The sequence below is a fragment of the Bubalus kerabau genome, chromosome 16 (genome assembly GCF_029407905.1).
Source record: "Bubalus kerabau isolate K-KA32 ecotype Philippines breed swamp buffalo chromosome 16, PCC_UOA_SB_1v2, whole genome shotgun sequence".
NCBI lineage: Eukaryota > Metazoa > Chordata > Mammalia > Artiodactyla > Bovidae > Bubalus > Bubalus kerabau.
Genome location: NC_073639.1, coordinates 31,681,945 through 31,754,033, shown reverse-complemented (window position 1 = coordinate 31,754,033; position 72,089 = coordinate 31,681,945).

Sequence of the window (72,089 nt, the reverse complement as noted above, 5' to 3'; positions counted from 1 at the left end):
TTAAAATGAAAAGGCATCCCCCCTGACCAGCAGAGGCTCATCTTTGCCGGCAAGCAGCTGGAAGATGGCCACACTCTTTCTGATTACAACATCCAGAAAGAGTCGACCCTGCACCTGGTCCTTCATCTGAGGGGTGGCTGTTAATTCTTCAGTCTTCTATTCATAATGCCCAATGATGGCATCGTTCTGCACTCTAGCCATTTACCCCAATTTAAGTTTAGAAATTACCAGTTTCAGTAATAGCTGAACCTGTTCAAAAGGTTAATAAAAGTTTTGTTGCATGTAAACAAAAAGAAAATATGAAGTATCTACTTAAAGATTTTAAAAGTATACTGAAATTAATAAGGTGTTCATTAATTTGTTTCATCTGTTTACTCTTCATTTCTTTCTTTTTACATACATTTGAAATTTTAGTTATGTTCAATGAAGAAAGTTTGTATTATCACAATGGATCATTATGTATCCATTGTATAAATGACATCTTAAAAGTAACTATTTTGTTTGCACATGTGGAGCTATAAACTCCAGGTCAGGTTCATAATAGTCACTCAGTATTTATACTACATATAATTTGATATTTTTTCAAATTGAAAATAAATTTACTTTTATAGGTAAAATACCTATTAATCTGAAGTCAGAACTGATTTTTATTGTACTTACCAAGGAGCAAAGTTCTAGTAACCTTATGCTATATTTTGCCAAACATCTTTTTAAACCCATTCTTTTGTATATCAAAATGATATGATTTATCCACTGTGAGTAGAAAAACTTCAAGTTATTTTTACATTTTTAGTAATAAATTTACAATAAGCATCCAGCTTTCTACACTGAGACCCCTGGTGATCAATTGAATGCAGTTACTGGATCACCAGCTGAGATTACAAGGTGTAATCTGTGACTAGGGATGAGAGATTACTCTGTGTAAATTTAATTTACCCTTATGGGGATCAAAAGCTCATTAATACTCTTTTCTTTCCAGCTGAGCTAAAAGCCTGAAGCAATTAGTATTTGAAAAAAACATTTTCTTTCATTATTTTTTCTCTTTGTTATCTGTGTTGGTTCCGTATGAAGTATTGATAGGCTGTATTTTAAAATGGGCATGTCATGGACTATATTGTAGGTTTTATTGTTGCTGTTGTTTTGGATTACTATTCTGTAACAATTTTTATGCCCGAAGAGTTTTTACAGCAATTTAAACAACAGTAGAAAAGTAGTATCCAGGTGTTCATTTCGTCTGCTTTCCAGATGAAGTGACCAACCACTTTCAAGAGATTTAGATTATTCCTCTATTATTCCTGAAAGGAAGAAGAAGTGAGAATACATTTTTAGTCATTAACATAGGAGAGTTTGCTACTTTTCAGTGGTGAATACACTCTGTACTAGCTGATTTAGCCTGAAGGCAGTTCATTAATTACACAGATTTGTTGGAAATAGGGCCACTGGCAGTGTTTAGTATGGCTAGTGAATGAATAAGCTCAGTTTTTTATTTATACACTGTCTTCATCTAAGACATTACCTTATTCTTATCAATTCTTATCAATTATTATATGCAAATTTGTGTGATTATACAACTTCATTTATATCCAAAAGAAAATATTTTTCTTGTATATTTTTTTATATTATCGGAAAGAAAATATTCAGGAACAGAAAGAGGTGATGAATATTAGTGGAAAACAACCAAAGATTTTTAGATTTGTATTTTGTTTTAAAACTCTGATAAAATTTGAAATTATGATATATTACTAAGTCTCTTCATAATAATAGCCTGTTGACAAATGATGCTGTGAATGATATAATCTGTAATACTACAAACCATAGATTAGGGAGAAGATTGTATAAGTTAGAAACATTCCTTCGTTAACATCCCTCTTTGGTAGTACATCTAGTGCTTAGCAGGGTATACTAACTCTTCTGGTCCACTAATGCCTCTGTGAGGACTTTCAAGTAATAGTGAAAAATACAATGAATAAAATAACAGGTTTTACGTGTAAATGTCTCTGTAATTCCTTAGTATACACTAGTAAAACTGAAACTGAAAAAGAGGTTAGCTCATAGTTAAGACTATTAGAAATCAAAACTTTTCAGCTGCTTTTGATATCCATTTTCTTCAATGGTGGAGAATTATAGAACATGTAGGAAAATAACATATGGGCTTTTGTCATCAATTTCTGTTTCAGTGAGAATTTACTTCTTTTCCTGCTTTACTGAATTACAACTGACAAAAAATATTATTTAAAATGTGTAACATGATTTTATATACTTATTACATATTGTGGAAGGATTCCTCCACATCAACAGAGTTAATATTAACACTACCACACCTCACATACTTACTTTTTCTAAAAATAAGGTAGAACTAAAATGACAACTGTTTAAATTCTACTCTCCAAATTTTAGTTAAACAATACAGTGTTATCAACTGTAGTCACTATGTTATATATTAGATCCTCAGACTTCATTTGTCTTACAGATGAAAGTTTGTACCCTTTTAACAATCTCTTATTTTCTCCACCTGCTAGCTGCTGGCAACCAGCTTTCTTTTCTGTTTTGATGTTTGACTTTTTTTTAAAGATTCCACAAATAAGTGATAGCATTCAGAATTTATCTTTCTGTGGTTGGCTTATACTGCTTAGCATAATGCCCTCTGGTTTCATCTATGTTGTTATAAATTACAGGACTTCCTTGTTTTTTAAGGTCGAAAAATATTGTGTGGTATATATAGGTACCTCTCTTCACTTTATTGTGGTTTGCAGATACTGCAGTTTTTTGCAAACTAAAGGTTTGTTGAGCAAGACTCTTGGTGTCATTTTTCCAACAGCATTTGCTCACTTCTTATCTCTGTGTCATGTTTTGGTAATTCTTACAGTGTTTCAAACTTTTTTATTACTGTTGTATTTTATGGTGATCTGTGATCAGGAATCTTAAATGTTACTAATTATAATTGTTTAGGGGCACCAGGAACCCTGCCCATGTAAGATGGCAACTTGGATACATTTGTGCATGTTCTGACTGCTCATTCAGTAATCCAATAGTCATTTCCATGTCTCTCTCTGACTCCTTAGATCTTCCTCCTCTCTGATACACCACAGTTGATAGGTACTTAGGTTATTTCCATGCCTCAGTTATTGTGAATAATGCCTCTATGAACACAAGAGTACAGAGATCTATTTGAGATAATTCCTTTTATGTGTATGTATATATACACAACTTAAATATGACCATATATAATTATCTCAAAGAGATTGCTGTGTGTGTATGTATAGCATTACTGAATCGTAATGGTAATTCTATTGGTAATTTCTTAAACCTCCATATGGTTTTCCATGATGGCTGTATCATTTACAATCTCAACAGCATCTGTTATCTCTTATCTTTTTGATAATAGACATCTTGACAAATAATGAGATAACTCATTGTGGTTTGATTTACATATCTCTGATGATTAGTGATATTGACCACCTTTTCATGTACTTGTTGATCTTTGGAAAAATATTTAGATATATTGCTCAGTTTTTAAAAACATTGTTTTTCTGGTGTTAAGTTGTTTGGGTTCCTTGTATTTTGGATTATAATCTCTTACTGGACATGTAATTTAGAAATACTTTCTCCCTACTTTGTTGTTGATGGTTTCCTTTGCTTTATAGAAGCTTTTTAGTTTGATATAGTCTCACTTGCTTATTTTTGCTGTTATTATCTTTGCTTTCGGTGTCAAGTTTAAAAAGTTATTGCCAAGACCATCGTCAAGGAGCTTATGCATCTATGTTTCTTCTAGGAGTTTCACAGCTTCAAGTTTTCTGTTAAAGTCATTTAATCCATTTTTAGTTGATTTTGCTGTATGGTGTTAGATAAGGGTTCATTTTTATTTTGCATTTAGCTATTTAATTTCACCAACACCATTTATTGTAGAGGCTATCCTTTATTTTCTTGGGCTCCAAAATCACTGCAGATGGTGGCTGCAGCCATCAGATTAAAAGACACTTGCTCCTTGAAAGAAAAGCCATGACCAATCTAGACAGCATATAAAAAAGCAGAGACATTACTTTGCTGACAAAAGTCTGTCTAGTCAAAGCTATGGTTTTCCCGTAGTTGTTATGGATGCTGAGCACTGAAAAGTTGATGGTTTGGAACTGTGGTGCTGGAGAAGATGCTTGAGAGTCCCTTGGACTACAAGGAGATACAACCAGTCCATCCTAAAGGAAATCAGTCCTGAATATTCATTGGAAGGACTGATGCTGAAGCTGAAACTCCAATACTATGGTCACCTGATGCAAAGAACTGACTCATTGGAAAAGACCTTGATGCTGGGAAAGATTGAAGGCAGGAGGAGACGGGGATGACAGAAAATGAGATGGTTGGATGACATCACTGACTCGATGGACATGAGTTTGGGCAAGTTAATTTAGTTTGTGATGGACAGGGAGGCCTGGCATGCTGCAGTCCATGGGGTCATGAAGAGTTGGACACGACTAAGTAATTGAACTGAACTGAAGCTTTGCCCACTGCATATTCTTGGCTCCTCTGTTGAAAATTAATTACCCATATTTATGTGGATTTATATCTGGGCTCTCTGTTCTGTCCCCTGATTTGTTTGACAGTTTTATGCCAATACCATACGGTTTTGATTACTGTAGCTTTGTAATATAGTTTGAAATAAGGAAGTGTGATACCTCCAGCTTTTATCTTCTTTTTCAAGATTGGCTATTTGGGGTCTTTTGTGATTCCATACAAATTTTAGGATTTTTTTCTATTTCTGTAAGAAGTACCAGTGAAATTTTGATAGGACTCACATTGAATCTGTAGATTTCTTTGGATAGTATGGACATTTGAACAATATTAATTTTTCAACCTATGAATCTAAGTCATAAAGAAATTAAGTAGCATGTACACAGCCACACAGCAGTTAGTTAGCAGAGTGGGAATCTGTTCCTGGCCACTAGGGTGCAAGATCCCTTTGTCTCAAACCACTCTTCAGTCATTTCTTATAAATGGAAAATAAGAGAAAGATGAATGAACAAAGACTTAAGAAAGTCAGAAGAGCTGAAAGTGAGATTATAGAGCAGAAGATAAACTTTCTTACAATGGGAGTCTCTGACTAAGGGAAAAATTTCTGACCATATAGTTGAAACAGGTGTAAATGGCCTTACGTTGTGAGAACTTGAGACAATTAGTTAAACTGGGGACAGACCCATCAACAGATAAATGAATAAAGAAGCTGTGATACATATATTCAGTGGAATACTACTCAGCCATAAAAAGTTCTAATGAGGTGGATGAACCTAGAGCCTATTATACAGAGGAAAGTAAGTCAGAAAGAGAAATATAAATATCATATACTGATGCCATATATATGTAGTCTAAAAAGATGGTACTGGTGAATTTATTTTCAGGGAAACAAAGGAGAAAGAGGCACAGAGGACAGACCTATGGACATGAGAGGAGGGGAGAAGGGAGAGGTTAAAGTGTATGGAAATTTACAATACCATATGTAAAATAGCCAGTGAGAATTTGCCGTATGACTCATGGAACTCAAACGGGCTCTGTGACAATCTAGAAGGGTGGGATGGGGAGGGCTAAGGGAGGGAGGTTTTGGAGGAAGGGGACTTGGGTGTACCTATGGCTGATTCTTATTGATATGTACAGAAAACCATAAAATTCTGTAAAGCAACTATCCTTCAATTAAAAAAAAATACAGCAAAATAAATTGGAGACAAACTAGTGATACCATGAAGATGCTCTGCTCCTAAAGAAAAGTTGCTAAGACCTAAACTAGTTTGAATTCTGTGAGGAATCAACTTTTAGAGAAAACTGACTACCCCCTGTGTTTCTCTAAGTTAACTGTAATACATTTCTCTCTATTTAAGACAACCCTTACTCCTCCTCTGATTTCCTTTTTTCAAATGTCCAGGGAGGCATACAATTATCCCATCTCTTCCCATTGTGACCCATGTTTTCAATATATGGTTTGAGAATAGTCTGAGAACATCACTGATGTCAGCTCTATCCTAATTATAGTCTAAGATGAAATTAAATTCTTGGCAATTGGAAAAGCTATGATTTAGACACAGTCCTGTGGCACAACTTAGAGAAATTTTATAGATAAGTTTATTGAAACTGGACATTGATCTCAATGCTTTATAGATAACATCTCATTTCCTTCTCACAATAAGCTAATTTATAAGGTAAATAGCAATAAATACCCAGTTTTGAGATGAGAAAATGGATATTATAGAAGATTTTTATTTTCCCAAAGTTACACAACTAGTTCTTGGTGGCATATATTATAAGCCATGCTTATATATTTACTTTTTTAAAAATAAAGCGTATTCACCAAAATGTAATCTTCTTACTTTTCTTCAGAAACTTGTCTGTAGAGTTATTTTAACACAAGCATTAAGTACTGAGACTTTGAATGTTTTAAATAAAATTATCTAGCATATGTTTGTTTTTACAGGAAGGAAGCAGAAGTTAGCTGTGATCCACATAAAGATAAATAAAATAAAATTTTAATTTGATTGTTTGGAATAATTTTCTCATTATTCCCTTTGAATAAAGTAAAATGTGTTTATAATATAGAGAACAAAATATTTTTTTGAAGCTGGAAATATTTTATATTGATTTATCTAAAATAGTTAATTTTACTTCACCACTTATTAGGCTAGTCTTCAGATAGAATAAAAGATATGAAGTGAAAAATTTCTCGATACCTACACAGAGTAAGTACATAATAAAACTTGCAAATTGATCAAATTGTAATACATGGTAAATTAGAGTAAACCTTGTGTGTCAAATTACCCAAGAGATTCTAGAAATCAGTTATTATTTTTATTTAGTGCAGAAGGCAAAGCCTTATATATTACAAAATCATCATCAGATCAGATCAGTCACTCAGTCGTGTCCGACTCTTTGTGACCCCATGAATCGCAGCACGCCAGGCCTCCCTGTCCATCACCAACTCCCGGAGTTCACTCAGACTCATGTCCATCGATTCAGTGATGCCATCCAGCCATCTCATCCTCTGTTGTTCCCTTCTCCTCTTGCCCCCAATCCCTCCCGGCATCAGAGTCTTTTCCAGTGAGTCAACTATTCGCATGAGGTGGCCTAAGTACTGGAGTTTCAGCTTTAGCATCATTCCTTCCAAAAAAAATCCCAGGGCTGATCTCCTTCAGAATGGACTGGCTGGATCTCCTTGCAGTCAAAGGGACTCTCAAGCATCTTCTCCAACACCACAGTTCAAAAGCATCAATTCTTTGGCACTCAGCCTTTTTCATAGTCCAACTCTCACATCCATACATGACCACAGGAAAAACCATAGCCTTGACTAGATGAACCTTCATTGGCAAAGTGATGTCTCTGCTTTTGAATATGCTATCTAGGTTGGTCATAACTTTCCTTCCAAGGAGTAAGCGTCTTTTAATTTCATGGCTGCAGTCACCATCTGTAGTGATTTTGGAGCCCCAAAAAATAAAGTCTGACACTGTTTCCACTGTTTCCCCATCTATTTCCCATGAAGTGATGGGACCAGGTGCCATGATCTTCGTTTTCTGAATGATGAGCTTTAAGCCAACTTTTTCACTCTCCACTTTCACTTTCATCAAGAGGCTTTTGAGTTCCTCTTCACTTTCTGCCATAAGGGTGGTGTCATCTGCATATCTGAGGTTATTGATATTTCTCCCGGCAATCTTGATTCCAGCTTGTGTTTCTTCCAGTCCAGCGTTTCTCATGATGTACTCTGCATATAAGTTAAATAAACAGGGTGACAATATACAGCCTTGATGAACTCCTTTTCCTATTTGGAACCAGTCTGTTGTTCCATGTCCAGTTCTAACTGTTGCTTCCTGACCTGCATACAAATTTCTGTGCTAATCATTGTATGTGTGTGAGCTCAGTTGCTCAGTTGTGTCCAACTCTTTGTGACCTCATGGACTGTAGCCTACCAGGGTCTTCTTTTCATGGGATTTCCCAGGCAAGAATGCTGGAGCAGGTTGCCGTTTCTTCTTCCAGAGGATCTTCCCGTGACTCAGAGATCGAACCTGCATCTCCTGCATTGGCAGGTAGATTCTTTACCACTGCACAACCATTAGAGCTACAGAGATGAAAATGATAAAGGAATCTCAGAATACAGCAGGATATACAAGCCAGCAGATCATATCTAAAATATGTATGGAATTAACAGGGATGATCTTGAAGGCAATGTCTATATCTCTAATGTGGTGAAGGACATGAAAAGCCTCCTAGAAGAGTTTCTGCCTTAGCAAATTACTACTCGACCTGAAAACTGAGCTGGTTTTGAGATAAAATGGGGATTTGGCAAGGTCATATGCAATTGAATGTTTCATATATTATATATATATATATAATATTTGATTATGTGTGTATGTAGAAAAGTTATGTTGGGGGCTGAAACATTGTGATAGGTGGAGTAATGACCTCTTAGATATCTAGATCCTAGATTTTGAAATCAGTGAATGATACCTTATAGAACAAAAGAGATTCTGCAAATGATATTAAATTAAAGATCTTGATATAGGGCATATTATTCTGTAAGTCTACCTGTGATCACTAGAGTCCTGATAAAAGGGAGGCAGATTTGACTAGAAAAAGGGAGGTGATGTAATGATGGAAGCCGGGTTAGAAGGTATATTTTGAAGATGGAGAAGGAGCACAAGCCCTAGGAATCCAGGCCACTTGATGCTGAAAAGGCAATTGGATTTTCCTCTCAAAACTCCAGAAGGAACCAGCCCTGCTGATAATTTGATGTTAGCTTGTGTGTCTATCTGATGATTTCAGACTTCTGGCCTCCAGAACTGTAAGATAATCAATTTGTGTGTTTGTTTTTTTTTTAATACCAATAAGTTCATGGTCATTTGTTAGAGTAGCAGTGTTTCAGCTCTTACCCTGAAAAGCCTCACTTGAATCAGAAACCTGACATTAACCCCAGAGGTTATCCTAGTCTCAGTCATCAGCATTATAAATTTGATTGACATTATCATTCAGATACTCACCTTATATATTTTATGATCTATATACATTAAGGTCACATCTCTTGTTTTTAGTCCAATCTAAAGTCTAATTTGGTGTTAATCTCCATGTTCCAGGAAAGACCACATGGCCTAAGGTGCTTGCTTTTGAAAATTATTAATAATGAATTCATACATAATAATGCAACTGCTTATTTTTAAGATTTTAATGAGTCACATGCTTAGATATGAATTTCAAAAATATAACTTTAGCATCAAATCAAAAAACTATAAGTTGTGAATGAGAAGTGGTAAGAGGACCAGTGAGGAAGAGACTAGATTACATATATGAAAGTTTGTCCTGTGTGGGAGCAGTAGGTTAAGACATACTCCAAAGATATTTTGGATCCAGAATCAACAGTCTCTGATTGGATTATTGTGGTGTTGGAGCCAAAGGCAGCTCTGAGATTGATAACTTGGTTAACTGAGTCATGAGATAACTGAACTAGGAAATATGTGTACAGGAGAAGGTATACAGATTTAAATATATTTAGCTTTAGGTTGGAGAAGGAAATGGCAGCCCACTCCAGTGCTCTTGCCTGGAGAATCCCAGGGACGGGGGAGCCTGGTGGGCTGCCGTCTATGGGGTTGCACAGAGTCGAACACGACTGAAGCAACTTAGCAGCAGCAGCAGCAGCTTTAGATTCCTGTTGGACATCTGTGTGGAGATTGATATTTAAAAATGAAAATGCAGTCAAGATGCCACTGTGCCAGTACAGAGTTTGGAGACAAGCCACCTTACATCTTTGGAAATAGCATGCTTCTAAAGAACTTGGAAGGATAGGAAAGAGTTCCAGAATCCAAGGAAACATAAACACTGGAAACTGCCTGTGGAAGAAGAATCAATCAGAGAGACTAAAGAAAGCAAAAAGAAATCTTGGGGAAAAACCATCAAGAAATGGTTATGTTGAATCCCAAAGAAGAATTTTATAAAGATCTGTCCTCTCTTGCATGCCAGAAAGAGAGATACAGAGCAAACTCATTGGAAAAGACCCTCATGCTGGAAAAGATTGAGGGCAGGAAGAGAAGGGGGCAACAGAGGATGAGATAATTGGATGGCATCACCGACTCAATGAGACATGACTTTGAGCAAATTCTGGGAGATAGTGAAAGACAGGGAATCCTGGTCTGCTGCAGTCCACAGGGTAGCAAAGAGGCAGATAGGACTGAGTGACTGAACAACAACAAAAGTTGCAAAGATGAGATTTCTAATCTCATCTTTCTGGATGAGATTAGAAATCTGTAGCTGTTTTTACCCCAATATTTCAATTAATGGGATTAAAACCTAGGATATAATGGAAATATGTGGAAATATATTTCCCCAAAGGATCTGAACATGAAGATATCTATAAAATGTTTTATATGTCTGTCCTTTTGTACTTTAGGGTGTTATTCTAAATTTTATGTTCTTATAATGACATAATGGTAAGTACATTTAAACCTGCCCCTCAATTATTGTGAAGCTTAAAAATAGCTGTATTAACTCTTTAGGATTTAAAAAACAGATTTTCAGTCATTTGTGTTCATAGTCTTCATGCATATTAGTGAGATGGTTTCTGTGTGCTTCTTATCAATAAAATGCTACTATGGTTTCTGGTTAGAGGCTAGGAATCTCTGGAAAATGAAATTAGACGAGATGAGGCACATTTATATATAGTAGAAACAAGGATACCAGTTGATCTATGAAATGTGAAGTTTCTGATGTAATCATGAAGAAAAGACATTTAGAAAGGAAAATGTTATCTACCTCTGAGTGCCCTTTTAGCTTGGTCACAGTGTCAACATCATCATTACTCCTGAATAGTGAGATTAATCTCTATTTGAATAAAAGTTTATATAAAACTAGAAGGCATTCTAAAATTCATATTTTCCTACTTCATGTTTCATAGATAAAGAAATTATTTGATCAAAAAGCTACAGAAATGACTGTTTTCCCTAAGTTTTATTCACATATAAAGTTTAATTTCACTGGACCCTGCTTTTGAACTAAAGATAGTCATTCTTACCAACCACAAATCACCATGACTTGAACTGCTATAAAATATTAAATCAATTTAAATTAATCTCCCCTAGGGTATAAAAATAGGATATTTCTTTTCACATTTTTAGTATATTTATCACACCAAGCCTTATATATCCATGTATAATGGGCTCGGACCTTGTTTCCAATATTAAATTACAGAGCTGTGAAGAGTCAAAATGTTTCTAACACTGTTTCCTTTCCTCACCAGTGATTTCGGCAGTAGCAGCCTTGGGTTCATATATGTTGATTCTTTTAGAGATTTCACAGATTTTGCCATCAAGGCCAAGTCTCTGGTTATATGACTTCAGTAAGTGTCTCCTTCCTTAATCAAATATATACTCTTTACTGATTTAAGAGTATCAATGGATCCAATAGGGTGGTGGTGAATGAAGAGCACCTCTCTTTGGCTTCCAGGAAAGTTTTGTAAACAATTTTTGGTTTCCTTTTCTGGCTCACTTTCTGATGAGATGACACCCTGAATGGTGATGGTTCTGTCTCTGCTTGTGATGGGGATAATTGGTGCTGGTTGTTATGATACCTGCTCTAATTTGGCATTATAGATTCTCTGCAAGTCCTTGATTTGCCAGTAACTATTCATGTAAATTTGGGGCAAAAATCATATTTTGTGAACATCAGTTTCTTCATCTGTAAAGAGGGATGGTGATACTTAGGCCATGAGTAGTTTAGAAGTTCATGAAGCATAGTGAAAATAAAAATTTTAACACAATACTTGTCATAGCAGACGTTTAATAAATAAGATGTACTCTAATTATTATATAATGACATATATGTTATGTGTATTAGTCACTCAGTCATGTCCAACTCTTTGTGACCCCATGGACTGTAGCCTACCAGGAGTGGGTTGCCATTCCCTTCTCCGTAATGTATGTTATATGTGTTATTATATAAAATCATGTATTGCTACTGATTTGTGGCAGTGTAGACTTGACAGATTGATCTTGGAGGAAGCCTTCTATATTTCTTACTATGATATGTCTTAATCTTCTGAGCCCAATGCCTCGCATATCTGCAGACAAAAGCATACCAAAGGCTATTACAATTAGATCAGTTGACTGTTTTTATCCTACTTTCATAGCATATAACATTCAGATATGCCACTTTATTTAATACAGACCTTGGGGATGATTATAGCAGTTAAAAAAGAAAAAGACAATTAAGAGATGTACTGACATCTTTAGGTTTATATATCATTGGCTGAAATCTGTAAATAATGAGCAGAGTCCTTGTACCAGAAAAGGTTGAAGGCACTAATATCATTCTGATTGTTTCATGAATGATGTCAACATCCCTTTAAATGTCTTTAATGTGCTAGTATGAACTGGCCCACCATTGTAAACAATTACTAAGGAAATTGACAATCTGACCTCCAGGGAGAGAGAAGAAGATATTATTGAGCACTTATAATGAACTATGTATTTTCATTTATAATAGCTCAACTTAATTATTAGAAACTTATATTTTATACATTACTAGATGAAATTACAGAAAATTGTTAGACACATAAGTGAATAGTGTAGCTGAAATTCTTTCCAATATATTTCAAGTTGCAGACATTAAAAAAATTAACACAAGCAAACTAAAAATGAGTTGGTTATTATTCATTCTGTACATAAAACATTTGTAGCCAGTTTATGACTGTTAGAAAATAGAATCAAATAGTTATATATTGGAAGTAGAAAATATTCTGGGGGGCAAGGTGTAATCTCTCAAATCTCTTTTTCTCTTTTTTTGTGACTTATTTTTAAGGAATTAAGAAATAGGATTTTAAGATACCAGATTTGAAATGAAATCTTATGTATCAAGCAATGACAAAGTCTTAGTAATTGTAAAATGTGTTATTAAATGCAAATCCATTGTAATTAGTAGTCTAATAAAATTATGCTCCTGATTTTGGATATTCTAAATGAGTGACTAAATTTTTCTTGGCATTAAATAGTCAATTTGGAGGTTTGTATTCCAAGATAAAAACTTTTAGTTTCAGTGCTTCCACTGACTCCAACTTGATGACTTAGGATGTTTTATCACCACTAGCCTTGCTTTTCTGTTGACAAAATGTTAATAGTAATGTCCTTCACCAAAAGAATAAATTAGTAAAATACAATAAAAATTCTTATGATCATTAAGATGATAAAAAGTAAAGTTTGAGGGGTTAATATAATCTAAACCTGCTGAATTTCAAATTTTATGAAACTTTTTTATTGAAAAACTATTGTGGATAATGTAAAGTATTTCACTGAAGCAGTAATGTCATTTTAATATTCAGTGGTGGTATTAAAAGACTTAGGATCTCCTAACCACAGTTCCTTGTTCCATAAAAGGAATAGCATCTTTCTTTTATTTTTTTAATACTCTTAAAAAGCACTGCTCACAAGTTGAATTTTTTTAGGGTAGAGAAAAAATTCTAATGGAAAAGTAAAATCTCAACTTCTTGGCCTAAAACCACGTAACTCTGGTTTTCAGATGGGAAAAAAAGAAAGAGCAAAAAATGTGGTGAACCCTTAATACTATAAGCTCCTCTAACTGAGATGTGGTAGTAATTGCTTTTTATTTTTTTGTAACATCTCCTGGAAATGGTAATGCTTTCAAGTGAGGATCAAAGAGAATGACCTACATAAGAAATAGATTGCAACATGTAGTTACATTTTTCATCCTTTGTAATATGCTTCTTGCATCTACACTTCTAATAAGAAACACAGCATAATGCTCATCATTTTTTAAAATGAGTTGTCACTAAGGTCAGATAGGATACTTGGAAACTAGCAGAAAAATATGATTTAGACCAAGGTGTTAATGCCAACAGATCTCTAGGTGGATCAGTCTTCATAAAGTAGCCTTGTACATTTAAAGGAAATAAGACAAAAAATATAATATATTTTTTCTGGTTTTTGTATATGTATGTTGTGTATATTTTATATATGTGTTACGTATTTGCCTGAATTGTATATATGTGTATATTTATACACATTGCGCTCTCTGTATATATATTATCTATTTCTGATGCAATGTGTGTGTCATCAGACGTACTTAAAAGATTCATTAAGAACACGGTGATATTGTTTTTAAGTATAAAAACAAGTTTAATTCACAGATTTTTGTTGTCTTTCCAATTAGGCAGTGTACCTCAAAATGTATAGTTACTGGTAATATTTTGCAAGAAAGTATCTCTTGCCAACTCAGCACAGCACCAAAGTTATGTGATTAGTGCTATCTATGTTCCCTGATGTACAAATTTTCCTAGAGAAGTAACACCTTAAGATATTATTAGCTAAATTAATGCATCAGATAATTTCAGTGATAAAAATTGCCAGAGACGAGAGTTTTATGGGAAGTTTTAGTGTCTAGGAATTGGTGAAGAAGTAATTCAGTGGTACCAGGAAAAAGACAAACCACTTTAAATCATGAATTTTTCCAAGGGCTCCTTTCTTCCAGGATAAATTAAAAAATAACCAACAGTATAATGTTCCTGAAAAAAATGATGTGGTCATCTTCTGATATCATTTGTAAATGTCCTTGATAGCAGAGGGTGAAACTATTTAGAAATTGCCCAGGTGGGAAGAGTACATTGAAAATAGTCACATTTGTTTTGATTGAAAATGATTCTTATCCTATCAAGATATCCAAAGTAGTGCTCTATAGTTATAGCATCACCTTTCCTTCAAAAGGTAAAATTAATTTCTAAGTAGAGTCTATATGTACGCTTCTAAAGCTATTTCAGAGAGGCCAAAATGAGCTTTGGAAGTCTGCCAACATGCACTTAACAATTTGGGACAAGCATAAAGTGCTGCAGGGACTCAATAGAAATGGATTAGTCAATATGCCTATTAAAAAAAGGAAATTCTTGAATAGAGAAATAGCTGCATTTTATTTCACACAACAGATTTATCTCTTGTATTGAAAGTTTGATATGTATTTCCTGAATATATGTTTATTGAATCTTATTTGTCTTATAATCATGAGAAGACAATGGCAACCCATTCCAGTACTCTTGCCTGGAAAATCCCATGGACGGAGGAGCCTGGTAGGCTGCAGTCCATGGGGTCACGAAGAGTTGGACACGACTGAGCAACTTCACTTTCACTTTTCACTTGTCTTGGAGAAGGAAATGGCAACCCACTCCAATGTTCTTGCCTGGAGAATCCCAGGGACAGCGGAGCCTGGTGGGCTGCCGTCTATGGGGTCGCACAGAGTCGGACATGACTGGAGCAACTTAGCAGCAGCAGCATGAAAAAACTTGATATGTATTTCTAGTAAAAAAAATATTGTTTCTAAGAAGTCAACCTAGAACAATAAACTACTTAAGTAACTTAATGAAATGCCCATCTGATAGAACAGTGTTCAAATAAAACATTATATGTAACTTACTGAAAAAAAATTCCTCTCAATTGGAGCTAGTCTTAGATTTTAAAGGGAAACTGACCACCCTGCAGAGCAGAGCATCCTGAACTGAAGCCCTTCAGCTTCTATTAAAACATGCTTCTAATATTTTACTACTTTAAACTGTCAGGCTTATACCTTAGTTAAAGTGATACTTTTAAAAGTGAGGGAACCAATTCTGACTAAACACAGGAGATAATAAAAATATACCTTTTTTTCCCATATTGAAAATGCCTAAGCCAATGTGAAAATGTTCTTCATATTTACAAAATTGTCTATTAAAGAACCTGAAAATTCTTCATTCATATAACACATAGTGCAAAAGCTCCTTATTTTTTTTTTTTACCTGCAAAAAGAAAAACTAAAAGAAATATATTACCAAAAATAAAGGGATGCTCAGTACTTCTTTACTGAAGAAGTACTTAAAGAACTTCTGTCTGTAATATATAGTATATATTAATCAGTTCAGTTCAGTCGCTCAGTCGTGTCCGTCTCTTTGCGACCCCATGAATCGCAGCATGCCAGGCCTCCCTGTCCATCACCAACTCCTGGAATTCACTCAAACTCATGTCTATCGAGTTGGTGATGCCATCCAGCCATCTCATCCTCTATTGGCCTCTTCTCATCCTGATGCCAGTCCCTCCCAGCGTCAGTCTTTTCCAATGAGTCAACTCTTTGCATGAAGTGGCCAAAGTATTGGAGTTTCAGCTTTAGCATCATTTCTTCCAAAGAACACCCAGGACTGATCTCCTTTAGGACGGACTGGTTGGATCTCCTTGCAGTCCAAGGGACTCTCAAGAGTCTTCTCCAACACCATAGTTCAAAAGCATCAATTCTTCAGTGCTCAGCTTTCTTCACAGTTCAACTCTCACATCCATACATGACCACTGGAAAAACCATAGCCTTGACTAGACAGACCTTTGTTGGCAAAGTAATGTCTCTGCTTTTCAATATGCTATCTAGGTTGTTCATAACTTTCCTTCCAAGGAGTAAGCGTCTTTTAATTTTATGGCTGCAATCACCATCTGCAGTGATTTTGGAGCCCAAACAAATAAAGTCTGACACTGTTTCCACTGTTTCCTCATCTATTTCCCATGAAGTGGTGGGACCAGATGCCATGATCTTCGTTTTCTGAATGTTGAGCTTTACGCCCACTTTTTCACTCTCCTCTTTCACTTTCATCAAGACGCTCTTTAGTTCCTCTTCACTTTCTGCCATAAGAGTGGTGTCATCTGCATATCTGAGGTTATTGATATTTCTCCCAGCAATCTTGATTCCAGCTTGTGCTTCTTCCAGCCCAGCGTTTCTCATGATGTACTCTGCATATAAGTTAAATAACAGGGTGACAATATACAGCCTTGATGTACTCCTTTTCCTGTTTGGAGCCAGTCTGTTGTTCCATGTCCAGTTCCAACTGTTGCTTCCTGACCTGTATATAGGTTTCTCAAAGCTTAAGTTAATTAAAATGCTCTGAGAAACTTTTAGTGATAAAGCCTGTCTAATATAAATATAAGAAATGCTAGACTTTCTAAGTATATCTTTTGTATTTATTCATAGCACTTGTATTTTTACCTGGAGATTGTTCATTTTAAACAGTCTTTAGTTTGTATCTTGAAATTTTAAGATTGAGAGGAGTATATATATTTGTTCTTTTTGGTTTTTAATGTTTTGTGTTTTCATTTTAGCTGACAGTGGGTAAGTTTTTCATGTACTTTGTTTGTCAAGAAAAAGCACACTGTTCTTCATGCACATACCAAAGTTTTGGCTAACAAGATAGAGATCTATAACTTCCATGAAAAAAAAAAGGAAAAGGCAGTGTCCATCCAGTTAAATAACTCTCCTCAGAAAGGACTGTGCAGGTGAAGAAATTACTTTGGGGAATTAGGTTCAGGATTTTGGGAAAGATTATGTGTTTGATGATTCATACTTATCCCCCTCCTTTAAGAGATAGCTCTGGAAAGAGGACTCTAAGAATCTTTTTTTGCTTTTGTTTTTTTACATATCAGGTATTTTCACATGCATATACATGAAGGCCAGATTTTATTATCAGCATAGAAAGCCTGTTTGCTTTTTGGATTGTGTATCTGAATTCTAGACAAGATGTCAGGACTAGAATAGATCTTGTGTATCATAAAGTTAACCTCCTCATTTTATAGGGAGAAAAACAGGTCTCACAGAGACATGACTCTATCTAAGATGACTCCTATTTGTACAGGACACAGCCCACAAACAAGGAATGAATTATAGGTAATTCATATGTGCCATTTTAAAATGTTTGTGCTTCTCTCTTGCTCCTCCAGAAACACTTATGATCCTAAGAATTTAATAGGGTTTTGATTCTAAATTCCATCTCTCCTCTCCCATCTGTCCATCTAGATAATGATCACAATTGAAATAGTCTTGAATGATGAATGATACTGAATACTTAACAAATTATTTTAAATTATAGAACTGTAATTCCACAAAAGGTTGTTATAATAGAACAAACAGCTTATACAGCCAACAGAACCCTTGCATATAATATTATATTCTCATAAATTAAAACACACTTAGTTGTTATTTGGTGTAGCATAAATGTTCAAGAATAAAAATCTTGTCTTATTTTTTCTGCAGTTTTAGACTAATAAGATTGCCTAAAAGAGGAAATTTTCTTCCTACCAACCTGGCATAACTATGTGTTAGTCACTTGGAATATTCAAGTTCACCTTTCACACAGATATCAAGCAGTCTCCCTAACAGTGAGAATTTATAGTTTTGTATTCAAAAATGTGCTGTTTGCTACCTTGAAAACAGTATTAAATAGGTGAGTGTAAATAATACAAATTCTTCAATGCATATAGAGTAGTATTTAAGAGTACTTGCAATACAGATGTTTCCAAGAATACTAATTTAGGCACTTAGAGGCATACTTTATTTGATAATCAGAGCCTGGAATCTGAGATAGTCTGTTCTTTCTCTGACCTTTAAAGACTGAGTTTAAGGTTCTCATTCATAAATAGGAAATATTTTTTTATCAAACATATGTTAAGCTTAATTCTTTATTTAAAGTTTGTTTGGCTATTTATTTGCTTTACTTAAGAAAGCCCTGCATCTGGAGGAAAGAAAATACTTATAATATTTCTAATATTGTCATCATTCAACTATTATGTCCAAAATCTGGAAATCTAGGATTGCCACAAATTAGGCCAAACTACAGTTACTCCAACTCATTCACTGAGTTAGCCGTGGACATGCAGCTCTGCAGACCCTGAGGCAGTCAAGGATCTGGTAACTCAAGTCTAGTGGTGGACATTTCAGCATCCATGATGATTGGTAGAAATAATGCATAGAAACTTCTGTGGTTGCTCATGCTCTACATGGTTATATAGAACATTCTATAAAATTGTACTTATATTCACTAGCATATTTACATGTACATGTACAACTTTTTCATTATTTTTGGAGAAATTATATTTGAGAATAAGTATAAGATTTTAAAAGAAAAACATGTAGTTTGTTTTCCTCTTTTTCTTTCCTACATGTCTGTTCTACTATACATTTATAAGTTAGTAATTATTTAGTGTTAATATTAGTCTGAGTTAGTAATTTATGTACATGCATTTAACTTTGCAAAATCATGATCAAAGCAAATAGCACTTTAATCTGTATTATGCAGGTAGTAGACAAAGTCACTAAGATAAAACATTTCTGATCCATGACCAAGCATAATGGGAAAACCTAGTTGAAAATAAAATAAGCATTTAATGTTCACTCCTTCATTTGATTTTTAGTATAAATTTAATCTAAAATAAGAATGGGTCACCAAATTCAATATTCATTCTTTTTTCCCTGAAAATCATATGTTCTAGACAGTCATTCATAACCTTGTTTCTTCTTAAACAAGGAACAATGACAATCTACAAGACACACTTTTTAAATGTTTTAGTTTCTCTTATCCCATTTTATCAAAGAAGGTATCAGTGTAACAGATAGCAAGCTTTCTTTTTTCCCTTGTTAACTTGGCTCAACTTTTCAGGTCATTTTTTCAATTTTCAACTAGGATTTGATTATAGTTGCTGTTGTTCAGTTGCTCAGTAATATCCTACTCTTTGTGTCCCCATGGACTACAGCACACCAGGCTTCCCTGTCCTTTTCATCTCCCAGAGTTTGCCCAAACTCATGTCCATTGACTCGGTGATGCCATCCATCCATCTCATCCTCTGTTGTCTCCTTCTACCCTGGCCTTCCATCTTTCCCAGCATCAGGGTCTTTTCCTTTGATTGGGCTCTTTGCATCAGGTGGCCAAAGTATTGGAGCTTTAGCTTCAGCATCAGTCCTTCCATTGAATATTCAGCATTGATTTCTTTTAGGATTGACTGGTTTGATCTCCTTGCTGTCCAAGGGACTTTCAGGAGTCCTCTCCAGTACCACAGTTCAAAGGCATCAATTCTTCAGCTCTCAGCCTTTTTTATTGTCCAGCTCTCACATCCATACATTACTATTGGAAAAACCATAATCCTAGCTAATTCTAGTTTAATTCTTGCCATTTCTTCAAATATATTTGATACCTTTAATAAAATGAAATTTACTTAGTTTTCTCTTTTTGAAATATTTTATAGGCTAACCATAGGGTAGTATATTTGTGTACACACACATGTGCACACTCATGGTTAATAGCAATGGGAAGCACAGTAAAGATCATCTTGACTATCCTTCTAATCTGATATATAAAGAAAGTGAGCCTCATAGAGATTAACTAAATAGTAAATATTTTGGAAGCACTCTTAGATATGAAATTAGAATCCCACTTTCCAAATGTCCCCTTTCCTAGTAAAAATTTCTAAAGATTCCAAAGGTGCATGATTCAAGTAGTTGTCAGTCAGCCACAATGAGGGACTTCCCAGGTAGTGCTAGTGGTAAAGATCCTGCCTGCCAATGCAGGAGATATAAGAGATGCAGGTTGCATCCCTGGGTCTGGAAGACCCTCTGGAGGAGGAAATGGCAACCCACTTCCAGTATTCTTGCCTGGAGAATCCCATGGACAGGGGAGCCTGGTGGGCTATAGTCTATGGGGTTGCAAAGAGTTAGAGATGACTAAAGTGACTTAGCATGGACACGCACACACAATCACAATGAATGGAATTATGCCAAAGGTTTTAAAGAACACTCCTGAGTGTTAGAGAATGGTTAGCCTCTCTGGATCTCCACTGAATTATTCTGATACTTTTTTTATGTTGTGTAGCATTAAAAACACGTCACAGTTTTTTAAGGCTCATCATTACTCTTCTAATACTGCAACACCTTGTACAATGCATCCAAGTGCTCATAAACCCACCATCCATTCACCTACAGTTCTGTAGGCACTTAACTCATAGTTGTAGTGAAGTGAAGTGAAGTCGCTCAGTCCTGTTTGACTCTTTGCGACTCCATGGATTGTAGCCTACCAGGCTCCTCAGTCCATGGAATTTTCCAGGCAAGAGTACTGGAGTAGGGTGCCATTTCCTTCTCCAGGGGATCTTCCCAGCCCAGGGATCAAACCCGGGTCTCCCGCATTGCAGGCAGACGCTTTACCATCTGAGCCAGCAGTGTAGAGAGCATGCCTAATAGCCTACTTGTATGCTCAGTGAGTTTGAGTGAACTCCGGGAGTTGGTGATGGACAGGGAGACCTGGCGTGCTGCAATTCATGGGGTTGCAAAGAGTCAGACACGACTGAGCAACTGAACTGAACTGAACTCATTCTCAGTTGATGCACTATAGATACAGGAGTTCTGTGGGTAGTTCTCTAGGAATGTTGTGTCTGGCTGCCTTTTATCTGAATTTATTATGTCTAGCAGTACTGTACAAAAGTCCATGAAGTAGTAGATAACTACTACATTTCTGAGATATGTACATCTCATGGGGTATCCCTTAGCTTGGATTCTCCAGATTTTATTTTGACACAAAATGGACTCAATTTCTTGAGTCTGGACTCTGAATTGTGGATCCCTTAGCAGTCTAGAAAGCACTGCAATTTTGTGAACGAATCATATACAAGATAAATTTAAGATGGCATTGAATTAAGACAAGATTAATATTAGTATAAAAAAGGTGGTTGAGGGGAGTGGGGCTATAAAGGTTCTTCAGATTTTTCACTTTAATGGCCTATTTTCAAGGATGGCAAACAAGCTGATAAACTTGTCTTTGAACTAAAACCTAGAGAATTATTACAGGTGTCAGCCTGGAAGTGGCCTTTATTGGCTGCCTCTGAAAATATTGGCCAGGTCTCTTCAATAGTGAAAGGGTCGAATGCACAGAGTTGGCAGGTCTTAGAGGTTTGTTTTGTTTTTTATTTAAATAGAATGTATGGATATACTTTACTAATGAAATACTGAGATTTAAGCAAACTAAAAAAAAAAATGGCAGGGTTTCCTAGTTCAATATAGAGTAACAAATGCATACACATATAAGAGTATTGGACAGGAAGGGCAGATGTATTTTTATTATTCTTTGACATGTATTGATATACAGAGGGCTTATACATATGTTTATTATGTGTAATGTTAATGATGTAAACTAAAATAGTATTAAATGATTCAAAGAATCAGGAACATACTTTTCCACTAATCTTTGGTATAAACCTCCCATTAATCTAAAATTGGTGAGAATTACATATCCTGAGACCGAAAGAAGATAATATAGTCAGTGGATTTCAGAAGAATGTCTCATTAAACTTTAACTAAATTTTCTGAAGTTGCTTCTTTTAGAAACAGTTTGTTGCAGTGTTGTGCAGCAGTGATTCCTGGAAGATTCTTTATGTTCAGTGGAAATTGTATCTCCAGTTATACCTTCCCCTAGGAGTGGTACAGAATGTCTTTGATTGTCACCTTGGACAGCAAGGAGATCCAACCAATCAATTGTACAGGAAATCAGTCCTGAATATTCATTGGAAGGACTGATGCTGAAGCTGAAACTCCAATGCTTTGGTCACCTGATGTGAAGAACTGACTCATTGGAAAAGACCGTGATGCTGGGAAAGATTGAAGGCAGGGGGATAAGGGGACTACAGAGGATGAGATGGTTGGATGGCATTACTGACTCAATGGACATGAGTTTGAGCAAGCTCTGGGAGTTGGTGATGGATAGGGGAAGCCTGGCATGCTGCAGTCGATGGGCTTACAAAGAGTTGGACATGACTGAGCAACTGAACTGAAACATTTTGTGGGGGCTTCCCAGGTGGCACTAGTGGTAAAGAACCTGCCTGCCTATACAGAAGACATAAGATATATGGGTTTGATCCCTGGGTCAGGAAGATGTCCTGGAGGAGGACATGGCAACCCACCCCAGTATACTTGCCTGGAGCATCTCATAGACAGAGGAGTTTGTCAGGCTATAGTCCATTGGGTTGCAAAGAGTAAGACACGACTGAAGAGACTCAGCACACTTGCACCATTCTGTAATTATTCTTTTTTAAGTTTGGTATCTAATGATCCTTCCAATAAAGGTTAATAGGAAGAAAAAACTTAACATTTGCAGTTAATTAAGAGGTAATGCCTGACACAGTGGACACCTGGTTTTGGATTCTGAATTTACAACTCTGTAGGAAGTCCTAAGGTCTTCCGAGGTGGCTCAGTGGTAAAGAATCTGCCTGCAATGCAGGGGACTCAGATTTTGGGTTAGGAAGATCCCCCAAAGAAGGAAATGGCAGTTCACTCCAATATTCTTGCCTGGGAAATCCCATGGACGGAGGAGCCTGGCAGGATACACAGTGCATGGGGTCACAAGAGTCAGATATGACTTATTGACTAAACCACCGCCACCACCAGGGAAGCCTAAACTTTAGAATTACCTTGTTAGTTTACAAAAAAGATCTTATTTAGAACTGCCAGTTTGTTATATATTAACATTGTCTCTTGCTGAGGCTATTTTAACTGTAGCCTCTGTTCCCTTATCATTGAAATGGGTTCCTCATTATTCATGATAGATATTTTGTGAGGTCATGTGAAATACTAGATGTAAAATTTTAGCAGGGAGTCTTACAAAATATAAGCCTGGTAACAGTTAATCGTGTAAAATTCCTGTGGATACAGTTACAGATAAAATCCCATGGAAAATACTAACTCTGCTACCAGTTAATGCTACTTAAAAAAGTTAGCTGCCAAGTGAAATTATACATAAATTACATTTCAGTGTTACTGTCACCGTTTAAAAGTTAGCACTTAATTTTTTTTTGTGTGTGTGTGTCTGTTCTGGGTCTTCACTGCTGTGTTCAGGCTTTCTCTAGTTGCGGCAAGCTAGAGCTACTCTTCCCTGTTGTACTTGGGCTTTTCATTGCAGTGGCTTCTCTCTTTGTGAACAGCTCTAGGCACTCAGGCTTCAGTAGTTGCAGCTTTCAGGCTCTAGAGCAGAGGCTCAGGAGTTGCAGAGCATGCTCTGAGGCATGTGGAATCTTCCTGGACCAGGGAGCAAACCCATGTCCCCTGCACTGGCAAGCGGATTCTTATCCACTGCCCCACCAGGGAAATTCCTGAAACTTAGCATTTAATTGAAGGGAATTGTATATAGGTTATCATGTGAAAAACCAAGGATATATGAATAAGAACATATTTGTTAATTCAGAGGACCTTCAGGTAGACTGAGGAACTTCATTATTCAATATAGATTCAAATACTGGTCAAAGACTTGCTGTGTACTGTATCTCAAACCCTCTGAGGGATATACTAATTCTAGAGCACAGAGGACTTCAGTTACATGTTGAAAGTTATTAGATAGCTATCATGAGTGAAATGAGATTTCAGCTAACTTTAAAACCTGTGTATTCTGGCTCCTGTCGTTTCATTACAAAGCACCCTCAAATTTTAGTAGCTTAAAACAATGGTCACATTTATTTTTTCTGGCAAGTCTGCAGCTCAAGCATGGCTCTGCAGTTATAGCTTGCCTTTGCTTGGTATGATGTCAGATGGGTGTCTAGAAGACCAGGTCAATTCAGAAGTCAGCTGGAATCAGCTGAGGGTTTACTTACTCTTAAGCCTGGTACTTGTACTGTGAAGATCCAAATAGCATTGACGTCTTAGTTGCTCAGTTTTGTCCAACTCTTTGCGACCCCATAGACTGTAGCCCGTCAGGTTCCTCTGCCCATGGGAATCTCCAGGCAAGATGGAATGGGTTGCCATGCCCTCCTCCAGATCTTCCCAACACAGGGAAGCTCTTCTCAACCCAGGATTAGAATCCAGGTGTCCTGAATTGTAGGTGGATTCTTAATCATCTGAGACACTAGGGAAGCGATCTTAGTATAATTGTCTCAATTTGGATTCCTTGGTGTCAGAGTTGCTGCTTTCCTCCAAATAATTGCCCTCGGATGACTCTTTACCAATGGCTCTGAGTCAGGGTGGACGTTGTTCCCCTTGCCTGAAAGTAGGTAACTCTGCAATATGGCTTATGCTCCAGAGCCCTCTCCCTGAGAACCAGTATGGAACATAAACTACACTGCAGGACTATAGTGGAGAACACATCTTTCTTGTTCCCTTCTCCTTTCCCATCTGGCTTCATTATCTTACAGGTTTCTCCAGATGAGCACTCTCTCAGTTAATCGCATGCTGCTGAACCCCTGTTTTAGGCTCCCTCCTAGGAAACCCAGTCTATGACAGAGGATAAAAGATCAAGAAAAAAAGTCTTTATTAGAAGAAATAAATCAACAGACAATATTTCTCATTGTAACTTTCTGGAGACATTATACTGGCTCTTCCCTAGTATTAAATAATTTGGTTTTGGATATATATTTCTTTGCATTTTCCAATGTTCCATTACAGCCTGCTCTTCACAATTCTTTTAAACATATTTTTTCATTTTAAATTTATTTATTTTTTAATTGAAGGATAATTGATTTACAGAATTGTGTTGGTTTCTGCCAGACATCAACATGAATTCCTGATACTGCTTTTGCTGGAAACTGTGGCTTCCCTGTTGGCTCAGTGGTAAAGAATCTGCCTGCATTGCAGGAGATGCAGAAGATGTGGGTTCGGATCCCTGGGTTGGGAAGATCTCCTGGAGAAGGAAATGGCAACCCACTTCAGTATTCTTGCCTGGGAAATCCTATGGACAGAAGAGCCTGGCAGACCACAGTCCATGCAGCCACAGCGAGTTGGACACAACTGAGCACGCATGCACATGTGCATAAAATCCAGGTGCCTGATAATCTCTTGCACAACCTGTCCAGGTAAATTGACTTTTCTTCTAGCCTCCCGTTTCACATGTGAAGCAACTGGACACACTTTTTCAAGAAGAAATCCCCTGATGTGTCTTAGCATGATTAACTGTTGTTAATCAGAGATTCACATAAGCATAGAGAGCTTTCTGTGGTTGCTCTGCCTTTACCTTTAAAATAGGGTTTAAGTTTACATTATCACAATGTCAAATAGTGTGATATTTCAGACTAAAATGGAAGAATTAGAAGTTATCTAAATGTGCAGTCAACATATTCTCTATATTTATAGAATCTAGAATATATTTCTTAGAACAGGCAAGCAGAAGAGCAAATGAGTCAATAGAGATATATAAAATAGCATGCAATTCCATCTGTGTTTTGCCTTAGGGAAATTTTTAAGTAGATGAATCTTCTCTTCAGAGGACTCATCTAACATTTTTCTTGGTCTCTCTCATTGTAATGTATACTTTTGCCAGGAGCAGGAAACCAGGCACTCCTCCAACCCCCCAGTACTAGACACATTCATAGCAACACAGCCCAAGAAGGCATCAGCCAACCTAAATCTGGAATCATTATTTCAAAGTAACTATTTTCTTCTGATTGTTAAGGAAAAGAGTATTTTCTGAAAAATGTATTTTAAATCTCAGTTATCTTAAAGTTAAAGCAGAGGAAGAAAGCTGATGATTAATGACATCCATAAAAATTGAATGACAGTATTTGAATCCTTCAAGTTATATTCTAAAGCAGTCATTTCATTACTTACAAATGAATTTCATCAATGACAGTATTTTAAATCTCCCAGTTATGTTTGCACTTTGAAAGAATATTTTTTAACCTGTAATGTGGACTAAATCAGATATTTTACTGGCCTTCCTACATTTTTTCCTTTGAAAATAGATTTCTGGGAAAATATGGTATGGAAATCACAGAAGTGCAAATGTTTCCTACTGCTTTAAAATAAACACAATAAAAATATGTGAAAATAGTGAAAAATTAAGCCTATAAGCCTCAATCATATAAAGGAGAATAGACTCATATTTTAATATTAAATTTATAGTGTTAGAGCAGAAATTTTGGTAGTTAAAAGGATCATTATTTACTGCTCCCATAGACGGGGAAACAGTGGAAACAGTGTCAGACTTTATTTTTGGGGGCTCCAATATCACTGCAGATGGTGATTGCAGCCATGAAATTAAAATACGCTAACTCCTTGGAAGGAAAGTTACGAACAACCTAGATAGCATATTCAAAAGCAGAGATACTACTTTGCCAACAAAGGTCCGTCTAGTCAAGGCTATGGTTTTTCCAGTGGTCATGTATGGATGTGAGAGTTGAACTGTGAAGAAAGCTGAGCACCAAAGAATTGATGCTTTTGAACTGTGGTGTTGGAGAAGACTCTTGAGAGTCCCTTGGACTGCAAGGAGATCCAACCAGTCCATCCTAAAGGAGATCAGGCCTGGGTGTTCTTTGGAAGGACTGATGCTAAAGCTGAAACTCCAATACTTTGGCCACCTCATGCGAAGAGTTGACTCATTGGAAAAGACCTTTGATGCTGGAAGGGATTGGGGGCAGGAGGAGAAGGGGCCAACAGAGGATGAGATGGCTGGATGGCATCACCAACTCGATGGACATGAGTTTGAGTTCACTCCGGGAGTTGGTGATGGACAGGGAGGCCTGGCGTGCTGCGATTCATGGGGTTGCAAAGAGTCGGAGACGACTGACAGACTGAAGTGAACTGAACTGAAAATAATCTGACATGTGGACAAGATATCAGTGAATAGGAATAAAAGAGCTAAGAGTGGGGATAGGAAAACCAGAGTAAAAAGCTACATCATTTGTCTCTAGGCCAGTGGAGGGGTGGGACTTGCTTCATAGCAAATCTGGAGAAACATGGCAGTTCTGGAGATGTTTTTGATTGCCATAACCAGGAGAGGGCCACTAGTTGCATTTACTGCATGGAGACCAGTGAAGCTGTCAACATCCTGCAAGGCACAGGGAAGCTCCTAGGTAGTAGAAAAGAATTATTTGGCCCAAAATATCAACAGTGCCATGATTGAAAAACCTATTCTTGACTAAAGCCTCTCTCTTCTACCAGTGAAACATTATTACCAAGGAAAGTCGTTATACTCAGAAAAATAAAAGTCATTAGTATTTGCTTTCTGTGTTTATTTTGTTAATTCAGATGCACGCCATGTTAGATTCTAATCTATGGGGCATTCACATATGGGATTGTCAAAGTAGATCATGTTATTAAAAATAGATATTAATTGTATTATATATTTGGCCCATATCTGTACCTGTTTATCATGATATTTCTCTGTTCCAGTGGAGGTCGACTTGCCCTGTCTTTTCATACTAGGGGGAACCTTTCTGGGCAGACAGCTGTACAGCTGTGGCAGCCTGAGGGTGGCCTCTGGGGGATGGGCACTGTGACTACACCAGTACATTACCACTTATGTTAGCTCTGCTTCTCGATTGTTCATTGTTTCTCTCTCCGGTAAGGTCAGTTTGTGTATTTATTTTTAAGGATCCCCCAGAAGATGAGGGTGGCAGTTTTGTCCATTCATTTCCTGAGCTCTTAATGGTGGTTTTGGTAAACCTAGCAAATTTTGCAATAGCTGTAAGCAAGTAGCTGTCAGTTTGAGTGAAGAAATTCCCAAGAAGCGAACAGTCAGATTTCCCAGTGTGGTCAAAATATATTTTTCATGAGAATTGTCTTTGCTGTAACACCCAAGAGCTATAATGATTTACTATAGGCAGACAATGTTACACTTGTTGTAGAGCCTGCTTGCTTTGAGTATTGTATGAAGCTTGCAGTTAGTATTGTGAGGTTAGGCTAAGGAAGAATTCCCTAGATGGTGGTAGTCCCTGAATTTTTTAGACATGCCCTGGCCCAGGTAATATTATGTTTTAGACATTGCTTTCCTTGTATATATTGATTAGTGGCCAGGGAAGATGTCCATGGTAGAATGCCCATGGCCACTTTATTAGTGCAGTGTCTTCCTGCTTCAGTAATTGAGGCTTTCAGTATAATTAATAGGAAAAGAGGCTAGTATTTGTAATGGTGTCGTCAGGATTTATATTTATCATCATCCCAGGGATTTGGAAGAACTGTAATTTATCTCAATAATCCTTAATGTTTGTTGGTATTAACTTTGGATTGGAGTTTTTATTTGATTGCACCAATCATGAGCATCTGATTATTATATTGGTTGTATACTATCTCTGGGAATTCCTTAAATGAACATTGATATGTACTGACCTTTTTTTCTATTTATTTGATGGTTCAGGTCAGTTCAGTCACTCAGTTGTGTCCGACTCTTTGCAACCCCATGAACAGCAGCACGCCAAGCCTCCCTGTCCATCACCAACTCCTAGAGCCCACCCAAACCCATGTCCATTGAGTCAGTGATGCCATCCAACCATTTCATCCTCTGTCGTCCCCTTCTCCTCCTGTCCTCAACCTTTCCCAGCATCAGGGTCTTTTCAAATGAGTCAGCTTTTTGCATCAGGTGGCCAAAGTATTAGAGTTTCAACTTCAACATCAGTCCTTCCAATGAACACTCAGGACTGATCTCCTTTAGGATAGACTGGTTGGATCTCCTTGCAATCCACAGGCCTCCAAGTGTCTTCTCCAACACCACAGTTCAAAAGCATCAATTCTTTGGGGCTCAGCTTTCTTTATAGTCCAACTCTCATATTTGATGGTACTGATTAGTAATAATAGTGAGTTATGTCTGATATCAGAGAAGGCAATGGCACCCCACTCCAGTACTTTTGCCTGGAAAATCCCATGGATGGAGGGGCCTGGTAGGCTGCAGTCCATAGGGTCGCCAAGAGTCGGACATGACTGAGCAACTTCACTTTCACTTTTCACTTTCATGCTTTGGAGAAGGAAATGGCAACCCACTCCAGTGTTCTTGCTTGGAGGATCCCAGGGATGGGGGAGCCTGGTGGGCTGCTGTCTATGGGGTCACACAGAGTTGGACACGACTGAAGTGACTTAGCAGTAGCAGCAGTATGTCTGATATGAAATAAATGTTGGCTAATTGAATTTAGAAGACATTTAGGAGACACAGACTATGTCTTAGAGACTGGCTTTGTAGGAAGAAGGGTTGATTGTATTGGTAAACACAGGAGGAAGTATGCTAGCCTCAATATTGATGTAGGTGATTGATCAGATTAGCCAATAGCATGGTTCCCATTGTTTCTGGTCTGATCTATGTAGTATGCATGTAGTATGTTGTTTCCAGACATACCTTGTCAGCAGCAGGATTAAATTACCAGGACTAAAGTGATACACCAACAGATGTATAGTCAGCACTGGTGAGGGTGAGGGCTTTTCAGGTAAGGAAGGGGCACAGTTGCAGAGTAGGAGTTAGCATCAGGGATCATCTGTGGCCACGAGTAGAGGGTCCAGTTGTCCCTTGGGTATTGTGAAAATGCTGTTCACAGTTCAGGGCTGATTAATTTTATTTCCTGGGTATTAGGAGTGGGTCCAGGTTTGTTACAGTGTTCTTAGTTGAGCCAAGTACCTGGGCAACAGGTAAGGATTCCTCTTTCTCTGAATTGTGTCGGGTGCTTTGTTTAGCTTATACCTGATGATGAGAGGATGATGAGAGGATGCTAAGAATGATCTCACAGTTGATGGTCCACAGCAGGTTCTCTTCAGGAACAAGGGGGAAGTGGCTTGGATTTTCTGTGAGATGAAAAGGAAAGGTGAAAGTAACAGATGGTCTTTTCTTTGCTATGAGTAGCAATGTCAGGGTTCCCATGTCTGTGAAAATGGTTATTGGACATATTGGTGTGTGTATAAACACCACCAAGTTATAGTCTCCTTATTCATTGTCCATGTAAATGTCATGTAGTTATGACATGGGTATATATGTGTGATTAATGTAATCAGATATATAAGTAATATTTTTTACTATTTGGGGTAGCTGGTGACCTCCAATGTCTCTTAATAGCTCTTGTTTTAAAAGTTTATTTTATTTTTCTTTGACACATATTACTGTAGTATAACAGGATAGATTTATTTAATTTTTGGTTGTGCTCAGCCTTTGTTGCTGCATGCGGGCTTTCTCTATTTGCGGAGAGTGGGTCTGCCCTCTAGAGGCAGTGCATGGGCTTCTCATTGCAGTGGCTTCTCTTGTTGCAGAGTACAGGCTCCAGGAGGGCAGGCTCAGGGTGGCGAATGGGCTTATTGCTCTGCTGCATGTGGGATCTTCCTGGAACAGGGATTAAAGCTGTGTCCCTTGTATAGGCAGGTGGATTCTTATGCACTGTACCACCAAGGAAGTCCAAGATAGAATTTTTTTTTCTTAATCTGTGTTATTTTATACTGTCCTCTACTGCATTTACTTTGTGGTGAGGTGAAAATATTGATCTGACTATATGACTGTATAACTTATGGCACCCTCAAAGTCTGTAAAGCTGCTTTGGTAACCCTTGAATAAAATTAACAGGGGTTGACACAAGTGTAAGCCAATAGAAAAGCTTTATAGGTATCTACCATTGCTGAAGTATATTTAATGGCTCCTACCAGGAAGAGCCCTAATGAAATTCATTTCCCAGTTCTGATGTGGTCCTTCTCTGCTCTTTCTCCTCCCATGAAGTAACCCCAGTCTGTATTTCTGTCGTGTGGTACAGTTCTAATGATTTTGAGTAAATGTCTCTCTGCTGGATTGAATCTTCTATTTATAACCCATTTTCATAACCTCATCGTCCCTTAAAGCCTTGACTTCTCATGTCCCCACCAATAGAAAGGTGTGATGGCCCAACTCAAAATTTAGAAAATTTCCCTCCTTCAGGAGGCTCACCTGCTTTGTGGTTTGGTTAGTTTGTTAGCTTTGGCTTTGTATTGACCCTCCTGTGTGTCTTGTGTGAGCCAAAGTGTAGGTGGAATGAGAGCCATATAGCACTTTTTTCTCACATTAGTTTATCGAAGTATTTCTGGCTTGTATTTTCCAATTCTGATGCTGCCAAAGTCTCAACCTAGCACTTAGCTCATTAGCCACCAAGCAGACATCAGTAAAAATATGAGTTTTAGGAAAATGTTTGTCAAGGTCATACTCTATTTCCAGGACTACTGCGCACACAGTTCGGTTCATTGGGCACTTTGGCCCATTCCCTACAATGGAAATTGGAGTGTTTGATTGAGGGCGATAGGTTGTCCACTGTCTGGCTCCCTTGTACTGCACACTTACCCTCTTGCTAAAGAAAGACTATTGCTTTTCTTGGTTTGAGAGTGCTGCGCATCCTCCCTCTAGTCCCTACTGAGCAAGAGTCAGAGGCATTTCAGGCGATTTGGTCAGGTTAACCTCAGTGACAGGATACATAGCTATTGCCTCAAGAAGTGAAAATTTAGCAGAGCCTGGATTAGCTAGAACCTGTAGATACCATTTCCATTTTAATAAGGAGGACTCTATTGCAGATCACTGTTACAAGACCTATTTCTATTACCGTGTGCATAAAAGGAATCACAGTCCACCAGATAATTGACTCTGTCTAGTAACAGCTTCAGCTCCGATAGTGCCCAGTACACAACTGCTTGTTGCCACTCTAGTGGTGAAAGTAACTTTGGGCTGAATCTGGGCACCTACATATAGGCATTTTCCTGTCTTTTTGGCTCTTGGAAGCAATTTTTGGGTGGTCAGAACCTCTGATTGTATATCCTGTCTCAAGGCACAAGCTAGAGAACAAAGAGGTGTCATTCAATTTGTCTAGGGTATGTTGTTAGTCAAGTCCCGCTGAAAATGAAAGACCTGTAGGTGACTTGCTAGACAAAGCTTTTCTAGTTTTATAGGTGTAGAGTATGGTGGAGGCAGAATACAGATATTCCTGCAAATATTGTGAGAGGCTGAACAGCTTAGGAGCCTGCCTTGTATTTCATTAGGGCTAGTTTGCTGTTCTGAATTCCAGATGTATCTCCCAAATTTAAACAGATTGCTAAGGCCTTATATTTTAAGCAAGTGTCTAATCCATTGCAGTGTGGTGTTTATTCACAGTTGTGATGGTGTGTGACAGCCTCCTGGGCAAGTATAGTGAGAAGGGTGTCGTCAGTATAATGCCAAAGCCAAGTTTTTGTGAGTATGGGTCAGGTGTCTAGGTCTCAGCAGCAAATCTCATGTGCAATTTCAGAGTTATTTCAGTACACCAAAGGTAGTCAGGAAAGGGTGTGCTGTTGACCCTCAAAGGTGAAGAAAATTCTATTACTTTTTCAAACATGGGTGCTTATAATAATTGATTTCAAAGTTATGTTTTAAGCCAAGATATATCCAGTTCAGTTCAGTTCAGTCGCTCAGTCATGTCCCACTCTTTGTGACCCCATGAATCGCAGCACACCAGGCCTCCCTACCATCACCAACTCCTGGAGTTCACCCAGACCCACGTCCATCGAGTCAGTGATGCCATCCAGCCATCTCATCCTCTGTCATCCCCTTCTCCTCTTGCCCCCAGTCCCTCCCAGCATCAGAGTCTTTTCCAATGAGTCAACTCTTTGCATGAGGTGGCCAAAGTACTGGAGTTTCAGCTTCAGCATCATTTCCTCCAAAGAAATCCCAGGGCTGATCTCCTTCAGAATGGACTGGTTGGATCTCCTTGCAGTCCAAGGGACTCTCAAGAGTCTTCTCCAACACCACAGTTCAAAAGCATCAATTCTTCGGTGCTCAGCCTTCTTCACAGTCCAACTCTCACATCCATACATGACCACAGGAAAAACCATAGCCTTGACTAGACGGACCTTTGTTGGCAAAGTAATGTCTCTGCTTTTCAATAGGCTATCTAGGTTGGTCATAACTTTCCTTCCAAGGAGTAAGCATCTTTTAATTTCATGGCTGCAGTCACCATCAGCAGTGATTTTGGAGCCCCAAAAAATAAAGTCTGACACTGTTTCCACTGTTTCCCCATCTATTCCCATGAAGTGATGGGACAGGATGCCATGATCTTCGTTTTCTGAATGTTGAGCTTTAAGCCAAGTTTTTCACTCTCCACTTTCACTTTCATCAAGAGGCTTTTTAGTTCTCTTCACTTTCTGCCATAAGGGTGGTGTCATCTGCATATCTGAGGTTATAGATATTTCTCCCAGCAATCTTGATTCCAGCTTGTGTTTCTTCCAGTCCAGAGTTTCTCATGATGTACTCTGCATATAAGTTAAATAAGCAGGGTGATAATATACAGCCTTGACGTACTCCTTTTCCTATTTGGAATCAGTCTGTTGTTCCATGTGCAGTTCTAATTATTGCTTCCTGACCTGCATACAGGTTTCTCAAGAGGCAGGTCAGCTGGTCTGGTATTCCCATCTCTTTCAGAATTTTCCACAGTTTATTGTGATCCACACAGTCAAAGGCTTTGGCATAGTCAATAAAGCAGAAATAGATGTTTTTCTGAAACTCTCTTGCTTTTTCCATGATCCAACGGATATTGGCAATTTGATCTCTGGTTCCTCTGCCTTTTCTAAAACAAGCTTGAACATCAGGAAGTTCATGGTTCACGTATTGCTGAAGCCTGGCCTGGAGAATTTTGAGCATTACTTTACTAGCATGTGAGATGAGTGCAATTGTGTGGTAGTTTGAGCATTCTTTGGCATTGCCTTTCTTTGGGATTGAAATGAAAACTGACCTGTTCCAGTCCTGTGGCCACTGCTGAGTTTTCCAAATTTGCTGGCATATTGAGTGCAGCACTTTCACAGCATCATCTTTCAGGATTTGAAATAGCTCAACTGGAATTCCATCACTTGCACTAGCTTGTTAGTAGTGATGCTTTCTAATGCGCACTTGACTTCACATTCCAGGATGTCTGGCTCTAGGTCAGTGATCACATCATCGTTATTATCTTGGTCATGAAGATCTTTTTTGTACAGTTCTTCTGTGTATTCTTGCCATCTCTTCTTAATATCTTCTGCTTCTGTTAGGTCCATACCATTTCTGTCCTTTATCGAGCCCATCTTTGCATGAAATGTCCCCTTGGTATCTCTAATTTTCTTGAAGAGATCTCTAGTCTTTCCCATTCTGTTGTTTTCCTCTATTTCTTTGCATTGATCACTGAGGAAGGCTTTCTTACTCTTCTTGCTATTCTTTGGAACTCTGCATTCAGATGCTTATGTCTTTCCTTTTCTCCTTTGCTTTTGATATTCAAACTACCAGACAGTTGCACTCCTTTATTTCTCATGCTAGTAAGGTTATACTCAAACTCTATCAAGCTAGGCTTCAACAATATGTGAACTAAGAATTTCCAGATGTACAAATCTGGGTTTATAAAAGGCAGAGGAACCAGAGATCAAATTGCCAACACTCCTTGAATCATAGAGAAAGCAAGGGAATTCCAGAAAAAATATCTACTTCTGCTTCATTGACTATGTTGAAGCCTTTATGTGGATCACAATAAACTGTGGCAAATTCTTAGAGAGATGGGAATACCATACCACCTTACCTGTCTCCTGAGAAACCTGATTTTGGGTCAAGAAACAACAGTTAGAAACTTAATGGAATAACTGGTTCAAAATTGGGAAAGGAGTACATCAAGGCTGTTTATTGTCACCGTACCTATTTAACTTCTATGCAGAGTACCTCATGGAAATGCCAGTCTGGATGTATCACAAGCTGGAATCAAGACTGCTGAAAGAAATATCAGCACCCTCAAATATGCAGATGAAGTGAAGTGAAGTGCAGTAGCTCAGTCATGTCCTACTCTTTGCAATCCCATGGACTGTAGCCTACCAGGCTCCTTTGTCCATGGGATTTTCCAGGCAATAGTACTGGAGTGGATTGCCATTTCCTTCCCCAGGGGATCTTCCCAACCTAGGGATCGAACCCAGGTCTCCCGCATTGTAGACAGACGCTTTACCATCTGAGCCACCAGGGAAGTTATGCAGATAGTACCACGCTAATGGCAGAAAGTGAAGAATAACTGAAGAGCCTCTTGATGAGAGTGAAAGAGGAAGTGAAAAAGCTGGGTTAAAACCCAACTTTCAAAAAAATACAATCAAGGTATCCAATCCCATCATCTCATGGCGAATAGAAGGGGAAAAAGTGTAAGGAGTGATAGACTATTTTCTTGGGCTCCAAAATCACTATGGATGGTGACTGGGCCATGAAATTAAAAGAAGACCCTTGTTCCTTGAAAGGAATGCTATGACAAACCTAGGTAGTATGTTAAAAAGCAGAAACATCACTTTACCAACAAAGGTCCATATAGTTAAAGCTATGGTTTTTCCAGTAGTATGTATGGATGTGAGAGTTGGACCACATAGAAAGCTGAACACTGAAGAATTGATGCTTTCTAACTGTGGTACTGGAAAAGGTCAGTTTTCATTCCAATCCCAAAGAAAGGCAATGCCAAAGAATGCTCAAACTACTGCACAATTGCACTCATCTCACACGCTAGTAAAATAATGCTCAAAATTCTCCAAGCCAGGGTTCAGCAATACGTGAAATGTGAACCTCCAGATATTCAATCTGATTTTAGAAAAGGCAGAGGAAGGAGAGATCAAATTGCCAACATCCGCTGGATCATGGAAAAAGCAAGAGAGTTTCAGAAAAACATCTATTTCTGCTTTATTGACTATGCCAAAGCCTTTGACTGTGTGGATCACAATAAACTGTGGAAAATTCTGAAAGAGATGGGATTACCAGACCACCTGACCTGCCTCTTAAGAAACCTGTATGCAGGCCAGGAATCAGCAATTAGAACTGGACAGGGAACAACAGACTGGTTCCAAATAGGAAAAGGAGTACATCAAGGCTGTATATTATCACCCTGCTTATTTAACTTATATGCAGAGTACATCATGAGAAATGTGGGGCTGGAGGAAGCACAAGCTGGAATCAAGATTGCTGGGAGAAATATCTATAACCTCGGATATGCAGATGACACCACCCTTATGGTAGAAAGTGAAGAGGAACTAAAAAGGCTCTTGATGAAAGTGAAAGAGGAGAGTGAAAATGTTGGCTTAAAGCTCAACATGCAGAAAATGAAGATTATGGCATCTGGTCCCATCACTTCCTGGGAAATAGATGGGGAAACAGTGGAAACAGTGTCAGACTTAGTTTTTTTTTTGGGGGGGTGCTCCAAAATCACTGCAGATGGTGACTGCAGCCATGAAATTAAAAGACGCTTACTCCTTGGAAGGAATGTTATGACCAGCCTGGTGTGCTGCAATTCATGGGGTCGCAAAGAGTCGGACACGACTGAGCGACTGAACTGAACTGAACTGAACTGATATATTGATACGATGCTGCATAAGGAGTTTTGAGGTCAGGATCTCAATAAAAGAATGATATATGCCATGATTTAAATTTCCTTAATGAACTGTGGTACTGGAGAAGACTCTTGAGAGTTCCTGGGAAAGTAGGGAGATCAAACCAGTCAATCTTAAACAAAATCAATCCTGATTATTCATTAGAAGGACTGATGCCAAAGCTTAAGCTCCAGTACTGATGTAAAGAGCCGACTCACTGGTAAAAACCCAGATGCTGGTAAAGATTGAAGGAAGGAGGAGAAGGGGATGACAGAGGATGAGATGGGTGGATGGCATCACCGAGTCAATGGACATGAGTTGAGAAATCTCCAGGAGTAGTGAAAGACAGGGAAGCCTGGCGTATTGTAGTCCATTGCGTCTCAAATAGTCAGACATGACTAAGTGACTGAACAAGAACAGTAATCCAGTATAGATCTCCTACCTGTTTTCCCAAATATATGTTAACACTCTTGATTTTCAGACTTAGACTTACTTTAGTTTATAAAATTGTATTACTTTACAGTATTATCTCTTGTTTATAGTTTATTTTAAATGTTTAATTATAGGTTATCTGCTTCTATAACTGCTAAAAATAATTATAATTTTATTAATATTTTGTTCTATATTTTTTGTTTTTTTCTTTTTGGCTTCTTATTAGTTTTATTTTCTATAGTTTATAGTCTTCCACTTTTTAGTAAAAGTCTGATTTTCCTGTTATTTATTCACTTTGGTTTTCATTTTAATGGAGCTTTTCCTGGACTTAATTTGTTATCTATCACTTAAATTGTTATGCATCTATCACTTTTTTATAAAGAACACAAAATTGTTTTTATTAGTCTCTTTAAAAGAATTTTTTCAATAAGAGTACTTTATTCTACATCTTTGGTTCATTCTCTGTTCCTCTGTAGCAGTATTTTTTTTAATGTGTCCTATGTTAAATATTAACTATTTCTCTATTTCAGTTTCTTGTATATTGTTAGGATAAATATTCTTTTTAGATTCTCTGAAACACCTCAAGTATCATTCATTAAGCACGTCCAATCAGTCATCCATGACAGAAATAGGATGACAGAATTAATCATATGCTTAAAAGTAAAAGAGAAGAAGCAACAAGATGGTATGAAATATTCACAAGATTATATATAAATCTTTTGTATAAAATAATAGAAGTGAGACAATCATTATTTTTCTCAGTAGGTGTAGTTATTTACGGAGAACCTCATAATTACTGACACTCTCTCATCGATTATACTTTAGTTATGCTCCTCTGGCCTCTTCTTGATGAGGACTCCACTTTGGCCTCCATCCTTTTTGGGACTGCATAGCCCAGTATTGGCAAGCATTCTGTCACATGGGTTTAGCAGGAATCCCCTGAACCTTGATGTCTTCTTTTAGTAGCTTCCCATTCACTGGGCCTTCCATTCACTGGACCTTCCAATTACTGCTCCTGGGCTATAAATCTGCAATTGTCCTTTATGTATTTGGAATTGAGGCCAGTTGTGTAATGAGGTCGCTTTTTCCCTTTTGCTGTAGTTTTTAAATTAAATCTATTCTTTTCCACTTTACCATCCAGCTCTGGTTCTCTTTAAAAGCACACTTTAATAGCATGCAATAATACATGAATACTGTACATTGAAATTTGGTCAAAATTCTAAAAGAATAGGAAACAAAAGAGGTTTTTAGAGAGGTTTTTAAAAATGAAATTAGACATGCTTCTTTCATGGAAAACAGATAAAGAGAAAAATAGTAAAGGGAAGAGCCGAACAGTGGGGCTCAAGTGGCAGCATCTTCCAGAAGATCTTGCCCTGTTAAGCTAATTGGTTTCTGTTTGCTTCCTCTCCAGCCCCCAGGTGCTTTCTGCTCTGCTAAGTAGGGTTCCCAGTTTTTATAAGAGGGTGTGAGTGTATTACTCAGTGCGCAGTAAATACTCAGTAAAAAGCTAACTTCCTAACTGCCTGGAGGTGAGCTAACTTCCACAACAAATTGTTAAACAGGGAATAAGCCAGGAGGACCCCTGGCTCCTCCTCCAGTCTTGGAGACCTTTTATTTTCTATGCCCTGTGAGAGTGGATAAATATCTGAATTAGCAAAGGGGAGTGAGGAATGTTAGACTTCCCTGGTGGCTCAGTGGTAAAGAATCTGCTTGCCAATGCAGGAGATGCAGTGTTTGATCCCTGGGTCAGGAAGATATCCTGGAGAAGTAAACGGCAACCCACTCCAGTATTCTTGCCTGGAAAATCCTATGACTAGAAGAGCCTGGCTGGCTGCAGTCCACAGGGTTGCATAGAGTTGAAATATGACTGAGTGACTGAGCGCACATGCAAATGAGAAATGTCCTGTTTTGTATTAAGAAGAGTAAAAGCAAACATCTTTTCCAATAAAGGATGTGTGAATATGTATCTTACTATCAATTTTAAATTTTGTATATTTTGAATTGAGCATTATGTTAAACTTTATGACTTAAAAATAATGTTGATTTGGGGAATTCATTGGTACACTAAAAATATAATCTCCATAGAATTAATTTTGTGAACAGTATTATTTTGTAAGGAAGCTAATTCCTGATGTGACAAAAAGATTTTCTTATTACACAGTCTATCTTGATTCTTAAACTTCAGAGTACAGAATTGATACTGTATAAAAGTGTGATTTTTGAGAATGGGATTTTACAAAGGAATAGATTTGGAGAAGACAATGGCACCCCACTCCAGTACTCTTGCCTGGAAAATCCCATGGATGGAGGAGCCTAGTAGGCTGCAGTCCATGGGATCGCTGAGTCAGACACGACTAAGCAACTTCACTTTCACTTTTCACTTTCATGCATTGGAGAAGGAAATGGCAACCCACTCCAGTGTTCTTGCCTGGAGAATCCCAGGGACAGGGGAGCCTGGTGGGCTGCCGTCTATGGGGTCGCAGAGAGTCGGACACGACTGAAGTGACTTAGCAGCAGATTTTAACATTGCCTTACCTAGAATATTTTTCTAAAATTATCTATCAATTTTCCTGTCTCCTTTGGAACTTGTAAAATATTTAACTGGGTTTATATTGGATAAGTTAAGTGCCCAAGAGTTCATTGCATGCAGTTAGGCAATGGTACTTCACACTCTGTCACAGCACATTCTTTACTCATGAATGTCTTTCATTTTTTTTTTTTTATTTTTATTGTGGCTGAGATTAAAAAATAATTTATGATTGAAAATTGTATGCAATGGATTTTTAGGTCACATAGCTACTTTACTTGATATTCCAGAAATGTTATTCTATATTTGAGTACTACAAACACCACCTAGATAGAAGTCTTCTTAGAATAGAAGCGTTTTAGAATAGAATATTTGACGTTTGGTTGTTCTTGTTCTTTCTTGTGATAAAGTGATGCATGGAAAAACTTTAGCTTTTGAAAATATTTTGGCAAGTGAACTTAGAAAAAAAGTTGATTTTGTTCAAAGGTTTGACCTAGCTTAAGTATTAGACAAAAGCTGGTATTGATATTGAAAATGATGAGTTTATATTCTTCATTTCACCAGTGCTTATAAAAAGACAAGTTTTTACACCAATACCTACTGAACAAAAATTAGTAGTTTCATATACTCTATTTACTACAGGAAGGAACCGCAACATCCCAGTGTTTCTGAAAGTCTTTGATGGCTTTGTACTATTTAATAATAAGAAAAAGATCTTCAGTGCAAGTTCAGTTTTTGATTATGCCAAAGAAACCAGAGTTCACAGCTAAATAAATAAATCATGTTCAATACCTTGGTTGAGTTTAACAAAATGTATTCAGCTGGATGAAAGATTGCTTGGGACATTGTAGGTAAGGGTTCCAAAATGTAATTGAGAATGTCAAAACAAATCATAACAAAATGTACTTCTGTGCAGATTTATGCTTTGCACCAGACATTCCTAATGCATGGGATAGTTACACACAAAAAAGCCTTCAGTGTTGGCTATGAAATTGTATGATAGAGGAAGATTAATTTCTCTCTTCCTTTATGATAACACATACTAATGGCTCTAGCTGTATGAGAGCATTTTGAATACAAAGGCCATGAATTATATGAACCATACGTGAGATTTGACTGGAAAGAAGTAATTCTCAATATGCTAATAATATGGTGTATTGCTTAGAACAGTGGTCCAATCCAAATATAAACCCTATGCTGCTGCTGCTGCTGCTGCTAAGTCACTTCAGTCGTGTCCAACTCTGTGAGACCCCATAGATGGCAGCCCACCAGGCTCCCCCGTCCCTGGGATTCTCCAGGCAAGAACACTGGAGTGGGTTGCCATTTCCTTCTCCAATGCATGAAAGTGAAAAGTGAAAAGGAAGTCACTCAGTCGTGTCCGACTCTTAGCGACCCCATGAACTGGAATTTTCTAGGCAAGAGTACTGGAGTGGGGTGCCATCGCCTTAGGCAATGTAAAATTTTCATATTAATTCTAATAGCATAGTTTGTTTAATCCAAAATATCCAAAACATTATCCTTTCAACATGTGATCAATATAAAAATTATTGAGATAATTTACATATTTTTATTATGCTTGTAAATTTGGTGTATATTTTATGCTTGCAGTAAATCTTAATATAGACTAGTCATATTTTAAGCTTCACCTGATTTCAGTAGTATAATTATAGATTTATAGGCATTTATTATATTAAGTAGCGATTCAAGTTAGAAATTTAGTCATATAGTTGGCATATTTCTTTGTAAAACTTAGATATTGATTAACCAAAATCAGTATTTTCAAGTGGAAATGCTTCATATGTTTACGATAGTTGAAATAGAAAGCAAAAATCCAGGTATCATTTTGTTTTTTATATTAGTGGTTTGTCCTAATACCCTAATCTTATATAAAGTTTTTCTCCTCCATGCATATTGAATATCTCAATATTTCTTTAATGTAGAAAATGGATATAGAGTCAAACCATTTCATTGGAGACTATACCTATGATTGACATTTTATAAATCCACATATATCTCTTCCATTTTAAAAGAATTGAAGCTCTGTAGGATCTGTGCTCTCGGGAACACTAAAAAAACAATTAATTTACTTGCCCATTCTCTATCACCGTAACTTACTGAATGACATTAATCCCTTAACTTGTCTGCCAGCATTCGTTATGACATAATGAGCTGACCTCTCTAAACTAGTAGCCTAAGCCAGAAATAGTGCTGACTATCCTTCAGTGAGAAGAATGGATAATGGTATGTGCAAGAGATGGGCAGTAACTGGACAAGAACACAGTAAATGTCTATAGTCAAATATTCTCTTCATAGGGAAAGTGTCTGCCTGCTTAGCCAGGCTATAAAGGCAGGAGGGAGATATCAAATCATGAGGATGACTTACTCAGACCACCTCAAGAAGCACTAATCAACTGATTTGGCTTTGAAAAAAGAAAAAAACAACAACAATAAATAGTCATCCTTGATATAAACAAAGGAAATATGATCAGTTCAGTTCAGTTCAGTCGCTCAGTTGTGTCTGACTCTTTGTGACCCCATGAATTGCAGCATGCCAGGCCTCCCTAAATAAGTAAGTAAGTGTTAGTCGCTCAGTCGTGCCTGACTCTTTGCAACCCCATGGACTGCAGCCCATCAGGCTCTTCTGTCCATGAGATTTTCCAGGCAAGGATACTGGAGTGGGTTGCCATTTCCTTCTCCATGGACTCTTCCCAACCCAGGGATCAAACCCTGGTCTCCTGCACTGCAGGCAAATTCTTTACCAACTGAGCTACATGGGAAGCCCTCCAGGCCTCCCTGTCCATCACCAGTTCCCGGAGTTCACTCAAACTCACGTCCATTGAGTCAGTGATGCCATCCAGCCATCTCATCCTCTGTCATCCCCTTCTCCTCCTGCCCCTAATTCTTCCCAGCATCAGAGTCTTTTCCAATGAGTCAACTCTTTGCATGAGGTGGCCAAAGTACTGGAGTTTCAGCTTTAGCATCATTCCCTCCAAAGAAACCCCAGGGCTGATCTCCTTCAGAATGGACTGGTTGGATCTCCTTGCAGTCCAAGGGACTCTCAAGAGTCTTCTCCAACACCACAGTTCAAAAGCGTCAATTCTTCGGTGCTCAGCCTTCTTCACAGTCCAACTCTCACATCCATACATGACCACAGGAAAAACCATAGGCTTGACTAGATGGACCTTTGTTGGCAAAGGTCTGTCTCTGTTTTTGAATATGCTATCTAGGTTGGTCATAACTTTCCTTCCAAGGAGTAAGCGTCTTTTAATTTCATGGCTGCAGTCACCATCTGCAGTGATTTTGGAGCCCAGAAAAATAAAGTCTGACACTGTTTCCACTGTTTCCCCATCTGTTTCCCATGAAGTGATGGGACCAGATGCCATGATCTTCGTTTTCTGCATATTGAGCTTTAAGCCAACTGTTTCACTCTCCACTTTCACTTTCATCAAGAGGCTTTTGAGTTCCTCTTCACTTTCTGCCATAAGGGTGGTGTCATCTGCATGTCTGAGGTTATAGATATTTCTCCCGGCAATCTTCATTCCAGCTTGTGCTTCTTCCAGTCCAGCATTTCTCATGATGTACTCTGCATAGAAGTTAAATAAGCAAGGTGACAATATACAGCCTTGACATACTCCTTTTCCTATTTAGAACCAGTCTGTTCCATGTCCAGTTCTAACTGTTGCTTCCTGGCCTTCATATAGGTTTCTCAAGAGGCTGATAGCAAATACTTCATCATATAATTAAGTTTTACAGGTCATATTTATTATCAGTTCAATTTGACCTTTATTGATTAAATTTTTAACAAAAAGTTTTAAAATCACCATAAACCCACAATCTTTTTATTTTATATCAACATGTTTGTTGTGTGTTAGTAGTGTGGGCATGTGTTCTATTAACCATTTTAATTGCCAGTTTGTTTTAAATGTCATGATAATGGACCACATTATTTGAAAATTTAAGCATTCCATTCTTTGAAGATTCATTAAGCACAAACACTTCTAGTCATGGTTATAATACATAAGTCAAGAACTTGTACCCTTATTTTGAAAGCAGTAATTGTTTTTCTTATTTCTATTAATCAAAGCAGAAGGAAATAAAAGTTAGTGTTAGCCCTTGAAAAATAAGCATGATGACTTGAAAAAGTTATAGATTATGCTCTATCTAAATAAAATATTATGGTAATAACATAGTAAAATGTGCTTGAAGAAATGAAAATATTAACTGTTTCAAGTCATAAATTATAACTAGTAATATTAAAATATAAAGCATGAATTAAAAGAATTTATTATGAAGGTTTATGTATTTGTTTTACAAATTTAATATCTTTGATACACATTTTAAACAAATAGAGAAAAACTTCCGTATAGAAAAAGAATGAAAAAAAACTAGTCGGTATGGTGAATAGATTAATAGTGCATCTGTAAAAATCAGTGCTAGTTTATCCACAATATGATTGACAGAATTGTGGCTTTAGCTTCTGTAGGAAAAAAGTATGTATCAGAGTGACTGTTTTAACTATGCTGTGCTGTGCTTAGACACTCAGTCATGTCAACTCTTTGTGACCACATGGACTATAGACTTCCAGGCTCCTCTGACCAGGCAAGGATACTGGAGTGGGTTGCCATGCCTTCCTCCAAGGGATCTTCCTAACCCAGGGATCGAACCCAGATCTTCTGCATTGCAGGCACATTCTTTACCATCTGTGCTACTAGGGAAGTTATATTATTATGTTTTACCCTTAACTTTATATAAATGTTATGAAAGGACACAATTTTACCAGGGTCCTTGAGCCCCATGAGTCTTATCCATAAAGAATATCAGATCAGATCAGTCGCTCAGTCGTGTCCGACTCTTTGCGACCCCATGAATCGCAGCACGCCAGGCCTCCCTGTCCATCACCAACTCCCGGAGTTCACTGAGACTCACGTCCATCGAGTCAGTGATGCCATCCAGCCATCTCATCCTCTGTCATCCCCTTCTTCTCCTGCCCTCAATCCCTCCCAGCATCAGGGTCTTTTCCAGTGAATATCAAGAGACTCACAAATAAAATGACTTAGGACTTGAAAAAAAGCATTGACCTAAAAGAGATGTTTGAAATCACCTAGTATAGAGCCATAATCTTATGGATAAAGATTATTTGCTGATTTTTGTCAAATAACCTGCCTCTAGACTCACAAGGTCCTAACTCACATTTTTCCAAATCTACATTTCCTTTGGCAATTTGCCCCCTCATATCAATACATGTGGAGAAGGCAATGGCACCCCACTCCAGTACTCTTGCCTGGAAAATCCCATGGATGGAGAAGCCTAGTAGGCTGCAGTCCATGGGATCGCTGAGTCAGACACGACTAAGCGACTTCACTTTCACTTTTCACTTTCATGCATTGGAGAAGGAAATGGCAACCCACTCCAGTGGTCTTGCCTGGAGAATCCCAGGGACGGGGGAGCCTGGTGAGCTGCTGTCTATGGGGTTACACAGAGTCGGACACGACTGAAGTGACTTAGTAGCAGCAGCAGCATCAATACATGTGTTTTTCATGGCCAAAAGCTACCTCTCCTCGCTTGTAGGAAAGGGAGCTGCCTGGTCTTAGTGATATTCCTGGCCAGAGTGATTTATCCAGGCAGATGTTTAAGCTCCAGCAGTTCTCATGTCCCTATTCCTTCATCCATAAGTTCAATGACATTGCAGAATAAACACAGAAACAAACCAACAAACTAAAAACCATGAGGCAGAGACTCAGAGATTCAGGCATCCTACAGTGGATACACAGTATGAGAAAGAAAAAGAAATGTTAATCTTTACAAAATAAAAAAAAAGCTTCCCTGATGGCTCAAACAGTAAAGAATCTGCCTGCAATTCAGGAGACATGGGTTTGGTCCCTGGAGGAGAGCGTAGCAAACCACTGCAGTATTTTTGCCTAAGAACTCCATGGACTGAGAAGCATGATGGGCTACAGCCCATGGGGTCGCAAAGAGTCAGACACGACTGAGTCTCACACACACACACACACACATACAATCTTTACGAATTACTGAGATTTGGGGAGTCGTTTGTTATTATATTTTAGCTTAAGCTGACTGACTCAGGAAGTGCAGTAAATTATATCCAAAACTGAATCCTCCATGTTCTCTGAAAGATCTTTTATACTTACAGTCTGGCTTGTATGCATTTGTATGTATACAGAGTCTGTCTCCTGGCCAGAAACTCATGTGTGATCTTCCAGACCCCACTATAAGCAATTACAAAGGCTTTCCCTGGCAGGGAAGACTCAGGGGGCAAGCTGCCCTCCCTGTGTCAGTCATGGAGCATAGCCAGCGCACTGCAGTCTCAGAAGGGAGTTGCACTCAAGGACCCCACCACACCTCCTGGCCCAAACTGTTTACTGTGTTCCTAGTAGAGGTGCCTTGAAGGCAATGGCACCCCACTCCAGTACTCTTGCTTGGAAAATCCCATGGATGGAGGAGCCTGGTAGGCTGCAGTCCATGGGGTCGCTAAGAGTCGGGCACGACTGAGCGACTTCACTTTCACTTTTCCCTTTCATGCATTGGAGAAGTCAATGGCAACCCACTCCAGTACTCTTGCCTGGAGAATCCCAGGGACAGATGAGCCTAGTGGGCTGCCGTCTATGGGGTCGCACAGAGTCGGACACGACTGTAGCGGCTTAGCAGCAGCAGCAGCAGCAGCAGTGGGGGTGCCTTGATGCACAGGCCCCTCAGCCACGGAGTTCCCCAGGGCCTCTACCAAGACCTCTTCATTGAGGGGAAGAACAAACTTTAAAGGTTTTTTCCCCCAATCAGATTCAGTATTTAATGCCTTTTCACTCTTAGTCCCATCGTCACTTCTTTTCCTGAATCCTTGGGTCCATAAAATGACAGGAGCCTTTTGTTTGGTGCCGCCTCAGCAGTGGGACCCCAAGTCTCTGGTGATCCATCTGACCCTCTCAGAGGCCCATTCCATGGGGAGGACTGAAATGTTGGGAAAACATTTTCTGCTTTTCAGCCTCATCTTATGCTGTTGTGGTGAATAAGGGCTTGATGATTACTTTTGTTTTGGTTTATTATCTTTTTTTCCCTTAACTGAATGCATAACTTTAATAAATAATGCTTTGTTGCACCAAAAGATAGAGGTCAGGAGTAAATAAATTATAAGTTAAATAGTAGTATACAGTAATCTTCACTTGTTAAATAAAACGTGATATCCTCTGGGATTTTTTATTTGCTTGTTTTATTTCCTTGATAGCTTAGTTGGTCAAGAATCCTCCTGCAATGCAGGAGACCAGGGTTCGTTTCCTGGGTCGGGAAGATCTGCTGGAGAAGGAATGGGCTTCACACTCCAGTATTCTTGGGCTTCCCTGGTGGCTCAGCTGGTAAAGAATCTGCCTGCAATGCAGGAGACCTGGATTCAACCCCTGGGTTGGGAAGATACCATTGAGAAGATTCGCCTTCCCACTGGAGTGGGTAGCCGTTCCACTTCCACATCCGGGTGATTTTTGTTCCCTGCTGTTTATTGTTTTCCCCTTCAAATAGATTTGGTTTGTTGGTTTATTTTTTCATTCTTTTCACCAGTAAAGGTTATGAGCATTTTAAATTGCACAAAATAAAGCTGAAAACAAAAAAGAGGAAAGAATAGCGCTGTGGTGGTTTGTGGTCTTAGGCTGCTCTGACACCTTGGGCTTGCTCCCTCCAGCTCCGTTCAGCCCCTGTGACTGCTAAAGGATATATTTTCTATTTATGTTAGTTATTTGATAACAATTTGACAGTAAGTTCAAAAAAGTGAATTTGGCCAAATGGAAAGGTGGAGGAAACTAAGAAGAAGTTCACTATGTATTTCCTCTTCCAATTTAAAAAGAAATTTTCATTATTTCTAATCACCTGTGGTTTAAATTACTATATTTTAAAAGTTGGTAGCTTGAAAAATTATGATGTGAAGAAGATGTGTAGAAAGACTTGGATAATCAGATTGGCTCTTGTCTGTTGTAATCTATAATAAATGAAGAGATTAAACATTCAGTCCAATGTCTCTTTCAAAAGAAAGAAAAGAATATAGTTTATCTAGACTCTTTACTTTGTCTCATATTTAAGCTTTTGTACAGATGTAAACATTAGGTTTTCCATTATGTTGATTGATTCCAGATGTCTTACGAATATTCCTCTCTGTAGATTTGAGCACAGTGGGTTTTTAAAAAGCTGTTATTTTGAGTGATGATCATCTAGGAAAGCAATATGACATTTCTAGGAGAATTCTACCATTTCTGTAAAATGCAAGATTAGCTCATGGTGGGGGAGGGAAATGTATAATAACATCAAACACATGAAATTCTTATAATGAGGTCTTGATTCCTTACTTGATCATAGGGGAAAGAAATAAAGAGGTTCTTTCAAGGCATTTTATGTATTTAAGGGGAAAGCAGTGTTTCTCACTGCTGCTGTAGTCCTCAACACACAGTGAAGGTCACTGCAGGAGGACGTGTCTCTGCTGATTTAGATAAATGTGGCCTCATTCCAATATATTCTGCTTTTCCTTTTGTCCAATTGAAAACCTACCACAGGTTTTTTTTACTGTAGGCTGTCAGACAGAGCACGAATATTTCAAAAACCATAGTGGGCTTATTAAGTTGGCACCAACTTTAACCTTTAGGGCAGTTTACTTCATGATTTGAAATTCTTCCCCCCTTTCTTCTTTATTACAGAATACAAAATACAGATGTTCTTGTTTTGAAAGTCTGATGTTAATGATATCACCAATCCATGTGCTAGTATTAGTATACAAATCTGAGATAATAGGTCATGGTTTATGAATAAAGGTGGCTATGGAGATGTACTATGAATGAGTAATTTACACTAAAAGGCCCCAAATAAACCAGCCTTTTAACAACTGGATGATTCTTATGTTTAATTTATGCCTATGCTGTCTGCTTGCTGTAATTAAATAAAAGAAAAAGAAAGCATGAATGAAAAAATGTTTGAAACTTGAAATTTTTTTTTAAGGATTACTTTAAGCCTGACAGTGCACTTTCATAAACTGGACAGTGTTAGATAAGTTTAAAATATACTCAGTCTTTAATTTGTATTAGAATCCTATATGTGGGATAATTATTGTTACCATTTTCCAGACAAGGAATATTGATAGCTTGCTCAAAGTCTCATATCTATGGGTACCAAAGAGGGATTCAGTCCTGGGTACAGTAATTTCAGAGTCCATGCTTTTAACCACTGTACTACTAATAAGTTGGATAAAATACAATTAGTAATAGAAAGAAAGGTGTAGTAAAAGGCTAAAGAAGAAGGAAACACTGATCAATAAAACTAAACTAAAAATAAACTTTACAGAATAGTAGAAAAATGCAAAACAAATAATGAAATCTTTATATTTAGTAAAAACGTTTAATGAGACAGTTCAGTTCAGCTCAGTTCAGTCACTCAGTCATGTCCAACTCTTTGCGATCCCATGAATCACAGCACGCCAGGCCTTCCTGTCCATCACCAAATCCCGGAGTTCACTTAGACTCACATCCATCGAGTCGGTGGCCATCCAGCCATATCATCCTCTGTCGTGCCCTTCTCCTCCTACCCCCAATCCCTCCCAGCATCAGAGTCTTTTCCAATGAGTCAACTCTTTGCATCCGGTGGCCAAAGTATTGAGGTTTCAGCTTTAGCATCAGTCCTTCCAAAGAACACCCAGGACTGATCTCCTTTAGAATGGACTGGTTGGATCTCCTGGGACTCTCAAGAGTCTTCTCCAACACCACAGTTCAAAAGCATCAATTCTTCGGCATGCAGCTTTCTTCACAGTTCAAATCTCACATCCATACATGACTACTGGAAAAACCATAGCCTTGACTAGATGGACCTTTGTTGGCAAAGTAACGTCTCTGCTTTTCAATATGCTATCTAGGTTGGTCATAACTTTCCTTCCAAGGAGTAAGCGTCTTTCAATTTTATGGCTGCAATCGCCATCTGCAGTGATTTTGGAGCCCCAAAAAATAAAGTCGGACACTATTTCCACTGTTTCCTCATCTATTTCCCATGAAGTGATGGGACCAGATGCCATGATCTTAGTTTTCTGAATGTTGAGCTTTAAGCCAACTTTTTCACTCTCCTCTTTCACTCTCATCAGGAGCCTTTTTAGTTCCTCTTCATTTTCTGCCATAAGGGTGGTGTTATCTGCATATCTGAGATTATTGATATTTCTCCCAGCAATCTTAATTCCAGCTTGTGCTTCTTCCAGCCCAGTGTTTCTTATGATGTACTCTGCATATAAAGTTAAATAAGCAGGGTAACAATATACAGCCTTGACATAACTCCTTTTCCTGTTTGGAACCAGTCTGTTGTTCCATGTCCAGTTCTGTTGCTTCCTGACCTGCATATAAGTTTCTCAAGAGGCAGGTCAGGTGGTCTACCCAGTTGTGGATGTGACTAGTGATAGAAGCAAGGTCCAATGCTGTAAAGAGCAATATTGCATAGGAACCTGGAATGTTAGGTCCATGAATCAAGGCAAATTGAAAGTGGATAAACAAAAAAAAAAAAAAAAAAAGGAATTTGACAAAACTCAGAAATACATGTACACACATATACAGTGGAACTAAATAGTATTTACAGATACCATATGTCTACACTAGTAAGAGTAATTGAAATTTAGATTGCTTACTATTCTGGATGAAGCACTATGCTAAGCTCTATACATAATTACTAATTCTCAAAACTGCCTTTTAATATAGATTTTAAAAATAATCTGCATTTTCACATGAGGAAATTGATGCTTATCAAGTAAATCTTGGCCAAGGTTGTAGATACATTAAGTATCAGAGCAAAATCTACCTCCAAATTTCTTAAAGTCCAAATGACTGGACACACTATGGGTATCTGAAAAATCAGATACTATTTCTCAGTTCAATGTTAATCTCTGTATTTCCTTCTAGTATATTATTTTTAAAATATCTTTTAAGTAGATGAAGTATTTGTAAACATCTTAATGGGGAAAATCCTCTTAAGACAAAATGTCCATTAAAACATTTCCTACCTTCCAGGATGAATCTTAGGCATAATTGAAAACTGAATAGATTTTCATCGAGTCCAGAATCCTGTCATCAATTGATCTTTTGATAAATCTGTGCCAAAATCTGATTTTTAACTTCTGCTGTACAATGGTAGGTCAGTTTCAATTCACATAGTTCAGTATACTTTCTCTGTTATGTTTTAAAAATATATGGTAATGATGCTGTTTATATATCCAAAACTTGTATACTTATATTCTTCCAACTAAGCATACAAAAATATATCAGCTGTCTCCCAGTTAGTCAGGTCACCCTGGTCTTATGAAACAAAACAAAACAAACAAAAAACACTGCTACAATTATCAAGAAGAACAAACGCATTAAAAAGTAAGTAAATACAGCTCTTGATTAGAGCAAAATTTAAATAGTAAAAATAACTGAGTCTAAAAATGTAGCAAATAAGGTATTGAAGCCATCTTTATAATTATTGATCTGTCTTCTGAACCTGAGTTCAGTTTCCGATGTATCACTATTTTTAAATACACATACATTTTCGTGTGTCCACAAGGGATTTTACTAGATTCTAATTTGACTCTACAATTTAGTTGTTTAACCTTGAGCAAATCATTTAACATCTCTGAGTCTGAATCTCCTAATATATAAAAGTAGAAATGAATAACTACTTTAGATTTTGCTATGAAAATTAAAATGCTGAGGGATGCCAAGTGTTGGCACATAAAAATTGCTCACTAGTTGTTTTGAACAACAGAACCAGACTCAACAATGGTAGTCAGTTTAACTGTTTACATGGTGTTAAAAAGTACTTTAAGTGAAACAAATATGTGATTTAGTAAATAATGCATTTGAATATATTCCCTTGGACAGAGGGTGTGAGGCGTCAAAGTAGCCATCTTTCTGTTTACACAGGGCATTGATGCCAATTGTATACTCAAACATATTTTGGTGTGAATAAAAGTGTTTTTAGAGATAAAAAAAAAAAAAAAAGAAAGTGGATAAACAGGAGATGGCAAGAGTGAACGTCGACATTCTAGGAATCAGCGAACTAAAATGGACTAGAATGGGTGAATTTAACTCAGATGACCATTATATCTACTACTGTGAGCAGGAATCCCTTAGAAGAAATGGAGTAGCCATCATGGTCAACAAAAGAATCCGAAATGCAGTACTTGGATGCAATCTCAAAAACGACAGAATGATCTCTCTTCATTTCCAAGGCAAACCATTCAATATCACAGTAATCCAAGTTTATGCCCCAACCAGTAACACTAAAGAAGCTGAAGTTGAACGGTTCTATGAAGACCTACAAGACCTTTTAGAACTAACACCCCCCAAAAAAGATGTCCTTTTCATTAATGAGATAGTAATAACATTTAATTAAATTTGTGGTAACTTGCACCAAAAGCATTAACATTTTATTTGAAGAAGATCACAAAGAAGGAAACAGACTGTTAGGAGAACAAAAGTATGTTAAAGAAAAAAAGAAAAGTAGCAACATGAAGTAAAATAGCAACATGAAGTATAAGCCTTAACACACTGACATAATTCAAAAGCAAAAATGATTGCATTGTGGTCAGGACTCCAGTTCTCTGCCTGGTTCCCTCATTCATTCAGGCATATGTGCATTTCTTGATATATCTTGGGTGTCTTCCATGCTGTAGGCACTGATGGAGGCACTGGGAATTGAGAGGTATGTCAGCCAGACCAGTCCTTTTCCCTCACTGAGCTTATGTTACATTAACCTTGTTGTTAAGGGAGACAGATGATGAGCACGTTCATAAGTGAAGTGAAGTGTATTCATAAGTGCTGTGGGTGAAGTAAGGCAGAAGAGGACAGAGAAAGCTAGATGATTGCAGGGAGGGTCTTACCTAGTAGGCCCAGTACTTTAGGAAAGAGCTGGGGAAACATTTAGGATATCTAGAAGAAAAATATTTCAATTGGAGAGAGCTAGAGGCATAATTCCTGAACTTGGAGTGTGATGAAAATTCTTCAGAGAAAGCAAAGAGGCCTTACTAGTCCCCTGTGACTGCTATAGCAAATTATCACAAACACAATGGCCTAAAACAACAGAGATCTGTTCTCTTATCGTTCTGGAAGCCAGAATTTTGATATAAAGGTGTTGGGCCACACTTTCTTTGGAGACTGTAAAGGAGATTCCATTCCCCGCTTCTTCTTGGTTGTAATGGCTGCAGGTGTTGCTCGGTGTGTGTCCACATGACTCACATCTACATCTGTCTTCAAATTGCCTTTTCTTCAGTGTGTCCTTTTTTAAAGCTCCTCTGCCTCTCTTTTGTAGAGATATGTATGATTGCCTTTATTGTTGTGGTTCAGTCGCTCAGGCATGTCTGACTCTTTGCCACCTCATGCACTGCAGCATGCCAGGCTTCCCCATCCTTAACTACCTCCCGGAGTTTGCTCAAACTCATGTCCATTGAGTTGGAACCATCTCATCCTCAGTTGTCCCTTTTTCCTCTTGCCCTCTGTCTTTCCCAGCATCGGGATCTTTTCCAGTGAGTCAGCTCTTTGCACCAGGTGGCCGAAAGATTTGAGCTCTAGATTCAGCATCAGTCCTTCCAATGAATATTTAGGGTTGATTTCCTTTAGGATTGACTGGTTTGATCTCCTTGCAGTCCAAGGGACTCTCAAGAGTCTTCTCCAGCACCACAGTTTGAAAGCATCAATTCTCCAATGTTCAGCCTTCTTGATGGTCCAACTCTCACATGGGTACTTAACTACTGGAAAGCCATAGTTTTGTCTAGATGGACTTTTGTTGGCAAATTGATGCCTCTGCTTTTTAATATGCTGTCTAGGTTTTTATAGCTTTTCTTCCAAGAAGCAAGCATCTTTTAATTTCATGGCTGCAGCCACTGTCTGCAGTGATTTTGGAGCCCACGAAAATAAAGTCTGTTGCTGTTTCCATTGTTTCCACATCTATTTTCCATGAAGTGATGGGACCTGGTGCCATATTTTTCACTTTTTGAAAGTTAAGTTTTAAGCCAGAATTTTCACTCTCCACTTTTACTTTCATCAAGAGGCTCTTTAATTCCTCTTTGCTTTCTGCTACAAGAGAGATGTCATCTGCATCTGAGGTTATTGATATTTCTCCAGGCAATCTTGATTCCAGCTTGTGATTCATCCAGCCTGGCATTTTGCCGATGTACTTTGCATAGAAGTTAAATAAGCAGGCTGACACTATACAGCCTTGACATACTCCTTTCCTGATGTTGAACCAATTTGTTGTTCCATGTCTGGTTCTGTGGCCATCCAGATAATCCAGGGTAAGCAGATCCTCTCATGATCCCTAACTTAATCACCCATTTTGCCCTCTAAGGTAAAATTTATAGATTTCACTGAGTTGAGGTGGATATTTTTTCATGGATGGGCATTTTATAGCCAACCATAGAGGCCAGTTTGACCAAAAGTGGAGTGAGTGGGGAGAGAACATGAGAAGAGTGAGAAGGAGGCAGAGATTGTAGATGGCATAACTGCATGCATGCCCCATTGTGTCTGCCTCTTTATGACCCCACAGACTGTCCCCACAGACCCTCTGCATGGGATTTCCCGGGCAAGAATACTGGAGTGGGTTGCCATTTCCTCCTCTAGGAGATCTTCCTGACCCCAGATTTGATCCCACATCTCCTGCATTGGCAGGTAGATTCTTTTATTAATACCACTGAGCCACCTGGAAATCCAGATGGCATAATTATATTGACTTTTACTCTGGTAAAATTAAGCCACCGAATGACTTGGAGCAGACAACTAACATCACTTAGTTTGTATTCTTAAGGGAACAGTTTTGGTGCTGTGGTGAGAACAGTTCAAGGAGGACAAGAGTGGAAGCGAGTGACCTATTTGGAGTTCTATTGCAATTATCTGGGTGACAGATGTGTGCTGGATTAGAGAAGGCTGGAAAGTAATAGAAATAATAAGAAAGGCTGCATTATAATATTATTTGAAGAAAGTTTGCAATACTCAAGTACTCTGGCTATACTTTAAATCTAAAGCACCATTTTGTAGGAGATTTCCTGAGAGCCTTGGTTCTGAGGAAATCTCCTCACTGTGAAGAGTGGCAAGATGAGAGGGGCTTTGGTCATTTTCCAGTGATGCCAACAACCCAAGCTGTTACATCTAATGATGTATATGCAGGCTCTTGAACTCAACCTTACTTGATGAGTTCTTATTGCGAATGTACTAAGAAACATGCGCTCTCTCTTGTTCATAGATTGGGATAGTAAATGAACATTTAGCATTGAGTGAACTTAGATTCAGAATTCCAAGTCACTTGTGAAATAAATTAAAAAAATTAAAAGTTTAGTGGGCTTGAGGGATGGGGTTGAATAGAAACCTTAGAAAAGATATGGGAAACCATCGGAGCTTTTCTTTAGCATAAAACACTGTCAGAGCAGGGAAATGAATGCTATTGAGCAAAGCTGCAAATTGATAGCATGTTGGTGGAATTCAGCCCACAGATCTGTTATATTTATACAACAAAATGTTTGAATTTGTTGTCAACATTTTAAAGTTGTGCATTTCATATAAAAAACAAAGTTCTCAAGTAGAAATCTGGATTTCCAACTTGAGAAGTGAAAAAAAAAGAAATTGAGTAATAGTGGCCCATCTTTCTACATAACACTAAGCTGCTAGAGTTTTGCAAGAAGAGTCCCCCTTTTAGAAATCACTCCAGCCTCTTTTCTCCCCCTTTCTTTCCTGAGTGAACGTCCAAAGTTCTCTACCCTCTGGTTCCAAGCTGGCTGCTACCAAGGCCCACTGCAGGGCTGGCATTGGGTGTTGTCTCTTCTTCATCCTGAAAGTGCTGCTCACTCTGATATATGCCTTATTCCTAAGATCCCAGTACATGCTGTTTACAAGTGTATTTTCTCATTTGGTAGAGCATATTTGCAATATTTGGAGAACTAACTAGGAAGTTTAGAGGAAACACAGTCCACAAGTCCACCACCTTCACTTCTGACAATAGTTACAAAATTGGAAGTTTTACAGGATCACCCTCAACTTTGATAATTTGCTTGAAAGGCTTACAAAAGACACTGTTGTTACTCATGGATAAATTTATGACAGGGAATAAAACTGATAAAGATGAGCCAAGGGGAGAAGCACATAGAGGAGACTGGGAAAGTACCAAATGCAGAGCTTCCTTGTCCTCTCCCTTGGGACCAGGAAGGATGACTTTACAGGCGTGATGTGGAATCATAGGCATGAAGTATTGCCAACCAGGGAAGCTCACCAGAGCCTTGGTGTTCAGTTTTTATTGGGGTTGCATTACATAGGCATGATTGATGGGTTGATTGCACATGTGGTTGATTGCAATTCCCAAAGTGACTGATAGCATGTGACCTCAGACCCTCACCCTAAATTATTTGTCTTTCTGGTATGGCCAACCCCACCCTAAAGTATGGTCAGGTTCTCCCCCAGATCACATTGTTAAGCTGTTTAGTATGATCCAAGATCACCAGGTAAGAAAAGGCATTTCTGCTTGTCATAAAATTCCAAGTGCAAAGGCTGGCCTATCCTTCTGAGCAAGGACAAATTCTCTATTGTGCACTATTCTATAGTCACATCTTAAGGATGGTACTCTGGAGTCAAAAAGTAAATGGAAAATTATTAACAATGTATAGTGATCGCTAATTTTTACTATAAAGAATTCTGCCCTCTCCTTCCAGCCAGTTCCTGCTCATATACATTTTTTACTCAGAAGGAAATGCTTAAGCTTTTAATGTTTTAAGAATTCTGATAGTTTTCTGACTCTTGGTCAATTATAGATGATTTGCTTTTGCTCTCTGATGTGTTTAGAATTTTATCTGCACCCTTAGTTTTCTTAAATTTCAAAATTATGATCCTTGAAACAAATCTTTTTCATTTATTATCTGAGGATTTGGTTGACTCTTTTAAACTAGGAGCTCCATCTTCTTAAGTTCTGCAACACTTGTGTTATTTCCTTAATAATTATACTTTTCATATTCTTTTTTTGAAACCCCTATTATTCAGGAAATAAACTGCTTGAATCAAGCATGTAGTGTTCACCTTTTCTCTTATATTTTCATATCTGTATTTTATTGCTTATGGGAGGAAAGTTTTCAATCATTTCCTGTATAAAAAGTTTTGTTTTTAAATGTCTACTATTATAGTTTTAAGAGTGTTTTGTTTGTTTTCCAAATGTTCCCTTTGTAGTATCTTAATTTTATTTGACTAGTACACTCTTTTCTGTTTGCAGTTAAAAATATTAAATGTAAAACATTTGCAGTTCTTTTCTTGTGCTTTGTATTATCTTTTATTTTTTTCTATTTGTTTTGACATTAATGATTTCTGTAAGTAGCTTTATTCAAAGTCAGAATTTTTTTAAACATTTTATTCATATTTACTGTTGAAGCAGTAATATAATTATTGGAAATTATGTATAAATAGGTGGTGCTTGTTGACTAGCAGATCTCCCTACAAAGGTAATCAGAGGGGAATCTTCTTTTTATGAGGAAAATTTCAGTTTTTCAGGTTTTTTTCTCTTGGGAAGAACATTTGAAAGAGAGATGTAGTCCTTCAAAGTCCTATTAAGATTACAGCTTAGCATTTGAGGGAGAATGAAGTCTGTGTTTCAGCATATAAATTTTAGTATTTTAGGGATGAAAATAATTACCACCACTCTGGATGATTCTGGGCATCTCCAAGATTTATGAACTGTGTGGTTCATTATTTGTTGTTTCCAGGGAGTAAACATCTAGTCTTTTACTAAAGTGGAAAGTAGTATTTGCTTGGCTTGAACAGATCTTCCTTGATCTATACTGGGGTTTCATCCCAATAAACTCAGTCATGTCTATTTGTGACCCCATGGGCTATACAGTCCATGGAATTCTCTAGGCCAGAATACTGGAGTGGGTAGCCTTTCCTTTCTCCAGGGGATTTTTCCAACCCAGGGATTGAACCCAGGTCTCCCACATTGCAAGTGGATTCTTTAACCAGCTGAGCCACTAGGGAAGCCCAAGAATACTAGAGTGGGTAGCCTATCCCTTCTCCAGCTGATCTTCCTAACCCAGGAATTGAACCAAGGTCTCCTGCATTGCAAGCAGATCCTTTACCAGCTGAACTACCAGGGAATCCTTTTACTAAAGTGGAAAGGAATAATTACTTGGCTTGAACAAATCTTCCTTGATAAACACTGGGGTTTCATCCCAATAAACCCTTTATAAGTTAAAACAACCAAAAGTTGAAAATGTATTTCGTACACCTAACATACTGAACAGTGTAGCTTAATCACACCTAGCTTAAGCTAAGAACACGTACATCAGCATACAGTTGGGCAAAATCATCTAATACACACCCTATTTACTTTATTATTATTATTATTTTTTACTTTACAATAGTGTATTGGTTTTGCCCTACATCAACATGCATCTGCCATGGGTGTACACGTGTTCCCAATCCTGAACCCCCCCTCCCACCTTCCTTCCCATACCATCTCTCTGGGTCATCCCAGTGCACCAGCCCCAAGCTTCCTGTATCCTGCATCGAACCTGGACTGGTGATTCGTTTCTTATATGATATTATACATGTTTCTTATATGAAATTATACATATATATACAATATATATGATATTATACATGCCATTCTCCCAAATCATCCCCCCTCCCTCTCCCACAGAGTCAAAAAGATTGTTCTATACATTTGTGTCTCTTTTGCTGTCTTGCATACAGGGTTGTCATTACCATCTTTCTAAATTCCATATATATGAGGTAGTATACTGTATTGGTGTTTTTCTTTCTGGCTTACTTCACTCTGTATAATAGGCTCCAGTTTCATCCACCTCATTAGAACTGATTCAAATGTATTCTTTTTAATGGCTGAGTAATACTCCATTGTGTATACGTACCACAGCTTTCTTATCCATTCATCTGCTGATGGACATCTAGGTTGCTTCCATGTCCTGGCTATTATAAACAGTGCTGCGATGAACATTGGGGTACACATGTCTCTTTCCCTTCTGGTTTCCTCAGTGTGTATGCCCAGCAGTGGGATTGTTGGATCATAAGGCAGTCCTACTTCCAGTTTTTTAAGGAATCTCCACACTGTTCTCCATAGTGGCTGTACTAGTTTGCATTCCCACCAACAGTGTAAGAGGGTTCCCTTTTCTCCACATCCTCTCCAGCATTTATTGCTTGTAGACTTTTGGCTAGCAGCCATTCTGACTGGCATGATATGGTACCTCATTGTGGTTTTGATTTGCATTTCTCTGATACTGAGTGATGTTGAGCATCTTTTCATGTGTTTGTTAGCCATCTGTATGTCTTCTTTGGAGAAATGTCTATTTAGTTCTTTGGCCCATGTTTTGATTGGGTTGTTTATTTTTCTGGAATTGAGCTGCAGGAGTTGCTTGTATATTTTTGAGATTAGTTGTTTGTCAGTTGCTTCATTTGCTATTATTTTCTCCCATTCTGAAGGCTGTCTTTTCACCTTGCTTATAGTTTCTTTTGTAATAAAGTGTTGAATATCTTGTATAATTTATTGAATACTGTACTGAAAGCAAGAAACAAAATGGCTGTATGGGTTCAATTTGTTGCCAAGAGTATGTATAAGGTATTTACTCTCATGATCCTGTGGTTAACCAGAGCTGCAGCTTGCTGCCACTGCCCAGTATCTGCTGCATGACAATAGCCTGGGAAAAGATCAAAATTCCAAACTTGAATTAAGGTTTCTACTGAACACATATTGCTTCTGCCCCCGTTGTAAAGTGGAATCATCTGAAGTCTTCTACACTGGAGTATGACATCTGAGAATGTAACTGCTTGTTATATAATCTTTTCAATGATCTTTCCTATAATCAGTTACAGACAAACTTCTTACCATGTGACATACCCGGTTTCTCTAAATCCTGAGCCACTGAATGACTCTGTAGGATGAATCAGCCTTCTTTCATTTCCCTCCCCCAGTGCAAGTTTAGGTTTAATATTTTATCCTGTATGTAGTTTAATTATCTATCACCTTTTTGGCTTACAAAATGTAGTTGGCGGCTCTTTTCTGGTGAAATATCCTGTCTTGTTCTGTATTCCCTTGTGAGTTTCAGCTAGTTTTTCAATCTTTTCACTGCCATTTCAGTGGCATTTTCAATCTGCTTTCAGCAGGTTCTATAGAAATGCTTGTGTATTCAGCCTTCCATGCAAGACCGGAAGCCAAAATCGACTATTGACCAATGTAGTGCACAACCTAAGCTTATAATTTGACCATAGCATTACCAAATCTGAGTTTATTTCTTCTATTCAAAGAATGAACTAATAAATCACATTTCAGTGGCATGCTGTAGGATTCTGTATGTAATATGGAACAATTCTTAAAGTTATATAACAGGTTTATTCTGCATAATCTGCATGTATTTATTTTACAGGTATTTACGTATTATTTATTTTAGAGCCTTAAATACATTTATCTCCTCGTACATAACCACAAACACATATAGTCCTCCAGTTGCTGTTACAAATCACATTCATTGAGTACCTGCAGTGACTGAGATCTGGAACTATGGACTGGGAGGGCAGAGATTGTTAAGGTGTACTTTTTGCCTTCAGAGAGATCACAATTTAGTAGGGTTCCTTTGTGTATAGAAATACGTTGAAACTGGAAGCTCAGGTATCAAACAAACCTTACTCTTCAGAACACAGCTTAGAATTAGAAAGCAAGTGGTGAAAAGCTTTTGTAAATTGAAATAATCCTCAGATTGTTCAGAAATTGAAGCTTGGACACTGTATTCATGAGTTCTATCTAGACTCTTACATGAATTGTATTTGTCCATATTGTAGATATAATTCTAACAAGTTCAATTGTATAATGTACCAGAATACTTAATATTTAAAGTAGCACATAACAAATGCAGACTACAAGAGTGATGGAAAGTAGCCTTTTTGTTGAAAAGATGCTGAACTGTGAGGGAGTATCCACAGCAAGCAGTACTGATAACGTTAAAATGCCAGGTGTAGTCCTGATTTTACTACCTGTAAGCATGGTAGCCTTGGACAAGTCACATTAACTTTCCAGGCTTCAGTTTCTTTATCTGTGAACTTGAAAAAAGATCGCGCTGATCTTCTAGAGTTCTAAGAAGGATTAAATAGAACAATAAGTATAAAATACATGCAAACTAATAACAGCCCAAGGAGTGGTGAATATTTATTATTATTATGAAAGCACAACTTCCTGGGATGATTCAGTGGAGCTGATAATGGCTTGACACAATTTCTAAGACCCTTCAGTTCCTCTGGGAAGCATGTCAGCCAGGGTCTAATCCATAATCAGAAACCACTCTGAATTGTATGCACAGAGTGATTTACATGGTTATAGAATAAAGTAGAGAAACTAAACAGAAAAAGAGGTAATTGAGGCAACCCAGATGTAAGCCCCAGCAGAAAGCCCCATTCCCTTCTCACAGAGAAGGTGCAGAGCTGCTGAACTTGAGGAGCCCGAGTTGCCCAGAGAGTGGCACTCCGAGCAGGATGGATGAACATAGACCCAGTGGCAGAGGGAGAGATACCCTGGCTTCTCCCTTCTTCCGCCCTATAGTCCCCACAGTCTCAGAAGCTGGGAGATCCAGCAGGTGCTCTGCCCATACTACAGGGCAGAGCAGGATCCGACCAGGAATGGATGTGCAGCAGGTGCTGGACCAGCACTGATGCCAAAGCATGATCAAGTTACCCATACTAACTAGAGTCCTACTGGAGTATGCATTTGTTTATTTCTCTTCTGAATTTCCGAACACAGACTAAACTCTTCTGGAAGCCCTGCACCTCCCATTTGCTTCAGTGGTTGCAGTTGGGAAGAGTAGATAAAAGCCATCCATGATGTGTGTGTGTCTTTCAGCTTCTCTGCTCTTAGATTGCAGTTTTGCTCTTCAAACAGCTCCGGGTCCACAGTGAGCATGGAGGCAGAATGCACAGTGGGGGCGCTGACTTTCAGCTCCTTTTGCTCTTTGCAACTATATTGCTGACTGTGCATTCTTAAAAAGGTCTTAAACTGGTGCCTGACAGAGTTATTTATAAAAATAGTAAGACTTTGATGGTCTTGTTTTCTTCCCTCTGAAGTGTACAGTGGCAGTGAAAGATTGTGTAGACTAAATCACCTTCCCAAGGGTAACTTTTATTAGGAACCAAATGAGTCTTGCCTTTCACAGATGTTTTTTCTAGGCTTTATACATCCAGGTAGCTCTAGAGACAAGCTTCCTATAACTAGACATCACTTTGTAGCCACTTACTCATAATTCTTATAAAATGAAATCAATGAAAAAGGTTGTTTAAAAGATCACCACCCCTTGCTATGAAATAACTTTATTTAATTATGTCAAATAAATATAAAATACTCTAGTCAGTGATTATTGGCTAGAAATATTTTATGCTTATTGATAACAGTAAAAATATCTGTCATATAATTAATCATGGGAAATTCAAGCTTCTTAGTACCTTGTAGGGAAAACAGTAGCTATGTGAGAATGACTATAAATTGAAACATCAAGTTTTGAAATTTGAAAATAAAATTTTATCAAAAAGTCATTCTGGAATCTCTGGGGGATATTCCCATGCCCCAAATCTTTCTTGCATGTTGATACCTTCCTTAGCTTTCTTTATGACTGCAGTTCTGGACATCAGTGACTTTCTTTCTAATGGGACTGGCCCTGAAGTTCTTGACTTGGCCTTTCCTTTTCCTGTCTTATCCCTTGTGTGGACAAAATTTCTTCTTTAATTCCTGGGACCAGGCTTTAAATTGACAGGAATGTACTGAAGGTTTGAAAACTATGATCAGTTCAGTTCAATCGCTAAGTCATGTCTGACTCTTTGTGACCCCATGGACCACAGCACGCCAGGCCTCCCTGTCCATCACCAACTCTTGGAGTTTACACAAACTCATGTTCATTGAGTTGGTGATGCCATCCAACCATCTCATCTTCTGTCGTCCCCTTCTCCTCCTGCCCTCAATCTTTCCCAACATCAGAGTCTTTTCAAATGAGTCAGCTCTTTGCATCAGGTAGCCAAAGTATGGGAGTTGCAGCTTTAATATCAGTCCTTCCAATAAACATTCAGGACTGATCTCCTTTAGGATGGACTGGTTGGACCTCCTTGCTGTCCAAGGGACTCTCAAGAGTCTTCTCCAAAACCACAGTTCAAAAGCATCAATTCTTCAGTGCTCAGCTTTCTTTATAGTCCAACTCTCACATTCATACATGACTACTGGAAAACCATAGCCTTGACTAGACGGACCTTTGTTGGCAAAATAACGTCTCTGCTTTTTAATATGCTGTCTAGGTTGGTCATAACCTCAAGGAATAAGTGTCCAGAACAATACAAAACAAGTGTTCTCTAGAAACATACTGATTTTATGTGTGAAACTGACCAAACTCAGGAACAATGAAAATATAGCACAAAATATTGTAACCTTTATTAATTATTCTCATGGCTATATTGATAGTAAATGCTATTTATATAGCCAAGTTACTACTCAGTACTAATTACCAGTTTTCCTGATATTATTAAAGTATTTAAAAACAGTTTATGTAAACAATGTTTTTCACTTTGTCTGTTTAGCTTAATGAACAATTTAAGTGGTTACAAATGTGTAACATGTAATAAACTCTTGATTTGCACTTGTGTTATATAGTTTTAAACTCTTATTCCTAGGAATTCCCCCTATGTTAAAAAAAAAATTATTGAGCTTTGGCCATAATAGATATAAGAAAGTTACAATAAAGAAAATTAAAACATAAAAATGCCACCATAATTCCTTATTTAAATATCACAAAGTAAAAAAAAAAAATTACACACACATGCAGATGCACAGTTTAAAATTTGTCTTAGATATTCATCCCAGTGCATCTCTACTTATATAATACTTATAATTTGAAATTTTCAAAACAAAATCAGTGTGTCTAGGATCTAAGCTATGTTTTAAAAATTGCCTTAGTGAGTTTGTATGACACATTCTGGATGATTTCTAGTAATTAATTTTACAGTTATGGATACTCACATTTTTGAAACATAAAAGTAAAAAGATATTTTAAAATGTTAATGTAGGAATTATGTTACTGAATTTTACTTTCTCAAGAAATACTGGAGATACAAAAGTAATAATTGCAAAAATTATTAAGTAAATTGGCTGTGATTATACAAATATATGTCAAATAGAATGTAGCATTCCATCTAAAAAATTATACCAAAGAATATTATATGAACATTTTGCTTCAACTAAACTAATACATTTTTATGATTATATACAAAGATTATTTTAAGAAAAAAGTCTGATTCTTTGGGTCTTTCAGAAAGTACCATCAAATGACTAATATCTGATAAAAGGATGTTTTAAAATTTCCATTTTTATCCCCCTAAATGTTAATTCCTAGCATTATTACTGCACCCTTGGGTATTATTTATTACTGTGCTCAATTAGTCAGTAGGTACTGAATATCTACAATGCACACTGTTGCCGATATTAATCTCACCCACAGTCTGCTGCTGCTGCTGCTAAGTCACTTCAGTCGTGTCCAACTCTGTGTGACCCCATCGACTGCAGCCCACCAGGCTCCCCTGTCTCTGGGATTCTCCAGGCAAGAACACTGGACTGGGTTGCCATTTCATTCCCCAATGCATGAAAGTGAAAAGTGAAAGTGAAGTCACTCAGTTATGTCCGACTCTCAGTGACCCCATGGACTGCAACCCACCAGGCTCCTCCATCCATGGGACTCTGCAGGCAAGAGTACTGGTGTAGGGTGCCATTGTCTTCTCCACACCCATAGTATACTCACTAACAAATAGCAAGGTTTATCAAAATGTTCTAGTATCTTGTCAAAATCATAAGTTCATATTTGAGATGAAAATCAATATGATTATCAGGCTTCCTGCATGTTCTTGGAAGAGTAAGTAGCCATAACTAAGTACACAACTCCCTTTCCACTCATTCTGAATATCATTATAAAGTTGTGTTTATAGGTGTTTAGCAGAAGTTTTATGCAAATTAAGGTATAGTTCTTCTGGTTTTTGAGTTTTCCTCATCCCTCCCTACCTACCCAAGTGAATTTCATATATTTCATGTATTTTTATATAATTTGGCCTTCACTTATGACAGATCATTTAAAATATACTCCTCAAATTTAGTATAGTTTTTAATGTATGATAAAAATAATAAATATTCAAAAAAGTTCATTGTAAATATATTGTTACTATGAACTAATATATTTATTCTCACATCTCTCTTATTATATCTCATTTTATTAGAATATCTGTGCATATATGATGTTTCTTTTTGTAGTCTGACATTATATGATGTTATTGAGTATAATAAATAATATTTAAATGCATGAAAGTGAAAAGCGAAAGTGAATTCGCTCAGTCATTTCTGACTCTTCACGACCCCATGGACTGCAGCCTACCAGGCTCCTCCATCCATGGGATTTTCCAGGCAAGAGTACTGGAGTGGGGTGCCATCGCCTTCTCCAAATATTTAATTATTGTTAAATGTACTTAATATATGTGTACATGTGTGTATCTATATCTTAAATAATATTCCTGAGTAGAATTTCTATCTAAATTTTATTCAAGATTCAGTATAAAAGTATGAAAATATAAAATCTGTCTGATTCTTTACTATAAATCCTCATTTTAAAATATCTTGTCTACAAACTAGTTCACTGATAGAGTTCATGCAGTTTTTGTGTTTCATTTTATATAAGAGACCTGAAAAAATAATGATGCTTATTCTTTTAACATAAGACCAGTTGTACAAACTATAAAAATGCAAAAATGGTGATATGAAAATGCTATTTTTGAAACATGCACCCACTTCAAATTTTATATACAGACACACATGTATATTTGACTCACTATTCTATATCATGAGAATTGAAAAACACCACCTAAAATTGTAGGGTACAAGCATTTCCACTTGGAAAGAAAAATAATCAGGAAAAATATAATAAGTTCATACTGTCAGCTATGAAACTGCCTGACAGTAATTCTGCATTTTGTTTGTCCAGCATCTTATTGATTAAATGATATAGACATGCAATATATTTTCAGGTCTTTGTATGCACACCCATATCCATAGTTAATCTATGTCATCAAATGTATTTTTGCAGTATTAATTTTTTTGTTTTCTCAGGACCCCCTGGGACTTATTGAAACTGAACACATTTTGCTGCCATATTTTTCCTCAGATTAGGTTCTGTGTTTGTGTTCTCACTGGAAACCACAAACTGAACTTTATAGGACTAATGCCAAACAATTTAGTTGCAAGCAGGAGTAGAAGAAAAGCACCCATATTCAGCAGAATACTATTTTAGGACAGAGAATTCAGGAAAACTTTGAGTCCAATTGAAATTGCAGGGAGATTTAAAATGGCAATAAGTGCATATAATTAACCATGCTGGAATTTGTTCAGGAAATCAGGGCCAAGTGCTCTTTTAATTATTCAGTTAATGGGCCTCTTCATGCCAAAATAGCCACCCTACACTGAGACTGGCAGCCTGTTTTTCAGAAGCATGCCCTCATTTGTGCACTCCAAAACCACACAGAAGTTAATTCCTTATCTAATACCTCCATTTTTGTGCCAAGGCTGCAGTTTCACTCATGAAGTTAGGTACACATATAGATCATTTTTGGGATTTGAAAGATTACTTTAACAGTAGATAAATCAGTTCTCTTTAATTGAAATGGTTTGTATATACAGATCCAGAACATTAAATATTCATCTTTAAGGACTTGTCTGGCTTTAAAACCTAAAGTTGCATCTTACCTAAAGGGGTCCTGAACAGAGAGTGCACATTATTTTTAATAATCTACCCAGTGCTCTTCTACCCAATCAACAAAACTTTAACTCTTTATACTTTCTCTCTTTCAGAAGATGGCTTAAGTTATTTATTAGTTAGTCATTCTGATGTTTCCAGACATGCTTGGAGCCAATTTCCAGTCAGTTTGTTGAGTTTTTCACATTGTATTTTTATGCCTTCATATTCTTTAAATTAAATTCTTCTACTTAGATATTTTTTTCTGAAAAAAAGATTCACATGAAAGTGCTTCCACTTTTCTGTAAGTCACTAATGCCCCCAAACATTAATGAGACTCATATAAATTTTACTCAGGCCCTGCAGTCCAAACAAATGTGTGCTGAGTATCAACTCCTCCAGGGAATTATGGGAAGTATGAGGTAGTTTGTTTCAATTTCTTCTTATTATTGCACAGGCTCTGAAGTGGCAGATGTAAAGACGAGTGTTCAGTTCTTCACTTTTTCTCCTTCCCTCTGGCATTGCCTCTTCTCTTTTTTTTTTACAATCTGTCTCAAGGAAGACAGACTTAGGAAGGTATTGCTACATTTATTAAAACCAGCTTGCCTGCTTTAAAACACAAAGTTTTATAACTGCAGTTAGGAATCTTACTTCCAACACAACTAGGAACTCTAAAATATGATAGTATTAGAAGGTTGCTTTATTATAGGCTAGGGCTTCTCTGGTGACTCAGACAGTAAAGCATTTGTCTGTAGTGTGGGAGATCCGGGTTTGATCCCTGGGTTGGGAAGATCCCCTGGAGAAGGAAATGGCAGTCCACTCCAGTAGTCTTGCCTGGAAAATTCCATGGATGGGATACAGTTCATGGGGTCGCAAAGAGTCGGACACAGCTGAGCAACTTCACTTTCACTTTATTACAGGCTAAGTAATTTAATTCAGTTAAGAGGTTTCTTTTAAGGATTAAAATTAAAATATATACTTCATACTCTTTTCTTTAATTGATTTTAAATGTGATGTAACCTATGACTATACAGATCATAGAGAATAATTGAAATATACTTTTCATTTCTGGGTTCAACATCTTAAGGTCATTGACAAGTTGGAAGGTGTTTGAAACACATATAACAAAGATAGTGAGATTCTAGAATCAAAATAATATTAATAAAGGAATTTTTCTCTGAAATAAAAGAAAACTTTGCTTACTTCTGTTTTAATGTTGAGCATGACCCTTTGAATAAAAAGATTTTTTTAAAAGCTGAGGAAAATGATACTTAGATGATCTCACAGGCATTAGTAAATGGAAGAAGGATAATTTAATACTAGGTTTGTTATATTAACAATCATTGACATTTTCAAGATACCATCATAAATCTGTAGGAAAAAATGCCAACTTACTTTGATTTGCACTGAAAAGCTGTGCAAATCTACAATCTGAAAAAGGAACACAAATTTGGGGTTCAATACAGAACTATGAAATGAAGAAATATAGTGACAGCAAAATAAGCAATAAGGTCAGTAATCCAGATTAAAAAAAAGATCTTCATAATAGACTAAGTCAGCTGACATCAGTACTTCCCAAACAAAATTCATGAACACATTAGTGGATAGGTAAAATCTAAGTAGGGAAATGATGCAAAACAACAAAATATTTGATCAGGCACAAATTACTGAAGGTATTTTAATTCATAAAATATCAAGCTAATTTTTAAGAAAAATAATGGGTTGTGCAGATGTTTTGGACTCATTAGGGAATGCCACATTCCAGCTTGCCCTTGTTGGTAGGCTTGTATTAATCCTTTCTGAAGAACCATGATACCAGCATAATTCTTTTTCTTGACAAAAACAGTATTTCAGATGTGAGAAAACTAATACCAGTGTATTGGCTTATGCAAAATTTGTTACTGCACAAAACTTTGAGGAATGGACTAGTAAAGGAAAAATAGTAAACCATAGATTTTCCTTTAACACTGTAAAGAATGCCACAGTTGAATTCATCTGTTTTCCAAATTTTCCAGAACAGTTTATTTTCTTGGAAGATGCTGCACGCTTAACTTAGAGTTTTAGACATATTTGGCACTATAGTGGGCGCTGAACATGGTGGAATGCTAAGCATTCCCTCTCATCAAAAGAACAGCTGCAGAATTTAGTAAGTAGGTGTGGGTTTTATTGGTCGTTATAGCTGACTGTAAAGTTGTGTTTTCAGCCCTCTTTATTCATTTGATTATTTAATAGAAGTAAGTAGACATATGGCAGAGAACCAGGCTTCATTAATGGCAAATATTTGGAAAGTCAAGGCATTAATATCAGAAAGGTGAGAATTAGGAGGCATGTTTGTTGAGTTGTTAATTATAATTAATTAACCATGAATAGATCATTCCTTTGAATTTTCATACTCAGGACAAAAAGAGGACTTATTTAAATTCCTCAAACTTATTTAACCAAGGTCACAAAATTAGTATCTCAAAGTCCAATCACAAAGACAAAGGCTTTCATTTCAATGTTAATCAAAAATCCTTCCCCACTAAAATTTACCTTCATTATGTAAGGAACATACCAAAGACAGTGACGATGATTGTGTAGCTTATCCTAATGTTAATGAGTTGCTGACACAGTCAGAGGGACCACATTTTAACCACAGGATTGTTTTAAATTAAATGATAAATAGTAAATGACAGAATGTGGGATTATATTTTCAAATATGTGTTTAAGAAGAGTATTTTTCCATTTAGAATATTTCTGTAAAGCTGTTTCTGTTTACATTATGATCCCTTATTCATTGTCATAACTCTAGCCTCTAGAATGTACTGAAAATTGCTTGTTAAAAGCACTTTTTATTTCAACTAGTAAATGTACTATTGCTTTTAAAATCTAAAAATCAAAATTTCCTTATAGGTTGTATTATTGATTACAATCCAGCAATAAAACAGGAAATTTTAATTGGAAGAACAAAAAAAAAATCCTATAAATTTGCAAATTTCCATTCTCTAATATTAAAATCTGAATTTCTCTTATGTACTTTTTTTAAAAATGCAGATTCAAAATATGAAAAATGAAACTCTGCAAAATCTGATTTTAGAAGTTTATTATTGGGATACAAATGTTGTATGTTAGGTACTGACCTATTAAAAATTAGATGGATACATCCAAGCACAAAAATAAGAACATAGGACTTGGTATTTATAGGGATGTAAAATTATGAAAATAAAATTTTAAAACTCCTTTAATACAACATTTTTCAACTTCAGATTTCTATTGTCAATGTGATAACATAAATACCTACGAAGTCCAAACCCACAATCTTAAATAAATTTTAAGTTGGAGATAATGAAGAGGCTGTGGGAAGGACTGCTTTTCAGGAATTGAGACTTTGGAACATTTACTTCCATGATAACAAGTTAGGCTGCTGCAGTTTCATGGAAGTCAGTAGAAGACAAAGACTACTAGGTCAGAATCAAAGGGCATTTTTACTCACTGAACAGCAGAGAGAAGGAACTGCAAGTTCTTTTTCCTGGGGAGTCTCACGGTGCAATTGTGTGGCTGAACCACACCAACTCCATTTTGTCAGCTACATCTTAGGGCTACAGTCCTACACCTTCCCTTTTCCCCATAACTGAGCCCTGGCCTAACTCACAAGGAATGCACTCAAGACAGATGGCTTTCCTATGATCTTTTAAATTTGCCTTCAACTGATACGCAAATTGAAAGAGTGCCTTTTGCTGATGCAGACAGTTAATGAGACCACTGAGGGGAGGAAAAATCCCTGGTTTTACTTGGTGCACAAGTGTTTCTCCCTTATTCTCCCTCGGTAATGAGATTCTTTTTTTTTTTTTTTAATTTATTTTTAAAATTGAAGTATAATTGATATACAGTGTTTCATGTATGAAGTTTTTCTATTCCATTATAGGTTATTACAAGATATTGAATATAGTTTCCTAAGATGTAGAGTAGGTGCTTGTTGTTCATCTATTTTACATGAAGAAGTGTGTAACAGTTAATCCCAAATTCCCAATTTATCCATCCAGGTTGTGAGATTTTGGTTTTAGTTTTGGCCCCTTTAAGTTCCCCTGTACTCCTTTTTGGCAGCATTGAGTGCAGCTGCCAGTGCTTCTGGATCATTCATTGACTGGCTCCTTCCTGCCTGTATTTTGTTGTTGTTCAATCTATTAGGCGTGTCTGACTCTGCGACCCCATGGACTGCAGCACAGCAGGCTTCCCTGTCCATCACCAACTCCCAGAGCTTGCTTAAGGTCATGTCCATTGAGTTGGTGATGCCATCCAACATCTCATCATCCTCTGTTGTCCCCTTCTCCTCTTGCCTTCAGTCTTTCCGAGCATCAGTCTTTTCTAATGAGTCGGCTCTTCACAACAGGTGGCCAAATTATTGGAGCTTCAGCTTCAGCACCAGTCTTTCCAAAGAATATTCAGGGTTTATTTCCTTTAGGATTGAATGGTTTGATCTCCTTGCCACCCAAGGAACTCTCAAAAGTCTTCTCCAGCAACATAGTTAAAAAGCATCAATTCTTCAGCACTCAGCCTTCTTTGTGGTTCAACTCTCACATCCATACATGACTACTGGAAAAAACATAACTTTGACTATATAGACCTTTGTCTACAAAGTAATATCTCTGCTTTTTAATACATAATATAGGTTTGTAATAGCTTTTCTTCCAAGGAGAAAGCATCTTTTAATTTCATAGCTGCAGCCATTGTCTGCAGTAATTTTGGAGCCCAAGAAAATAAACTCTATCACTGTTTTCATTGTTACCCCATTTGCTTGCATGAAGTGATGGGACTGGATGCCATGATCTTCATTTTTTGAATGTTGAATTTTAAGCCAGCTTTTTCACTCTCCCTTTTGACTTTTATTGCTGGAGTCCAGCTCCAGCAGCCAGGGGATCAGCCTGAAGGGATGATCGGTGTCGGCAGGAAATGATGTAGCCTCTGACTGGAGGTACTGGACTACATGTTTTTTTCAAGCAATCAGGTTCTCTTTTATACTTTTTCAAAAGCATTAGGTCAGAGGTTTGACATTTTCTGTTCCCCCTCACCCAGATTATTGTCTCATTGTTGCCCTTTAAACAGAGTTCCTGCTTCAGCCATTCACTCAGAATCGTGTTTACTTGTGATTACACTGTAACTCATGCTTATGTCTGGGCTGCATACCACATTCCTCAGTTTATTTCTTATCTTTTTAAATCCTGCTTGCTCCTAGTATCTTAAGCTCACTATCTCCTAAAAAGGCTTCTAGCTATTCTTAATTGTTTCTAAACCTTAAACTCAGCAAACTTCTTTGCCATAAACATTTCCCTCACAAACAGGTCTCAGATAACAATCCTTCCCATGGCCTCAAGCTTCGGCCTACAGGCTCATCCTGGGACATTCTTTGTAAAAATCCTTGAACAAATGTCAATGGTTACTTTATAGATTATTTTCTGGGCACAACTGCAGAAGGCTTTGTGCTTTCTCATGCTTCTGTCAAGAACAATAAGCACCTTAACATTATTTCTAGCCAACTCAACGGGAAAAAAAGGAAAA